The sequence below is a fragment of the Pseudorasbora parva genome, chromosome 21 (assembly GCF_024679245.1).
Source record: "Pseudorasbora parva isolate DD20220531a chromosome 21, ASM2467924v1, whole genome shotgun sequence".
In the NCBI taxonomy this organism is placed as follows: Eukaryota; Metazoa; Chordata; class Actinopteri; order Cypriniformes; family Gobionidae; genus Pseudorasbora; species Pseudorasbora parva.
Window position 1 is genome coordinate 10,105,960 of NC_090192.1, and position 56,310 is coordinate 10,162,269.

Below are 56,310 nucleotides of genomic sequence, written 5' to 3' on the forward strand. Positions count from 1 at the left end.
GGTGTTATTCAGTCAGTAGAAATGTCTCTTTAATATCCTTAGACAAGTTATTGGAGCTGTGACTAATTGTTGTCACCTGTAAAATTTTGTTCCACGGGTGCAATACTTTTTTTAATGTTTATTGAATGAGTATATAAAAAAACATTGTTTAAACCTTTTCCAATAAAGATATGTAAAGCTTATTTCACATAATTGCTGAGCATACTTTGCTGAGTTTATATATTTATAAGAGTAATTCCTGGGATTCTATAATATTTCAGCTACATACAAATAATTTTCTATATACCCTACATCATTAGGCACATATCAAACTTCCAACAAATCATATTTTCACTACCTCAGGCATTAAATACCTTTTATTATTATTATTATTATTATTATATATCTCCAGATGTAAACACCTTTTATTCTCAACCTCGTAACAGACAAAATGGAATTGCTTTTTACACATTCAAGCAAATATTAGAAGAAACATATTTTGTTCATTTTCATTTCCAATGAGAGTACACAACTGTCAAAATCAGGCCGGTGACGTCATGTGTTGCGTCATGTTCTCCTGCCCCCTCCGTTATTCCTTACAAAGGGAAAACATCTCGCGAGCAGGGTTTTGTTTTGAAAGCTTCGCGGACGCTGTTTTACGGTATATTAGTTTAAACGGAAACGCGGAAGAATAGAAGACAAGAAGGAGATCTGCAGTTGTCGGTAATGCACGACATATGCCAGCATATCCGATACTGATGCGACAATACACTCCTGCGCTGTGGAATCTTTTTCCATTTTCAGTGATATCCATAAACCAAGAGGGAAGACCCAGCACGGATGTAACATCGGAATACTTCTGATTTTCCACACAGCGATGCTCGAGTACTGGCTGTTGGTTAGTAGTGAGCACTGGAGTACGTGAGGGGTGATACTTCATAATGGGATGATGTGCAGTTTAAATGCCGTACTACTGCTGTTTGCATCATAATCCCTCAACTGACATTCAGATGCTGTCTTACTGTGATAAACCGAGAGCATTTCCATGAGGTTCCCTCTGAAAAGAGGGAGTGAAAGTTGCTTCTATCTCATACAATCCCAAACAGACCTTAACTCATGTAGTTCACTGACTGAAGTATGAAAATGGATAAACTCACCATTATTTCAGGATGTCTCTTTCTCGCAGCAGATATCTTTGCAATTGCAAGCATTGCAAATCCAGATTGGATCAACACAGGCGGCCAAGAGGGTAGGAAACTTAACGTTCAGTCAAATACCATGGTAACTCTTAAGGTAGAGCACAAGTGTATCTGCATGTGTGCATTTTTTATAGCTGTTATTGAGGATAAAGAGCATTGTGTCTGTCAGTAATTTAATCAATATAAAACAGTTTATCTGGCTGTAATATATTTATTTATGCAGTAAACAAGCTATTTCCCTGTAGTTGGACATCCTGTAGTTATCCTTTCTCAACACAACCATTTATGGGTAGAACATATAAATAATAAATATATAAATCATCTGGCATTAGCTGATAAAAGCCAGTGATTAAATGTTTTGCATTAGTGAGATGTGCAGAAGAAGGCTTTTAAGGGAAATGTGTTGTTGATTACTCAGTGTGTTTGTTGCTGTATTAATGAAGTCTGTTGGGAATTGTCTTCCACAGAGATGAGATCTACTCAGCAGTTAATTAGTTGGAAAATTGTTCTGTTATGCAAACGTGGGAATAATATTAATAGAATGTAGTTCCTGCAAATGGTCTTACAACGGACCCTCATGGTTTCCACTCCGCTTTAAATCTCAAATATGACTGAAATATACATTCAACTTTCAGACTTTTAACACAGTATAGGCCCCAGCAGGGTCTGCGGACATTAGTTTTGTTGATGAACAGCTTTTTTATTTTAAATTTCACAAATTATCATGAAGATATTGTCCTAGACAAATATGTGCCACAAAACAGCTGTTCACCAGACGTTATTAGATAATTTTGTCCCAAAGAGATGGAGAACAAAATGTACAATGTTCACTGAATCCATCTATCTATCTATCTATCTATCTATCTATCTATCTATCTATCTATCTATCTATCTATCTATCTATCTATCTATCTATCTATCTATCTATCTATCTATCTATCTATCTATCTATCTATCTATCTATCTGTCTGTCTGTCTGTCTGTCTGTCTGTCTGTCTGTCTGTCTGTCTGTCTGTCCACAACATTTTCATTATTTTTTTGTATGATGATGCTATATACACTTTATTTTGGAATGTGGAAATAAGCTCATTTCTGTGAATGTGCAAGACTTCTGATTCATTAGCTATATAGGTAAATATCAGCAAAGTGCTGTAAACTGAAAAAACTGCCACAAACGATAGCGCTACCAAAGATAGCAAATGAGACATACACAAAATTGTGAAGACGTGTGCAGCGTGCTCTACGTTAACAAAGCTGATGGTAGATTTGTGACAAGGGGGTAAACATGAGATAAAATCATTACTGTTACTTATGGGCTCACCCTAAAGATGTGTAGGGAAAGAACAGGATATCCTGTGCAATGACTTTAAATGGAGTTTCCCACGGCAAAGCTGGATTTGGCAGTTTTTCAACCAATTACTCACATTTTTTGAAGAGTTTGTGTCCAACAGACCTAATGACATTAGATTTTTACATTTGTCTTTTATCTAGCTCAAATACTTTAAAGCCTACTGTATTATAGTTTATGTGCAAATTTGCATTTGCCTCTAAGTTAATCAAAACTAAAAAATATATATTGTACTCAATCTGCTACATGCTAACTTTTTAGCAAGTACAATCCCTTTTAGTATAATTGTAAAAATGTCCATGTGTCGTTTTTATGAAATCTTTACAGAGTTTTTATCAAGTAAATGTAAGATTAACTTTTATATTGTTAGTAATATTTCAAGATGAACACAACTTGGGTTTACTTTATTATCCAAACATCAAAATACATGTTAAAATGTGAGTATCAAATATGATGCATCAGGATTTTGAGGAATGTGGAGTGTTTGTAAATCTCTCAGTAGTTCAGGTGTATATTAGGGTTAGATCTAAACTCTGCAGGGCAGTGGCTCTCCAGGATCAACGTTCCCTACTCCTGCCCTAAACGGATAAATTGCTCAACATAGCACTAGCTATTCTCTGCTGTCTCAGATGATGAAAGGTTTGTCCTGTGTCGGCCACCGTAACTTCTATAAATGCTTCAAAAGGGAGAAGTGAACGGTGGGCGGTTGCAATTCGCAACCTCACCCCTAGATGCCACTACAAGTTACACACTTAAAAGAACATGACATTTACTCACCCTTATTTCATTGTTCTATTAGTGGTTTTATGTGATGTTGAACGAAGACTTGTTTTACTCTATAGAGTCGTGAAATTTTCATGTGTTTTGCATGTAGGAGCTCTTACTGTGGGTCTAGTCAAGCAATGCCAGACCATCCATGGTCGGACCAGGGTATGTATCTCCCCAAGCCTTCCTCCAGAATGGGTCACTACCCTGTTCTTCATTATCTTGGGCATCATCTCGCTCTCTATCACATGTGCCCTGCTTGTGATCTCACACTGGCGGCGAGAGGCAACAAAGTATGCCCGCTGGATTGCTTTCATGGCAAGTAGGTTACCTAAAGGGATATATGATATGCACAAAATAATCCAAATCTGTTGATTGGTTTTAATAACCTTATGTGATTTTGTTTGCTTTTCATAGTGATCCTCTTCTGCATGGCTGCCCTCATATTTCCAGTTGGATTTTACATCAATCAAGTCGGAGGACAACCTTACAAATTACCCAATAATACTGTCGTTGGGTCCTCATATGTACTTTTTGTTTTATCAATATTTTTCACAATAGTTGGACTACTTTTTGCTGGTAAAGTCTGTCTGCCTGGCTGACAATCTGGTTGTAAGATTTTTTTTGAATGCTATATATATGAACTACTTGACTTTTTCCTTGCCAGTGTGGATCAACTGATGACAAACAAATTCTAATGGATTACATATTGACACAAAGGGCCTTTTCAACTTTTAATTTTATTAAAATTAATCTGTGGTCAAAGTTTACGATAATGTACAGTCATCAACACTAAAGAAATCATCCTTGTATCACCCTGTGGGGGTTTATTTTGTTATGATGACCAGCTGACTGTACATTATCCTGCTTATGACATGGCTACTCACCAAATGAATAAATGAACATGAAACATTGATTTGAGTTGTAATTATTTATAAAATTGAATGATATATATTACTTTATACTTAAATTTATAATGTTTAATTTAAATGTACACTATGTAACAAAATGTAAAGGTGCAATGTGTAGTTTTTATGAGGATCTATTGATAGAAATTCAATATAATATACATAACTATGTTTTCAGGGATGTATAAAGACCTTACATAATGAACCGTTATGTTTTTATTACCTAAGAATGTGCCATTTTTCCCCTTACAGTTAAGTTACCATTTTGCGCTGTCATGTTTCTACAGTAGCCCTAAACGGACAAACTTCTCTACAGAGCGCTAGACACTCTGCTGTCTCAGATGACGACATCTTTGTCCCGTGTCAGCCACCGTAGCTTCTCTATGTGCTTCGAAAGGCAGGGGTGAGTGGTGGGCAGTTGTAATTCCCAACCTCACAGTTAGATGCCGCTAAAGTTAACACAGGGCACCTTTTAATAAGAAAATACATTATCAATACTTATTCTAAAACAGGTGTTTGTCTGACTCTGATTCAACATGATAAGCCTATTAAAAGTGTTTATATTTTCTAGATGGGGATGGTTTTCACAGGAAATTGTGTAAATACTAGCCTGACAAGCCAAACCCACATCAAGATGTTTGGTCTAGAAACTCACCATTGACAGCGGGATAAACGGTTGTCTTTCAAACTCCCTCTGCACGCCGTGCATGCAATAGGATAGCGCTACAACCAACCAGAGTAACGAAGGTGAAGCAGAGCTCGTTCACAGATTAAACTTTCGCCGTATCCGGACGGCAAAACACATCTTCCCTTTTTAAGAATGACTTCAATGCCGTTCTTTTTTCTTTTCTCAGAGAAAAGCTTAACTCCAAGTCTTCCAGAGTCGCAGTCAAAGCTGATTCGAAAGGCTGCCGTTTGCCAGTTTCTGTGTTTACTAGAAGCACGCAAGCGCAACTCGGCTGTCGTTATGTTAAGCCCCGCCCACCGACTCTATACACGATGTGATTGGCCCGACCAGAGTTTGGCTTTTACAGCTCTGAAGTGTATTGAGAGATGCTAGATGACACTGATGGCAGTTTAGATTTGCTGCCGCTAGGGTGCGTCTAGATTTCTAGGCTACAATAGAAATACTATACACCCCTTCATAATGTTGTTCTGGCTACTTTGACACGTTTATGGTGTGGGAATGATTGGCATAGGTTAGTTTTCACAAAAAGTGAGAAAAGTTGACATGAAGCATGCTAAATATTGAACCTCTGGGGAATCACAGAAAAAAAGAAAGAAAAAAAAGAAGAAGAAGCAGAATAGAGGAGCGTCTGCTGGCAAAAAGAGATTGTGGCAGAGCTTGTAATGAAACAAAAATCAAAACTGGCTTAGCATTCGGAGATGGAGAGAATTGAAGGATTTGAAATCTTACAGGCCATGCGGTAATGCCGTTTTTTTTTTTTTACCTCTCAAAGCCTCTCAAAGGTATTTTTTTTCTTTCTTTTTTTTTTTTTTTTACAGAAATTGCCATATGTAGCTCATTATGGTTGTGCTGTGCAGGAATTAATTTCAAAGAGGTACATCATGATTGTAGCTAGTAATATCTTCAGCGGGTAAGCTTGAAATCTTTTTTATCTACACATTAAAGTGCTACTTCAGCACTGGGAAAATTAATGTGTATTTAAACTGGGTCATTTGGGTGCCTTTTAGACTGAGAAAAGCCCAAAAAAATATTTTTCGCTCATGTGGATGAAAAACAACAACTCCCAGAATGCACTTGCTTTGCGAACCCACTCCCAAATTCACAGCTACTGGATCACTTTCATCACTTTTTTATTATTATGAAAATGAATACAACAGTAGGTGCTACTGTTGTATTCATTTTCATAATAATAAAACCATTTAGTTCAGTTAGATAACAGACATTACAATTAAAGGTCCCATGGCATGGGTTGTTTTATTGTTTTATAATGTCTCCTGGGGTGTACTTATTTATAAATAAAAGGCATTTTTTCTTTACTGATATTAGCCCTCAGTTTAGAATGCTCTGTTTCAAGGGGCGTGTCTTCTGTGAGTCTGCAGTGAAAACACCCACTGTTGTGATTAGCTGACATCTTTGCCATTAAATTAGATAACGTGCGGATAGGGGCGTGGTTTAGTTAGGCGCGACTCGCGAGCAGAGCAGCGCCAGTCGAGAGAGAGAGAGAGAGAGAGAGAGAGAGAGAGAAACGGAGCTGGGGAAAGATTGCTGAGGAAGTGTTATTGTACCGAGTTTTTGAGAGCGCAAGTTTATTTTGTTTGTATCTGAGAGCTCTGAATAAAAACGAGTGAACTTTGCAATGTTATTTCTCTCACAAAATGCTTTCACCACAGCTAACAACAAACAGGACATCTACATGAATACAGTAAGAGCTTCAGTTGAGCATAATGAGCAGCATCATTCAAACGGGTGATTGACCAATCCGAACATTATAAAGAGTATTCCTTGAATGTTCTCTGTAGTTTAATCATTTAAATAACATATTTGTTTCATGCTGCTAACAGAAATGATGTGACATTGATGGTTTTAGTCACTGGCTTGATTCACTGATGCATCAAGACGGGCAGCTGCAGGACTGACAGTATTAAACGATTTAGAAAGAAAGTCTGAGTGAACTTGAATGATTAGCTACATAGCAGAACTCACTGATCCCAGATCAGGCATTAATGAACACTGTTACTCACTGTTTGTGGCGGTGCTGTTGAATCCGTATGGTAAAGCCTGTGCTGCTGACATCCACTGATAAACTGACTCCTTTTTCTACTAATTCTCTGGGCGGGCAAAGCAGAGGAAGGGGCGGTAACCTTTCCTGGTATGACGTCATAACAGGACAATTCTAGATCAGCTCATCTGAGCTCTCATTTTTTCAAAGGCAGAGAAAGACAGCCTGAACTCGTTTTATACTGATCAAAATTTCTAGCAACTTAGGGACAACATTCAGGATAGCGGAACTCATATTAATGTTGAAAACCTCATAAAATAAAAATGTCATGCCATGGGACCTTTAAAAACTGAACATGTCTGTTCAATATAATGTGAGTGAGCATTGTGTGCATAATGTGAGAGCGAGTGTCACGACACAAACGCAGCAGGAGTCAGATTACATTCATCAGGAGTGAAGAGCTGAGGTAAGCGCCATACCTGTCAACACTCCCGTTTTTGCTGGGAGTCTCCCGTATTTTAAACCCATCCCCGCCCCCTCCCGTTTTGTAATTCCTCCTGGAAATCTCCCGTAATTTGTATGGCCCAAACCTCGTTCTTTGAATAATCACAAATGTGTTATTCCAAGGTTGTTCAATTGCCAGATCTTGTATGAAACGGCAACTCATACAATTGACACATTGCACAAATTTCAAACCCTTTGTGGCCTCGACCTGGCAACCTAGTTGCGCTGTGGATATCTGCGCAGGGCGTGGGAAGCTGAATCAAGCATCATTAGTAGAAACCATGGTAGAAACGAGAGAAGACTCCACTGGTAAATATTTAATTTCTGTAATCCCCTGACTGTTACATTATATGATCACGAGTTTATTCATGCAAATGCTTTTAAATCATTTAAGAGCGACAAGACAAAGAGAATGTGCTGTATGAAAAACTCACACAACGCCCAGATTCAAGTTCTATTTCGCGCTTTAACAAACAATAACACACACAATTATGCCAATATACCAGTTTTGTTAAGTTTCTTCGTAAGAGCAGCCTTAAAAAGTTAAATAACATCTTAAATGAGTTTAAAGAGGTGTGAGGAAATGAGATGTGTGTGAGATAGGCTACGCATCATGTGCGACAGCGGAAGATCTTTTAAAGTGACAGTAACCACTTATAATGACAATGTAAAGAACCAAGGTAATTGCTCACTAAATATGCTCTGCTCTTGACTAAATAACTTTAGTACCTTTAATAAGGATTAATCTATATATAATGCATAATGTATGTAGTGCAAACTGATAACATGTATTTTTTCTACTTGTTAGCGTCTTGAAACGCACTGGTACAAATGAAATGTGAGGATTTTTTTTATTCACTTAAATTAAAAGTAATATTTTTTGAAGCTTAATAAATGTTAGTGTGTTATTTCATTTAAGTGTGAATTAAATATTATTTCATAGAGACATCAGAAGCTGTATTACTATCAGTGATCCTGGCCTAAAAAGATAAAAAGGTTCCAATAAACACATTTTTATGTTGTTTCTACATTAATTTGGAGCTAATATACATATTATATATATGTTTTAATAGCAATTAATTAAGATGAATCACAGAAACAAAATATCAATATAGCTAATTATATTACCCCCCCCCCCCCAACCCCCCAAACTTTTTTACAAACCTTATATGTTAGTTCTGTTTTAACAAGAGCACTGCACCAGGAGTGGTGCTAAAGCTCTATAGTCCAGTAATTATGTGTAAACATGTCATTCACGCGACAATACATAATAACTGTTTACTGTGCGTTCACACTGCTGGTGGCGTTCATTCATTTTCAATGGGGGCTGGCGGCGTCCAGATCCGGAGAAATCCACATAATGCAGGCCTGTAAACTTTGGTTTTATGACTTTCTCGCCGCTGGCCGTGTGAACACACAGTTAACAGTTATTACGTATTGTCACGTGAATGACATGTTTACACGTAATTACTGGACTATAGAGCTTTAGCACCACCTACTTTCATATTTAAACGATTTTATCATTCAGCTCGAGTGTCCTATGGGTGACATCACAGATGCTACTTCCATATTTATTTTACAGTCTGCAGAGGGAGCATGTGTTCCCTGAGGGAGGGGTTCTGGGAGACCAGTCACAGCGCTTGCAGTCCATGTAAAATTGACTCATTGTTACATTTTTGGAGAGGTGCAGGGTACATCGTAGGCTATGCGTGCTACACTCAGCCTAAGACATAGCTATGGCCAGTGTTGGGGGTTTGAAATGTATTACAAGTTACTTGAGTTACATAATCAGATTACTTTTTCAAGTAACTAGTAAGGTAATGCATTACTTTTAAATTGTACAACAAAATATCTGTTACTTTTTCACAAAAGTAATGCAAGTTTTCACATTTATTTGATTGACAGCTCTCTTGTCCCTATGTTGAGAAAAATCAAGAGTAAGTGCAGAGGTGTTGTGTATGAACATGTTGAAGTTGTAGACAAAATATGAGCATCTACTGATCTCACTTTTACAAAAAAAAGTACAAGAATGCACATGCAAAATCAGAATATTTTGCAAACCACCAGTATTTAAATATTAAATAAAACAAATACTTGTATGCATTTAATCTCACTTTATTGACCAATGTCTTGCTGCAGACCTTCGATGATTCAGTTAAACTACAAGCAAAAATTGCTTCAGATTCTTAGGTTTTTATTGGGGAAGTAATAGTCGTCTAGCCTAGAAATCTAGACGCATCCTAGCGGCAGCAAATCTAATCTGCCAGACTACTTCTGAGGTGTAATCCCCGAACTCTTGCCGAGGCAATCACATCGTGTATAGAGTCGGTGGGCGGGGCCATAATGACGACAGCCGAATTGCATTTGCGTGCTTCTAGTAAACACAGAAACTGGAGAACGGTTACGGCGGTCTTTCGAATCAGCTTTGACCGCGACTCTGGAAGACTTGGAATTAAGCTTTTCTCGGAGAAAAAGAACAAAGAACGGCACTGAAGTCATTCTTAAAAAGGGAAGATGTGTTCAGAGTTTTGCTGACCGGATAGGGCGAATGTTTAATCTATCAACGATCTCTGTTTCACCTTCATTGCTCTGGTTGGTTGTAGCGCTATCCTATCGCGTGCAGAGGGAGTTTGAAAGACAACCGTTTATCCCGCCCCTCGGATTGAGCCCTGTCAATGGTGAGTTTTCAGATCTCATTTATCTTGATGTTGGTCTGGCTCATAGACCGTAAAAAATATGGACGACTCAACATCATCCGTTTCCGCTTGCCATATTTGAAGCTTTCAGGCGGGGGTGCACGGCGCTGACATCTTGGGACCGAGTCTGCGCAGTAGCGATTTCGGGACCTGAGTTGCGCAGTAGAGCGCAGGAAGTAGAGCAGGAAGTACAGTCGCGATATCAAAAGCCCGCCCACACTCTCGCAGATGCAGAACAAATAATTATGTTGGTGTGAAATAAACAGTTATGGAAATGTAGCTCCAATCTGCTTCTAAAAATTCAGAAAAAAGTCCGTTAGTGCCTCAGTGACAACTTCACTCAGAGAAGCCGTCAGTCTCAGCTGTCAATCATGATGTCACACCCCCTGTTTTTAAAGCATCAGATAACTAACTAAAACTAAACTTATTTTAAAAACGAACACTTGAAATGAAATCATCGTGATGATAAATGCCTTCAATGACATAAACTAACTTTGGGGAAAAAATATTTGAAGTGTAATTTTATTGTTTAGTTTGCCTCGTGTCCATTAGAAAACACAGAGGGGTGGCTATACTGGAACCGGTCACCGGGGGGCGATCGAGGCGCGAAAGCTTCAGTATCTGACAGGGAGACTGCAGGCTTGGTCTGGCTTGTCAGGCTAAGAGTCGTCCTATTCTTTCGTTATCCAGAATGGCAGCACAGCTGAAAGGTTTGTTTGAGCTGCGCCCTCTACTGTACATGGGTGAATTTGCATTTTTACCTCAGCTTGAGGCTTATTATTTAAACTTTGGTGTGAAAGGGTCTCTCTTTACATTTACAGAACTGAAAAAAACAACAACAAAAACAAGCCAAGCCCAAGTGAGGAAAAAGTAACGCAAAAGTAACATAACGCATTACTTTTCTTAAAAAGTACCTAAGTAATGTAATTATTTACTTTTTAAAGGAGTAATGCGTTATTGTAATACATTACTTTACTAAGTAACTTTGTCAAACACTGGCTACGGCGTACACTCGATACAGAAGTAAAATTTGGGCTTTGACTTGTGTAAACGTGTAAACCCATAAACTAATTGTAAACATGTAATTGCGTGTTTACTCATCAGTTTCACACGTTTTGAGACGACGGGAGAATCATGTAAAGCATAGGTCACTAACAGTCAGACCACGGTCCAGGTTGGGACCCAGAAGCCGTTCCATACAGACCGGGACCTACAGCCAAAACAGAATATTGCCAGTGGGTGGAGTTAGGCTCTGAGCTGGAGCTGTGTTAAGCTTGTAACATGACAGAGCACTGCTATTTTAACCGGAGCAGCTTTTGTAGTTTTTTATGGTAGTGTAGCCATCCCACGTGGTGGTACTCAGCCAATCAAGTCTGTTCGAACAAACCACCCCTTACTTCCAAAGGTCCAGAATTTAAGTCAGTATTTTTGGTGAATTTTTAATTTTTTTATAAACATGTTTTTAAGTAATTATGGCCAATAATTTGAATCCGGACCTCATATTTTTCCGATGTGTAGGCTAAAAAAATCGTTGTGAAATAACTTCCTAATATAGCCTAAAATAGTATATTAATTACACTGCTTTATTGCATTAAAGTTGCACAGCACAATATCTTCTCATCTGAGCTGCCTGCTGTCTGTCAATTATTAAGATTACCAATCAAATCAAAGTAGGCGGGCTTTATGTTGACTGAAGATGCTGAGCTCGAATTCCAACGCAATGCTTCAGTTAAAATCTGTGTGGTTAAACCGCCATTAAGTGCAAGATATGAAGTAAGTAGCTAAACTAAACATTTGATAGTCGGCAGCTGTTTTAGGATTGAAATGTTAATTCCGACAAAAAAATGATCAGGCAAACTAATTAACCTTCGTCTAATTTCGCCATTTTGAATTTAAAGGCCTATATAATTTAGCCAACATGATTTAATAGTTAGCAACTGCCATATGTGAGAGGACAAAAGACAATAACAAATCTGTTTTCTTCATATAGCCTGAGGCAAAATATTTATAATGTATGTGTATCTAGCCTATTATGATTTAATAAATACAAAAATTAACTAGCGTTAGTAGCCTTGATTAAATTATTTTGTATTAGCAACTTGTATTAGTGTAGAGAAAGAGTGATGGAGATAGCCTATAATGGAGATAGAGAGAGCAGGAGTTGACAAATAATCTAACGTTACTGCCCACTGACTTGGTCTTAAAGCTATTTCTCATAACTTTTTTGGCCTTCAAACGTAAAAAATGCACATTGTAGATCAGAGAAATACAAACATTTTCTTAAATCTCCCCTGAGGGAAAAAAAGCCTGACTCTTTTTATTTTTATTCGTTGTAATTTGCTACAGTTTTACTATTGATATTGTCTGTGATGCCAGAGGCACTGCGATGGAAATAAATAGGATTAGCATTAATAATTATAAACTGTTTTATATGCTTCATTTTGCATTTTAAGGTGATACATTTTTTGAAAAGGCAAACGTACATGCATGCAGCAACAGCAGAGGGCGCTGAAAGCCAGTGAAAGGATCTCCCAAATGCAGTATTTTTAAGATCAAGAGGTGAATGTTTTAATTTTAGTAATCTCACAGCCTTTCGCGTAGGCCTAGATTAGATATTACATATGCCTATAATATATAATAATAATAATATAATAATAATAAATACCATTAAGTTAGGAAACATTTTGTATTATATTAAAAATGATTGCAGGATGTCCATTTATCAAATTTCTTTACATATACAGTTTCAATATAGCTGTTTTTCTGATTAATTATATGTTGATTTTCGGTTTTATGGATGGAAGAATTGCAAAAATGGAAAAGATTTGGCAGCGGTGGGATTCGAACCCACGCCATCGAAATGACTGGAGCCTAAATCCAGCGCCTTAGACCACTCGGCCACGCTACCACAAGACTACAATGTAGACAGATTACATATATTAGCCTAATTAATAATAATGACACGCGCATACTATATAATAATGATGATGGTAATACTAAATTAGCTGCTTGTTTTAAAAACTATTTTAGGAACTACTTACGCGTTCCCAAAATGTTTATTAGCCTATAATTATTATTAGCCTATACGTAACGTAAGTTACCTCAAAATCTTAGCGACTAACAAATAACAAATGCTGTTTAATACAGATGTTAGTCAGGGAGCATTGTCGACTCGCTTTTAACAAATGAAAGGCAAATCGTTGATTATTTTTAATTGTTACACTGCAGGTGTCATACGTTTCAGAAAATTTCATTCTTTAACAAGTCTTGTAACAACGTTTATCACATTGGACGATGCTGACACTGCCAAAAAAATGAAAATCAACAACACGAAAACATCCGCTCGGTTTGCACACCACTCGAGCTGAATGGGCAGATCTGTTCTTTTACACACAGTGACTACGTGCAGTTAGCCCTCACCAGTGTGGAGGCTCGCCCTGCCCCGCGGGAATGTACGAGTCTACTATGGGGAAGAGTCCTCTCATTAATATTAATTAAGTAACGCGACGTTTGCCTAGTACGCCAATTAGAGTACGCCTACTTGATTTGATTTGGAACGTGGACGCTTAAAGGGATAGTTAACCCAAAAATGAAAATATCCTACAGCTATTAGGCAAATTGTATCCAGCTGCAGCCCCGCAGTAGCCTGACAAGCCAGACCCACATCAAGATGTTTGGTCTGGAAACTCACCATTGACAGGGCTCAATCCGAGGGGCAGGATAAACGGTTGTCTTTCAAACTCCCTCTGCACGCGATAGGATAGCGCTACACCAACCAGAGCAACGAAGGTGAAACAGAGCTTGTTGATAGATTAAACATTCACCGTATCCGGTCAGCAAAACTCCGAACACATCTTCCCTTTTTAAGAATGACTTCAGTGCCGTTCTTTGTTCTTTTCTCAGAGAAAAGCTTAACTCCAAGTCTTCCAGAGTCGCGGTCAAAGCTGATTCGAAAGACCGCCATTCGCCAGTATCTGTGTTTACTAGAAGCCCGTCGTCATTATGGCCTCGCCCGCAGACTCTATACATGATGTGATTGGCTCGGCAAGAGTTAGGCGAATACTGCTCAGAGTGGTATTGAGAGTTGCTAGACGACACTCGCGGGCAGATTAAATTTGCTGCCGCTAGTGTGTCTAGATTTCTAGGCTAGCCCCGCAGCACACCAGTTTCAGAACCCCATCCACAGAACCGGAAGTGAGGGGATCGAGCTTAAACAGTCATAAAGTTACTCTTCATATATGTAATTTTCTTTTGTTAAATATAAGCTGTTTTCACATGGATTTTGATTGGATCGATATCTAAAATATTTAACAACAATACTTTTAAATAAAGTCACAGGCTAAAGGCTACAAGATAAAAGTAAAATCCACATGGCTCCGAGTGGTTAATAAAGGCCTTCTGAAGCAAAGTGATGTGTTTTTGTAAGAAAAATAACATGTTAAAAAATAAAATATCGAACATTTTGCCAGAACACCTTCCATATTCAATTTAAAAAGGAGGTTCAAAATGTGTTTAAAACAATTATGCTACGTCCGATGTCATCGTTGTGCCAGTTACTGCTTTTTTTCCGCTTGCAAGTTGAATACAGAAGGCGATCTTGTGGAAGCTAGATAGAGATTTCTTCATAACATGTTACATATAGATATTTTTCTTATAAAAACCAATCGCTTCGCTTTACACACCTAGAATGGCTGAGGGTTAGTGGGGTTTTCATTTTTGGGTGATATCCCTTTAAGGCTTGGCTAATAAATATACATTTTCTTTCGCGTGGTTGTAAGGGCGTTAATATTCATGAGCCATGCCTTTGTCTTAGTAGAATTCGTAAACAACATGTGCTCCCTCATAAAAGACCACGTGAATGATTGTTATATGGCTCGCTCTGAATAACATTTTGATGTTTTTTTCTTTATGCAAACTTTTAAATATATTTGTTTAGATTTTATACATTTAGATGCCTAACATTTCTTTGAATTAACTATGTTAATGTATTTTTGATGAAGCCCACTAGGGGGCCAAATATGCAGCTTTGTCGTTGTCCTGAGTTATTCGGGGGTGGGTTGGAGGAAAGGAATCAACAACGCAAGGGAACATTCGCTCGCAGGCCAAGGCACGTAGTACACATTTCTGCAGTCAGTAAACCTGTCACTGTCCGGTGTGCTTTAGACACAACCGCAGCTGAAACTTCCGTGCAAACGCGCAAATCATCGTCGAGTTGGCTTCCTTGTCCGAAAGGGTTTGAAGAAAATTCGCGATAATAGAGCATATGTGTGTCCAGCTTTCTATATGTCTTCAATCTATCGACTTTATTCATTCTAACGTAAGGTATGTGACACGCACTTTTTGCTTATTCTTGTGCTCTGTAGTACTACCTTTGCATGTTTGCCTTTTAAAAAAAAAGATTATACAAACAAATACCTTAAAAAAAGTAAAACAGTTTAATTATTACTGGTGTAATGAATGCTGCATGGTATTCATTTCCATCGCAGTGACATCACAGACAAAATCCTTTCAAAATAGTAAAACTATTAGCAAAATACAAGGAATAAAATAAAGAGTCCAGCTTTACTACACAGCTGTTAAAAATACATGCTTTGTTGATAGTAATTACGCAACTCAATACATTATTATAACTTTAAATTACACCGTTTTTGAAGGTTTTAAAACGATCTTGTAATTGCAAACAGAAGTAATTTGGCATATCGACTAATTTGACGGGTCAGTAGAGCACATGAGCTGGAACAGGTTTACCTCACACTGAAAACATTCACATTTTTATCAACCTGCTCTTTATCATTTGTTTCACTGCAACTCTTAAAAGGTGTTTGCATGTTTCCTGACAATGCAATGTAATATCTGACACTGATCCTAACGTGCTTGTTTGTAGTTTTGGTGCACAACTCAGTGGGACATCATGGCTGAGGAGGAGCTCATGTTTAGTATGGAGGAGGTGGGCAGCCCTCTGGATGGACCTGGGAATGGATATACTAAGAATAATAGAGTGTCTTTTAAAGATTCCAATGCAAGCGATGACGATGATGAAGAGGACTTCCGCATATGCCCCATCACTGACGACCTCATAAGTCCAACCAAAGGCTTCTGTGACTACCCAAAGAACCTTGTTCACAACCAGCAGCTTTCTAATTCATTGCCCAAAAACTCCTTTTCATACAAGGTGAGAATTTCCTGGATAATATGTACTTGTAACACTTTTAAAGAAGGGGATATTATATTTTGAATACAGCTGTATATAATTTTATTACTACATAATAAAAAAATATTAAGGCTACAATCTTTCGTTACAATGTCATTTCATTAAGCAACTTCGTTAAGTAGCATCATTCATAGATAAATATAATCCCTGACATAAAAAAAAGGCTATTTTTGGAACAGCATAGCTGGCATACTATTTATACGTTTTGTCTGTGTACGTGTGGTACGCATGACCTTCAACATTTTTGCAAAAACGTCCTGTAAATAGCAAGTACTGTATCCCACAAGTAGTAGTTTGACACCAAATTAGATTAAACATTTATAATACCTGTATTTATTTCTGAATTAAACATCAGTATGTAATACAAACAACAATGTAGGATACTCATGTTTGAAACATTCAACATGTATGCTGTTCCACATTATATTTCAGTGGGTCCTGTGCAGTGATGTACACAGTAGCTACAGTTCACATTATAGCTGCTGTTACTACATTGTGTATTTTTGCACGACTGCAATGCTGTATTGATCGATACAGAACTTTAACTATCCATTTCATACTGGTATTTTGGAGGTAAACCGAGAACGTTCATATCTCTTTCGTGTGCACTTAGACAATGACGTCTCCATAATGGTAAAAGAGATTGCCTGTACCACAGAACAAATGTTTTAACTTAACCGCAGAAAATGGTGTTGTTACCAGAAGTAGCATTAAACTAATGTACAGAATGCAAAAACTGTTGCACACTCACTTCCATATATGGAGTTTGAGCTCTCTTAAGCTGAAGCAAGCGTCTGGTGATTTCACTTCCTTAACCTCATGTACTGTAAATCTTACTGTAAATATGTCAGGTTGCATTTATATCAATATTTATTTGTGTGTTTAAACAAGTGGGTTTGTCTTCCTCCAATTTAGAACAAAAATGAGAATGAGCAGGACGCCAGGTTTGGCTCTTTAACTGAGAAAGGCCGGGTATGTTTAATACAATTTTCAATTTCCACTCTTCATGTATCTCCAATTTTATTAATCCATTTAGCCTGGCATCTATCCTGGAAGTCATGCTGTTCCTATATTTATCCTATCACCTTTTTTTCCTATCACTTCTGTATTTGTTTCTTACATCTGCCTTCATTTTTGAGTCCAACACCCATATCTCAAAATCAATAAACAAACGATATATGTCAAGTGCATGCACTACTATCTTTTTGAATCATCTTTTACACTAGGAAGTGTGTCACAGTAAGGAGAAAAAGATCTGTTGCTACATCCACAATTTCCACATTTTAATCACAATTAAAACTCCAGTCTAGAATTTTACAGGCATAAAAACAGTTTATAATGTACAGCACAGATGGTACTGTTTAGCACTCATTGAAACAGCTATTCACTATTTGAATTAAAAAAATTAAATATAAATTATTGGCTCTAAAAATTAGACCATTGCAATTTAAAAACACAAATACTTGCCTGATTTAAATATAGGTAATACAATTAAAATATATTGTATATTATATAAATATATATAATAAAAAATGTTTGTTCATGATACTATTGAAATCCAACTCCATATGGAATGTAAGGTTAGGTGTCAGTGGAGGTCCTGTACTGTTTAGGATATGTCTGTCTACCATATGTGATGTCTTGTGACACATGGGCAACGTTTCCATACTTAAGGGGTTCCCTGTAAAGAGAAGCCCACATTTTCCCAGTCTCTGACGTATACCTGTACTCTGCCTCACTGTGACCTTTCGAAAGGAAATAAATAATTGGTTGAATATACTTGGCTACGAGATCTAGGTTTACTGGTTATTTTGGGATATGGGCAGGTTTACATCACCGTTGACACTTGGATCACATTGATTCGTGACTTTTACTACAGTATAGTAGTACAGTATTCTAGCTCTCTTTCAGTTGATATTCAGAAATCACAAGGCACAAAGTTTATGTAATAATAACCAAGCCCGATGTCTACTCCAAATGCTGTGTGAAAACACAGAAATTGACTCTGTTGTTGGTCTGACAGGGATGGGAATTTAGGAATCTAATTCTGATTCCTTAAAGGTCCAAGATGTAATTAAAATCCTTTGCTGATGGTATTACTTTCTTTAAAAAAAAACAAAAACCTACCAGATGTCTACTAAAGACTTTCAGCATTGATTCAAACCTTTCTTTGTCCCTTTATCCCTGCATGTCCTTTATTGTAGCGTACCTCCTTCCTCCTGTTCTTTTCTTGATCATTGTTTTGTGCTCACTCACAGCCATAATGTATAGAGTAGATCGCTACCATCTTCATCCATAAAGACAATTTTTTCAAACAACTTCAATTTCTCTTATTTAGGCTACTTGGAAACATGCTATTGAGAAAGCCAAAGCCATGCCAGATCCTTGGGCTGAGTTCCATCTGGAGGAAATTGAGACAGAGTGCTGTACTCGATACAGGTGAGTGATTTTGAGGCCCTTTGGATGGTTAAGCTACTGTCCAAAGAGTGGAGGTTTGAATCCATCAAAAGGCAACACATGAGCAGTGTTTGGGTAGCTAGTTGGGATCTGTAGGCAGCCAAGCTACAATCTAGTTCAACTACAGTCAATTTCATCTTTTGAAAAAATAACCCACCAACCTACCAACAAAAATCATTCCCATTGCAGCTTCTAAACATTCCAGACCCATAAGACTTATTTATCTTCAAAACACAAATTCTTGGATTTCTAAAGATCCATTAAAAAAGCACGCAACCGAAACTTTGATGGATCAAAAGTTGTTTTAAAAGGTGATTGTAAAAGTATTCTATATTCCATATAAATCAAGCGATTTAATCCAAATATTCTAAAGTTACATGATTGCTTTATATGATAAACGAGTTTAATATATTTACATATAAACACTGATGAACACATGATGAGCACATCAAATATGAGAAATAGAAGATCAAACATACTTGTTTAATGTCAAGCAAGCACATATGAAAACATATGATGAAAATGTATGTTTTTGAATAAAGTAAGGTCCCCAAAAAGTATTATCCCTTAAAAAATCCTGTGAAAAAATGTCTTCAGGCCATAAAGTAGCCTGAATGTAACCACACCCCTGCTTCATTTAGTATATGTGGATATGCAAATTAGCCCCGCCTCCACTCACTCACACCACCTCAGAGAGCCACTCAAATTTCAAGTTACTCTAGTAAAAGCTGCACAATGGTATCGCTATACATTGTCTGTAACATGACGGTTATTAATATGATTATCCTTTTGCCTAAAAATCTCTTCTAAAAATCAGCATCCTTAGAAACGCTTTGCGAGTCAGTGGAGAAAGGTATGTAGTTCATTATAACATCGTAATATACATAATTCAACTTCTACATTGCTAAATGTACACTTTTTCATATCAACAGAAAAATATGGCATGGCTTTTGGCCTTGAAAATCCACTGCTTTGCTGAATAGTAATGATATGTTAATGTTAACGTCTTTGGTTCACTGCAATTTTAAGAATAAAATTCTCAGCAATGGTGTTGACTTAAATTTGTACATAGTTTGTCTGAATTAAGCATATTAAAAACACCATAAACAACATTAAAACACTTGATTTACACCTTAGGGGGTCTTCAACAGTTACGGTGAGATAAACGGAAATCAAGCGTATAGCGTCAGTTCTGGTGTAAGACAAACTCGCATCAGTTGACTCTCAGCTGATCACATCTACCTATAGGAATATGACGTCTATCACCGCATGCATATATATAGCTCCTTCAGTTCTATCAGCAGATATCACGTTTCTCCAGAGCTCATTTAACCTCCACCACCCCCAGCTCCTCCTCTCGTCCAGTCAGGATTTGATATACTAATTCCCCTTGAATCAGACTAAATTCCTGAATTATTTTGTACATTTAATATGATCATTGAGGATATCTGCAATACATCATGTTGGTTCTGTTCTGGTTATTGCTGTTCTCCTTGCTCTTATCCATGCTAGGCTGCATGGATGCACAGGGAGTTCTTGCCCAGAACGGAACCATACCGCCTATCCAAAATACATTCTAATAGTCAATCAATCATATTTGATGATAGTTGTCCTGACAGAAAATACATCAAAAATGATTTTGAAATCACCTGAAAAGTCTCTACTTTTAATCAGTGACTCCCTAACACTACACATGAGATTGACCCTTGTGCCCCATCATCACTGAACCTTCGGTTTCGTCCTGCTACCAGTCCTAAGTTTTTACCGCTGTGCCACACCAAAGACTCCTGACACACGTCCAAGTCAATCTCAGATGATTTCATAAAATTTGTCATGTTAAATAAGAGACATAATGTCAGATGGCTCACAGTTTCAGACTCTAATTTTAAGCATTTGTAACTGCACACCTCTAAAATATCTCTTGACTTCCAGCCAATAGTTGTGTGTACCATTAAATAACAGTGTCTGACTATTGGTCTACATGGTACACAGTGTTCTGGGCAACGGAACAAAAACAGCACACACTTGGATAAATACTGGGCGTGTGCCTTAAGGACGGTGCCCATCATGCAGTATTTGCTGTATTGACTTTTTCACTAACTGTGCCAAAGAAGAAGAAAAATCAGTTGTATATTTTACAAACATTTTCTTCATAATATAAAATATATTGTTATATTATATATTAAGATATTGATATCAGTAAAAATTACTGATAAAATTAATTTACATTTACACACCGATTTCTGCTGTGGGAAAAGTTTGATCACTTCTGGGTATGAAAGGGAATAGAAAGCTACATTTAAAGTGATTTACATTGGTTTAAACATGTATTCTTGCCTTTTAGATACAATGCAGTTACTGGTGAATGGGCAAAAGACGACATATTTATCAAGATTTCCTCTCAGGTACTTTGCCGCCATCATACACTTGTTTACAGTAGGAAGTTACATTTCAGTGTCATAGTAACATAAATATGTTGCTAATACTGATTAATTCTGTATTCTCTTGGATTAATTGGTATATATTTATTTTTCAGCCTTTTGGAAGAGGAGCCATGAGAGAATGCTTCAGATCGTGAGTCAAGCAAATATATATTATGTATACACTATATTGCCTAAAGTTTTGGGATATCTTTTTAAATCATTGTATTCAGGAATTCCAATCACTTCTATGGCCACTGATGTAAAAAAAAGTACCTAGGCATGCAGACACTTCTACGTGAAAGAATGGGTCGCTTTCAGGAGCTCAGTGAATTCGTGATAGGTTGCCATTTGTGAAAATTCCTCACTACTAAATATTCCACGGTCAACTGTTAGTGATATTATAAAAAAGTGGAAACAATTGGGAACAACAGCAACTGTGCGCAAAGGTCACCAACTTTTTGCAGAGTCAATAGCTATAGCCCTCCAAACTTTGTGTGGCCTTTAGATTAGCTCAAGAACAGTGCGTAGAGAGCTTCATGAAATTGGTTTCCATGGCCGAGCAGCTGCATCCAAGCCTTACATCAACAAATGCAATGCAAAGCTGATCTCACAAATGCGCTTCTAGATGAATGGTAAAAAATTCCCATAAACACACTCCTAAAACTTGTGGAAAGCCTCCCCAGAAGAGTTGAAGCTGTTACAGCTGCAAAGGGTTGGCCAACTCCATATTAAACCCTACGTATTAAAAATGGGATATCATTAAAGTTCATGTGCATGTAAAGGCAGTCCAAAAACTGTTGGCAATATATTGTAAATGCCCTAGACTAGGTAAATATTGCTGTTTATTAATGAATATTGGAACAGAAGTGAAAGTGTTCTTCAGTTTTTCAGGTTTTATTCACCTTTGGCCTTTTTGCAGTTAATAGATGTTTTTATAATTTTGTAAATGTATGAATATTGCATATAATTGCTTAATTTCTCTCCTAAAGCTGTGCATTATTGTATTAAAAAGAATAGGAAATTATTGTGCAAAATAAATGTGTTTGTCAAGTTGTAGGACATTACTGCCATATTAAGTCATGTTGACCAATGCCTAGGAAGATTGTATTAATAATTAAAGCTGCGAGCAGCATTTAGCGGGGTTCAAGCCATTTAAGGTTTTTAAGCATTTGACACCTTTTGCATGAAAGGCTTTTAAGCACTGAATGAATTTGAGAGATATCAGGTGAAATGAAGTGATAAACTGACAAAATGTGATTTTAAATATTATAATAATGACTTTATAAAGTCTAAATATGAATTGATCAGGAGAGTGCAGAGAATCATACTGCTGTGGTTTGGTTCCGATCAGGCAAAAAACCTAGGACTAGTTTGCAAAACGAGGTTTTTAACATAATTGTGAATATTTAAATAAAGATTTGATTGACAGTATTGGTTATAGAGGCAAAGTTGTTCAGTATGAGAAGATCTATCATAATATATGCATATTATGTGGCTGTTTTAACCCCACCTGATTACAGAGATTCACCATAGGGAATACATGGTTTTCAAAGCTTTTTAACACTTATAGCGCCCCCTATACTCCGATCTCCATAAAACTTTGCATGTGTCTTCAACATGTTATGCCACATATACCCAACAATTTCCGTGAAGTTTTGAGTTTTCCCTTAGGATTTATAGGCTTTTGAGTGTATTTTGCCACGCCTCTTTTCTAAATGGCCCTGTTATAGCCATCCAAATGCAAAAAATCTACTTTTTTTTGATAATTATTGATCTAGAGAGTCCAGAGAATTGTCCTAGACTGGTTTGGTTCTGATTGGGCAAAAAACCAGGGACTAGTTCGCAAAAGTAGGTTTTTAACATAATTGCAAATATTTATTTAATGATTTGATTGACAGCAATGGTTCTGGAGGCAAAGTTGTTCAACATGAGGAGATCTATCATATGATATGCATATTTTGCCGATGTGTGCAAGGCGACGTGATTGCAGAGCCATAAAACTCGTTAGCGCCAGCTAGTGGCCGATTTCTTTCAAAATTCTTACAGACCTCTAGGACCATGAGTTAAACATGCCCACTGAGTTTTGTTCCGATCGACCTCCGTTAACCCTGTCTAATAGGTGCTCAAATTTCATTGGCCGATGGCGGCCATGTTTTTTGAGATACGCCAATGTTCTCATAGACAGACATGGTACCTTGGGCCAAGACATTGCATACCAATTTTCCAGTCAATCGGACTAGCGGTCGCGTGGTTATAGCCCTTTTTGTGTTTTTTCCATGTTATAGCGCCACCAAGTGGCCAATCGTCGCGATTTTTTTTTCGTGACCAAAGACTGAGCCCATACACATGTGTACCAAGTTTGGTGAAGATATCTCATTTCTTGCTGTAGTTATAGCCTCTTTAGTAAAATAGGCTCCGCCTTAAATGTACATTTCCACGCCCCTTTTCGTTCATGAGTCAAAATTTCAACTTTTTTTTGATAATTATTGATATTCAGACTAGAGAGAACATTTTGGCACTGGTTTGGTTCTGATATGTCAAAAAACCAGGGACTAGTTCGCAAAAGTAGGTTTTTGACAAAATTCAAAATGGCGGAAAAATTTGCATACCGGAAATGAAATCGGAGATATACGTTTTGTTCGTCATGGTCTCAGCTTTCCAATGATATAAGACACTTGACCCTTAGGATGAATGGTTTAGGAGTTATGAGCCATTTCACGTTTTTGGTTGCTGTAGCGCCACCTATTGGCCAATCTGGCTCATAATTTGATAACCTCTCCTCGATTTTTGGACTACCTATTGACAAAGTTTGAAGTCTCTAGCATTTACGGTTTGGTCTGCACGATGAGTTTTACGGCAGAATAATAATAATAATAATAATAATAATAATAAAAATCAGCACAAATACAATAGGTGTTCAGCACTTCGTGCTTGAACCCCTAAATATTTGTTATCCTGTACAAAAAAATCCTCATTTCTCCCCAACAAAGTGCACCATTTCTATTACTCTCATCTCTTGTTTTAAAATGGATTTTAGTTGACCTGTAGATTTCTATTCCCTTTCTATTCACAGGAAAAAGTTATCAAACTTTTCCCACAGCAGCAAATGGAAATCAGCCTCAAACTACGTGGCTAAGCGCTACATGGAGACTGTGAACAGAGAGGTTTACTTTGATGATGTGAGGTTACAAATGGAGGCTAAATTATGGGGCGAGGAGTTCAATCGCCACAGGCCTCCAAAACAGGTACTTCTTGGGTGGATGTTGTTAATGTTCAAAAAACATTTGCGTGAAAATCAGGTTTGACAATTTAAAACTGGTTTGAACAATCATACCAGTTATTAATTATTATTTATTAATTATTTACATATCCCATCATTATTAGGTTGACATCATGCAGATGTGTGTTGTGGAAATGACTAGTCGCCCTGGGAGCCCTTTGTTTCACCTGGAGCACTACATTGAGGGGAAGTACACAAAGTACAACTCCAACTCTGGTTTTGTGAGGGACGATAACATACGGCTTACGCCCCAGGTTGTCAAGGATGTATCTAATCTTAATCTGTTGTCCCAGTGAAATGATGTTATTATTTATTGGAAATGATGTTTTTGTGGCTTTAGGCTTTTAGTCATTTCACATTTGAGCGCTCTGGACACCAGCTGATAGTGGTGGACATTCAGGGCGTTGGGGACCTTTATACAGATCCTCAGATCCACACTGAGAAGGGGACTGACTTTGGAGATGGCAACCTGGGTATTTATCAATATCCTGCATTTTTTTTTATTATAAACTTGAAGACTTCTTATAAGTTTGATTTGCCTTAAACATGAGTAATATAAGCATGAGGAACATTTTAGTGATGCACTGAAAATATTTAGCAAAATTAATTTTCAGTTATGGATTAAACATTGACTGAAACGGTGATGTTTAATTAGTGCTTCTTGATGGCGCAATTTTTTTTTTGACTGTAAGTGTCTTTTTCATGCACACAATGTGGATAAACTACAACAGGTAAACACGTCAGCTGTGTGGACTCTATAGGGCGGGTTGACAATATCAATTTCTCGTCTTTATTTGGTTTTAGTTTTAGTCTGCTTTTTTCAAAACATATTGTTTTTAGTGCTATTAAATGATTGCAAAATCTTTGTGCCTTGTTACTTTTGACATAATCAAAACATTTCAACAAACAAAATCAGAAAATAACTAGAGAGGAGCATTTAACAAAATATATGCACTATATAACACATTTATTATATTTTTTGCTTAATCTGTGCCTTCAATATTTAATGTATGCTTGAATAAATCTCTCATCAGAACAAAGTTTTTATTACAGCCACCGTATAAATAATTATTTTTCAACAACCAATTGCAGCATAAACATAATTTATATTATTAAAATTGATATAAAACTTTTCTAACATTTATAACATTAACATTTTATAAGAAGTATACAGTAACAAAGCACATATAAATAATTAGCAAACTATTTGTTTATAGGTAATAGTTTATAAACTGTAGTTACATTAATAGACTACAAATAGTGAGTTCTTAATTCATTGCCACTGTTATTAACAAAGTGTTACTGTTTAATTTGCTCATATGTAGAAAATACTTTGTTAACCATAAATAGTTCTCACTTTAAATTATGTCATGAAAAATCCAAAATTGCCATTAAGTGCTTTAAACAACTTTGTAAACTTTTTAAGTAACTCTTAATACAAATGTAATTAATGTCCAATAAAGGTTGGTTTAAAACACTTAATTAATGTTGCTTTCTGATTTTTGTGAGGACCATTTAGTTAAGTAAGTAACTATATAAAGTAAGAACTATTTATGGTTAAAAAGTTGTTAACAAAGCATTATCTGACTCCTTACATATAAGCTAATTAAACAATAAAAATTGAATAACTGTGATGAATGAAGAACTCACTATTTGTATATAGTCTATTAATGTATTAATCACAGTTTATAAACTAGTTTGCAAATTATTTGTAAATACTTTACTACTGTATAGTACATATTATTAAGTATTGTACTATCTTTTTTATAGTAGATTTTTCCCTTATCTTTAATCTGTGCCTTTTGAAATATTTTGGTTTTCGACTTTCGGTAAAAAAATTGTTTCTGCGCATCTCTAGTAATGGTTGCCTTATGTCTGTGTGTTTCAGGTGTGCGTGGCATGGCTCTTTTCTTCCACTCTCACCTGTGTAATAAGATCTGTAGGAGTATGAACCTCACTCGCTTCGACCTGTCCCCTGCTGAAAATGCACAACTGGACTGCACCAACAAATTGCTGGTTTGTACAAGCTCTTTATGTAAGCTCTAAACATAACCTGGATTCAACAGTAGGATTGCCTGGGTTTAGAGTGAGAAGTTTAAGCCATTTTAGCCCAATATGGACAGTGCTATATTTATATGCTGCAGTGATGATGTATTTTTGTTGGCCTTTCTAGAAATTTCCCTCAACAAAAACCCAATAGGATTTTTAAAGGGATTTTTGCAGAAAATAAGCTCTGATCAAAAAGAAAGGTTATGATGCTTACACTTTTTGTTCTTCATGATGAACATCACAAATGAAAACAACTTTTATGATTTTTGAAGCTTTGAGTCCCACAGAGGAGAAAAAGAGGAGTTATATATTTATGCATATTATGCCCCTTTTTACAAGATGTAATATACATCTCTGGTGTCCCCAGAATGTGTATGTGAAGTTTCAGATCAAAATACCCCTAAATCATTTATTATAGCCTGTCAAATTTGCAAATTTGCACAGGTTTTCACATGGTTAGTGGATACATTTATGTAAAGTTAGTTGTGGAGTTACGTTAATTCCACTCATCGATTAGCATGTACACATGGAAACATAACACGTCGTCCCCTGACTACACAATGCTTAATAAATGTGTGTTTATGAATTATGGAGATGGTGAACGATAAAACTAACAACATATCTCTAGTCTCTGTGAATACAGTCAGAGACTATAGTAACTTTAGCCATATGAGCATACAGCATTCTAGAAACCTCATTCAGAAAGGAATTTTGCAAACATTCACAAAATATGAAGTGCCATCCGTACTTGTTCTGGATATGAATTTAGAGCACTAAGTTGGTAGTGAGTGACCCATCCTTCAGAAACAAATTTTTCACAAATCTAGCATTATACTGACCTCGTTAGTAGTGAAACAGTCATGCGTAAAATAATTTCTGCAAATATATAACAATTTTAACAAATTATACAACATTTTTCAGTTCCTTTCCTTCAATGAAATTTAATTCAATTTGGCTCGGAGTCTATGGAGACTTGTATGTTCATTGCTACATCCAACAACAGAACATTTGTAAAAAAAATAAAAATAAAAACATTGCTGTCGAGTCGCAGACATTGTAAATCTCTTGCTAACATTAGCTGATACAGTGAGTAATGTAAACAGAAATGGCAGTCTCTGAGCTTCTCACTCAGGGGTGTGTCTAAAAGGGCAGATCATCAACAGTCATGGGCGGGGTTTACCTACCATTACATAGGAATAGGGGGAAATCTGAAGCTGTGTTATGAGAGATAATTATTGATGGGAATTATACAAATTTTATTGAGTGAATTTTTACCATTAAAGGCTGGTTGTTTACACACACTGTGGACACACATCTTTGTTTAAACTTTATAAAAGTGAATTTTGCATAATATGTCCCCTTATAAATGCTGTGTGTGCGGCAGTCGGCCTTGAAGCAGCTGCCACTTCATTTCATTGTGTTGTTTGTTTTATTTTGTGATTTAAAACTTTAACCGGCAAATGGTTAACCAGGCTCCCTCCTGGTTCTTCCCTGGGCTTGAACTGTGTTATACTTATGTTCACCACAGACCTTATTTCAGGCATTTAACTAAAAACTCCTTCCCAAAAAACACTGACTTCAGGACAATGAAACCAGAATTGGTGGAATACTAAATCATTTCCGGGTTTAGGCTTACAAAAATACATCATTCCTGCTGATGTGTCCATCCTTTTTTTTCATGTTTAGTGAAACCTGCTATACTAAAATATTATACTTTGGTTCTGATAGTTAATTTAAAAATAGAGGTGTTTTTGTGAGGCTGCCAGTGAAAAGATCATTGGAACTGCAGACCCGATCAGGCCAACATATTCAAATTCTTATCGCTTACTTCAGCATTCACAAAGTGTTGCAATTGGTTATGCATGTGGATTATTTAAACACATACTCCTGAAAGTTTTCTAAATGAATTATTTTTGTCTAAGCAGAATTCAGCTCAGACTGTCCTCCGTGGATGTGAAGAGCAGTGTGGTTCACCCAGAGTGCGGACAATCTCTCTCAGCCACATGCCTGTTCTTCTGTCCCGGCTCTCTGAGACTTCCTCAGTTGATGAAAACAGCGAGACAGAATCGGTTCCCTGTTCTCCACTTAGTATGGGCGTCTCTATTGGCCGATCACCCATGGGTAATACTATACTAACCCAGTGAATGCACTTAAGTAGCCCGCCTGAGTAATACCAAATCCCCCTTAAGATCAGATCTCTTTGGTGACAGATATTTTCAGTGTAGGAACAAGCATATAGTTACAACCTACTTGAATGGAGAAAAACATACATATCCAAACCTGTTCATTAAGATTGTTTTGATAAAATATTTATTGTGAACAACACAATCTGACATCAATGGTATCATAATTTTCACTGTATATTTAACTTTACGGTATTAAACTTTCAGACAGGTCTAGTTAGCGTTCAATCGGTCTCGTGCTCCATAGACTGTCTCTGGTCATTTCAATGTGTTAGTTGCGCTCTATTGAAGATAACAGACATAACAAGGAATGAATCCTTGCATTTATAGGTTTTTGTTTCTCAAAATAGCTCATACAATCAGAATTTATCTGTCGGAAACCACCTGGAAACACCTTTTTAAATATATGTATTTAAAGTACCAAGAAGTGCCTCCACTTGTTGTCAGCTGGCCGAGAACTGAAGTGGGTCTTTGGCTGGCTGGTTGTGATGTTATCTATATATAGTAAATATACTTATCTCTACTATAATTACCAATTAATTTCTTTGGGAAATACGTAATGGATTTTAGCTATTTTTAGAGAGAAAATAATTATTTTAAATGCATAAAAGTTGTGCGTTGTTGTGTTTGAAACTTATAAAGTAAAAATCCAGAACCATCTTTATTTTGACAGCAATATGGATAACACAAAAACAGCAATAAAAATAAGAGATGCTCTAAATTTGTATATCTACAGCAGTGTGACTCTAAATATAGCCATATTTATCAGAAATCTCCCCAAGGAAATGACAATGAATGGGTAGGGTTAGGGTTTATTTTCCCTAATGCTAAATTATGTTCCCTCTGGAGAATGATGCACTGCTGTCTGTATCTATGGCTTAGCTCATGAATATGAATTAGCTGGTGCCGACGTTGCTAAGTAACCATCCGGGGCCAGTTTGCACTAACCTTTTACCTATACAGTGTATAAGTATACAGTATATTATAATTTACCTGTACAGTATAAGGCTTTATTAGAGTATACAAAGACTAGTCCAAAATATCAAAACTGTCATGTTGGCAATTTAACATTGGAAACAGAATTGACAAAAGTGTTTAAGCAATACATTTTAACAGCCCCCATTGATTTGTTTAAGCTTTTCCTCAACTCATGTGCACAAATGAAATGACAACTTATCAACAGTTGCACATTTGCTGTCGTACAGTATGTCAGGTGCATACCATCTTGGGAGGCACAACTTTTTCATCACCACTTCTGTCTCTTGATTTATGTTTTATAACAGGCTGGTCGTTTATGAATGAAATGAATGAGACACATCGAGCTAACTCAGATCAAAAGGTCAGTTTGTGTAGAATATATATATATCTTCTGTTGACAGTGCTATTAAATTCAGTGATATTTTGTGGAAACTGGTTTGATTGAAGTTGATTTATACTATTAACTGTACTTGCATTCACAGGACTCAGAGAATGGAGGAGACAGTGGTTATCCTAGTGAGAAACGCAGTGAAGGAGACTTAGTGGAACATCATAGCCAGGTACCCAAAATCAGCTGGATATTATATTATATTTATATGTATTTATATATATTTATATTATATTATATTATATTGTTATATTATATTATTTTTATTATATATATATATATATATATATATATATATATATATATATATATATATATATGTATATATATATATATATATATATATATATATATATATATATATATATATATATATATATATATATATATATATATATATATATGTGTGTTTGCTTTATAACCAAATACAGAACATAATTATATTTAAACTAAATTATTTTTTTTTAAATTCATTATTAAACTATTGTTTTGTGTGTGTGTGTATATATATATATATATATATATATATATATATATATATATAGAGAGAGAGAGAGAGAGAGAGAGAGAGAGAGAGAGAGAGAGAGAGAGAGAGAGAGAGAGAATATATAAGAAATAATATAGATGGATATAGATATGTTGATGATATAAATTTGTTTTTTAAAAAATATCTTAATGTCATGCTACTGAGAAATCTGAAATTAGAAGGTGTTCTCTTTGCCTGTTTTCTTTGTTACTCCCCAATTAAGTTTTCTTTCTACCGCATTATAAACTTCTCGTTGTGCGCTGTGCTTTCGTGCATCATGAAACTCAGCAGTAATACATTTTGGCCTCCTAAGATATGTGATGGTAGGTTTTTAATTCATTCATCATTATTTAGGGACGTCCCTTCTACAACAGACATTTCTCAGAATCGGATGAGGACAGTGTTCGTCGGGTAACTACAAAACCGTTGATGAAACCCCTCTGTCTAATCACGATAGTAGTCACCCATTGATTCCTAATCTGTTTCCTTTTCATACAACATTGATTTAAAGTGGTGCTCTAAACCTTTTCATCTCATTGTTCTTTAATCTATACTTCTGATCTCATCTTACTTTCACCCCCTCACTAGTGGCAAGCTCTCCTTTTCCGTACTGTAAACGCATATGCTGGGTTCCTGCAATCATGGAAAACCTGTCAATGTCAGGGAGTTTTGAGATTTTTTTATCTTATGTAAAAATCGTGGAAATTTCTCTTGTTGTGCTCAAAAAATATTTCATTGAATAGCAATTGCCTGCATGTGAGTGAAATTTCTATTAAAACAATAAATCAATAATAGTAGCTAATAAAAAAATCTGGAATGACTTGAGAAGTCATGGAAGCCAAAAATATGTGGGAACCCTGCATGTGATTTCCTGCATGCATTGCTTTTTTTGTGCAGAAATATTTGTCAAGTGTTTATTTTTTGTGGTTTTAAAAGTCTCACAGATGATAGTTCTCCCACTGTCCATATTTAAGGATTTGGGGAATGTTATATATTTTATTAAAATTAAAGCAGTTAAACCTAAAATAGTCAAATGACAATAAAGGAACACTTCACAGATCAGCTGTGCACTATATTTGATGTCACAACTATATGCTGTTCCTAAACAAGGTCTATTTATGACCTTGTTCCTGGGCAATAATGGCTGAAAAAGGATATATTTGTGGATATTTTGTAAACATTTGAACATGGGATGATTCATAAAGTCATTGTTGTTGTCATTTCTTATTACTCTGAGGATAATATGTATTTTTTGTGCTTCTCAGCTCACAGAAGAAAAATGGAGTTTTTACCATTCATCTCGCTCCCACGTACACAGACCCTCCTGTGTGGCAATGGAGGTGGAGAGACTTAACGAAATGCTTCTTGAAAGGAAAATTGGCAAATCCATCCTAGGCAAGGTAAGAACTTTTGTCTCAAAGCACATAACATTACACTAATAATGAATGTAAAGAATTTACAGAGCTCTGACTAGTACCATGTGACTGCTGCAGATTCATTGCGGCGTTGATAGTGTTGACATAGAAATACATAAATCAGAGTCTGAGGACAGCTTGTCATGTGTTGCCATCTCGTAATTACACTAATTATTACACTAATAATTATTGGGACTGAATGCAATGATTGGACGAACATGTTTGGTCCTAAAAGTGAAACTTCTACAGAAGATATATGTAAAAAAAATTACCTATATTTAGACCTCTACTAATTCTATCAAGATTTCTATCAAGATGTGAAGAGAGTTTCAACTAGTAAGAAAAACACTACCTTTAATGAAAATTCTGTCAGTTTTCTGTCCCTCCATTGAAAGTCCATGCAAAGAAAGCTTTAAAAAAGGTCCAAAAAGATCAAAAAGGTGTCGTAAAACTAATCCATATGAATGGAGTTTAATCCAAGAAATACAAAAACTTTACATGATGAACAGATTTAATTTAGGGGTGTATTTGACTTTATAATTTGACTTTAACACGGAAGCTCAAACATGCGTGTCATACACTAGAACAAACCTCACTGGTTCTCGTAAAGCACATGCATGTATTTCATATGCTCTATGTATGTTAGTTAAATTAAATCTGTTTATCATCAAATAAGGTATCCCTTCACAAGACTTGGATTAAAAAACTTAACTCATGGATTCATTCTACAAAGAATTTATGATCTTTTTGGATCACCTTGGAGATTTCTGTTTGCACTCTTTTAGGGGAGGGGCAGAAACCTTTCATTAACATCATCTTTATTTGTGTTTTGAAAATGAACCAACGTCTAATGGGTTTTAATGAGATAAGGGTAAGTAGATTATGACTGAATTTAAATTTTTGGGTGAACTATCCCTTTAAGGTTCATCTAGCCATGGTCCGCTACCACGAGGGCGGGCGCTTCTGTGAGAAGGATGCACCGTGGGACGAGGCTTCTGCATTGTATCATCTGGAGAGGGCCGCCATGTGTGGGGAGCTTGAGGCTATAGTTGCCCTTGGCCAATGTTATCTTCAGCTGCCGCATCACATTCTACCAGAGATAGAATTAGAGGTGCTTTCTTTTCCAAATGGTCACATGGTTCTTAACATATTATTTTATATTTCTGTCCTGCTTATGCTTCCTCTGTCATGTCTGTGTTGTTTTGTCTCAGGCATCTGAGGAGAACAGCAAAAAGGGCTTCTGCTTCCTGCTGCAGGCAGCCGAGGCAGGAGACCGGCCGAGTATGATTCTAGTGGCACGAGCATTCGACACGGGTCTGAAACTCCCTTCTGATAGGTAAGAAATTCTGTAATCACATTTATATCTGTATGGACAGAACAGAGATCCTACGTAGTATGGAAAAGTTTGACATTTGATTTTAGTCATTTCCAGGTCTGGATAAATCAGAATATGAAAAAAGATTACTTCCAGATTATGTTTCCATCTTAAAAATTTAAATGTGATAAGTTCAACAAAAAATATAATTATCAGTGTTTTTCAAGGTTGCATTTATGTATTACATGCATATTAACATTATGCACACCTGTTTGTCTTTACCATAAGTGAGTCTCTTTTGAACTTCACTAAATGATTGATCACTTAATCCAGCAACAGATAAAGAAACTGCTTGATCATTTAAATCACACTGTACTTTGGTGTCACAAATACAGTATCAAAATGATATTAGATGTCAGAGATAGGGCTGTGCGATTAATCATAATGGATTTTGGCTTCCAATGATTATGAAAACAGGATAATTGAGGTAAAACTATTATTGTGATGCTTCCTTTCCTTCACAGCGGTGCCCTTTCATTCCTTTCTTGTAAAATGCAGTTGACTGTTGCTAAACTGCGGGAAGTGTTTGATATTAAAAAAGCTACAAAAGAGACACTTTTTCCCAGGCGGCTTTCTCTGTGAAGGAGAACAAGGATAAGCAAATGGGCTTCTAATTGCTTAAAGGGTTGGTTCACCCCAAAATTCTCTCATTAATTACTTACTCTAATGTCGTTCGACCTCCGTAAGACATTCATTCATCTTCAGAACACAAATGAAGATATTTTTGTTGAAATCTGATAGCTCAGAAAGGCTTTCATTGACATCAATATCATTTCCTCTCTCAAGACCCATAAAAGGCACTAAAGACGTCGTTACAAAGTCTCACTACAGTGGCTCTACAATAATTTTATGAAGCGACGAGAATAGTTTTTGTGCGCAAAAAAAAGAAATAACGACATCACGAAATCACAAAATCACGTAACTTTGGCGATCCGAATCCTTAATCAATAGGCTGATTCATAATGGTTCGTAAATTTGTTTTGAATTGGGCCCATCACTATATAAGTCGCTATTTCGTTTTTTTGCGCACAAAAACTATTCTCGTCGCTTCATAAAATTATTGTAGAATCACTGTAGTGAGATGGACTTTGTAACAACGTCTTTAGTGCCAGAGAGGAAATGACATTGGTGTCAATAAAGGCCTATCGGAGCCATCAGATTAAAAAAAACAAATTCTAAATGTGTGTTCCGAAGATGAACGGAGGTCTTACGGGTGTCGAATGACATTAGGGTAAGTAATTAATGAGAGAATTTGTCTTTTTTGGTGAACTAACCCTTTAAGACATAAAAAGCATTTTGACATATTTTTTGAGTTTAAGTAAACGTACACTGTTATTTTACATTTGATTGTTCAATTTTTGTTGTTATATAAGCTATTACCTGAATTCCACTGTCAGTAAATCTTCCTAAAAAACTTAAAACATTGTTTATTTAATTTATGTTTTTGTTTTGTTGTATTTATTTGTCCATTTTGTTTGTAATTAGTTTTTTTGTTCTTATTGTATTGCTGACCGTTTACTGGTTTTATGCAGTTGGTTTGAGGTATTAAATTAGTTATCCTAGTATTAGTTTTTGATGAAGCATCGATAACTAGGAAATTTCACTGACATTTAAAGTATCTAATATTATGAAATATCATATTGCCCATCAATAATCGATTTGAATATTGACCAAAAATAACTATGATTATGTTTTTTCGTAGTCAAGTGTTTTAAGTGTCTTCTCATTTCGGTTTATGTAAACTCATTATGTAAACACATTATTATTTTAAGAAATCCAATGCATTCAATAAGCATGTGATTGGGGATCGACACTGTGTCAGATTATTATTTATTTTTTTACAGATTACTGTACTATATACTGAATATAAATCTGAAAATAACGGAGCTGGAGTAATAATCCCTGATAATAATAGTATAGCAAACAATATTATACTGAATAACATATCCTGCCATTATTTTGAAAATTATATTTTCCCAAAAAATCAGTGACAATATTTTTTTTTAAACTTAACTTGAACTGGGTTTGGAGTTGATTTGTATGCTACAGTACTTAGCTACCATATTCCGATAGTTATTTGGCAAAATAATAGTTAGAATGTTGTATTTTGAAACCCTTAATTGACACATTTTAAATATGGTCTGAAGAATCTACAGAGAAGTCTGGAAAAGTGGAAAATCTTTAGTAGCCCAGTTTAGAATTGAAAGTTTTATTCTGAAAATGCAGGGCTATGGACTGGACACAGGCCATGCACTGGTACGACTCTGCTCTTAAGATGACAGACTATGACGAGGGCGGAGAGTTTGATGGGATGCAGGATGAGCCGCGCTACCTTCTGTTGGCACGACTGGCTGAGATGTTCCTGGAGGGAGGGTTCAACCTGGCTGCGGACCCCCAAAGAGCAGGTGAGTGTATCTACACAGTGGTTCAGTACTTCAGAATCAAAGGGTAAGTTCACCTAAAAATGAAAATTAGCACATGATTTACTCACCCTCAAGTCATTCTTGGTGTGTATGACATTCTTCTTTCAGACGAACACAATCACAAAAAGTTATATTAAAAAATGACCTGGCTCTTCCAAGCTTTATAATGGCAGTGAATGGTATAATGGTCTGTCTGTTTTTGAAGTCTATAAAACTGCATCTGTCCAAAAGAAATCCACACTGTGCTGGGGGGTAAATAAAGGCCTTCTGAAGTGAAGCGATGCGTTTGTGTGAGAAAAATATCCATATTTTAAAAGTTATTAAGTAAAACAACTTGCTTCTGGCAGACAGTGAAAGAATAACAACTGAACTGACGCATGCGCAGAGATATTTTTCTCACACAAACGCTTTGATTCGCTTCAGAAGGCCTTTATTAATCCCCCAGAGCCGTGTGGATTTCTTTTATGATGGACAGATGCACTTTTATGGACTTCAAAAACAGACAGCCACAAGCAAACTACTAATCACTGCCATTATAAGGCTTGGAAGAGCCAGGACATTTTTATTTAATATAACTATGATTGTGTTCGTCTGAAAGAAGAATGTCATATACACCTAGGATGACTTAAGGGTGAGTAAATAATGGGGTAATTTTCATTTTTGGGTGACATAACCATTTACCATCAGAAAATATTACAACAATATAATATCAACTGGACAATTTTAGTTTCTAAATGTGTCCTTAATTTGCTGTATTGTTTTAAATTGGATATGCATGTGAGATTGATGATGCCTTCAAATGTTGTAGGTGATCTTTTCACTGAGGCAGCTGATGCGGCTATGGAGGCCATGAAGGGCAGACTGGCCAATCAGTACTATATGAAAGCAGAGGAAGCATGGTCTATGATGGAAGAATGAAAGTGCTGATTTGCAGAAAAAGAAAACGGTTTATATTTTGCACCCAACCCCTGTTTACATGCTGTTTTTAATGTTCTATTTGACAAATGTTCCATTTTGGTCCATTTGACTTGATAATGTTGATTTTGGATCCATTGTCTTACAAATGTGACACGGGCATATGCTGATTCTAGATCAGTGATATACTGTGGTGCTAAATACATGTGCTCTCATGGTGAATTTTTCATTAAGAATGGTTGCAGTGTCGGCAGCCCGTTGTGGTTGTTCTGTGGGAATTTGGGATATGTGCATTACCTGTTATAATTGCGTTCTCTTTTAAAAAAAAGGCCAACTGGATGTTTTCTTAAACATTGTGACTGTTAAAAAAGGACATCACTGATGATTTAACATACTTCTGTAAAATGTATTTGCAAGTTTTGTTAGATCTGACGTGTAAGAATTTTAAGCATCAAAATGTATTGCTGAGTTTTAACCTGTTTTGCATTGATACTTTAAAAAATAACTGGGAATTCACCATAATCAAAGAGTGTACCAGTGTGTGTGATTGTGTTTTTCTGTTCTTTTTAAAAATGATTACTAAATTAAATAATAATAATAAAATAATTTTAAACAGTAAGTCTCATTTCACATGTCCCAAACAAAAAAGTAATATCTGTTGTCTCATAAGTTCATACCAAGATGTCATTGCAGATAAATGAATGGTAGGAAATTAATAAAGAATATATGTAATTTTAGGTATTGCAATGACACCCAGAAGCTATATTTCTTAGCTGCACAAAGATAAACTCAGAAATATGTTTAGGAATTTAAAGTATGAGCAATTATAAATTATGATAATGCAGTCAGTTGGTCATTATGACAAAATACCTCCCTTCAGACTGGTAAAAGATTCTGATTGCTCGGTCTGGAGTTGTATAATACTAGCATATGTTTAACATATTTTCATTACTTATATAGACAGCTGTAGTATTTATTTATTGCCCATTATAGATTGTATCAGCATTAATTGCCCCTTTTAATTTCAGATACAGTTCTTGGACATAATTTAAAATACAAATTATTTGATTTGATTTTTATTATTTATTGTATTTCAATGGAAATGTATTACTGACATGTGTGAAGTTAGAAACTTTAATCCTTCACCAAAACGCATGTTTGAGCTGTTTTAACTGAACGCAATTTGCACTGATATAATCTTTTTAAAAAAATGTAACTGCAATTGTTTTGTTCCAAAATGCACACCAGTAATGTTTTTTTTCTAAGGCACGTTATAAAAGCTACTTAAATGCCCTACTGCGTTCTCGCTAAGTCGCTTACGAGGATTGTAGTGTGTATATTAAACGCAGTTTTGTGCTTCAGCCCTCTTTAAACAGGCTAAAGCAAGCCTTGTTTAAAAGAGCGGTTGCACATTTAACATGATTTAATTGGCCACCTTTACTGTCTTGTTACGTCAACACTCAATCCTGTTGGCTATGTGAAAAAGGAAGTATTGCTACTGGCCAACCAAAAGCCTTCGCGCGGAATTTTGAATCGTTTTCAAACACTGGTAGTTATCCGAATTGTATCCCTCCGCAGATTAACCGAGGACGTAGTCCCTCGTTTTTATAATTCATTATATGTTGTATGAATCTGTGAATAAGGTCTCGATTCATTATTTTCCTCCAATATGTGAAATTTTGTTTATATCTAGTAAATAACTAATTTATTTTGTTTTGTTTTATTTTGCGGAGGGATATTGCCGTTAGTCAAGACAGCAACACGCGCTGCCTTTGTAGATGTACAGTGTGGTGCTAGTAGTAGTAGTTTAAGTAACGGCGGGAGCGACCAGGACAACTACCTTAATGCTGGATTAATCTGATTTTAATTATAAAATCAGGGTCGTACATCGATGGAATATACGTTGACGTTTTGATTACGGAACTTCAGGTAAAGATACGTTTCCTTTATCGGATACAAAGGGACTGTTTAAACATTGACACGATGTGCAACGTTATTTCCGTTAACTATCAAAACAAATCGGTAGCTATTTTCTGTAAATGTAATCACAAATATTGTAAACAATATTTGATTCCACCTGGTCACTAAAACTAAGTAAAATGCATCTTTATACCATTGTTATGTAATGTTTTAAATGTCTTTGGCCATGTGCTGATCTTGTGTTTTCAGATGCTGTGTAAGTTAACGTTATGTGAATTTAAACTGAAGAAAGCGAGCATTCATATGGAATATTCGAACTTTTTTGTACAGCCCTTTTCTTTTCTTTGTATTGTATTTAACGTTATCGTCACTGATATTCGATATATTAGCCATTAATAAAACGATACTTTAAAATGTTGCATTTACGCTACTTTAAAATATACGCATTTATGAAAACGTAGCAATTCACGGACTTAATTTTATTTTGTCTTTTGTGTTTGCTGAACCAGGTAAGTTTTAAAATGCCTTTGCTGGGGAAGATAGTGGTGATCAAACGACATGGAGGAGATGGCACTGAATTTCCACTCACAGCCTCCTGTTTGTTCGGAAGGTCAGTAACACATTTTATAATAATGGTTTAACGTTACATGGTATGCTATAATGCAACTATATAGAAACTATAATGCTTCTAAGTATATATAGTGAGGCACGTGAAAAACGCAAACAATGGTTTAACTTAATCCGTTACTACAATAACACTCACTTAACATTGCGAATAAAACCGAAGTACGTTTTGTTTAAAAACTTTAACATTTGGTTTAAAATATTAAATTAAGTGGCAAACATTTGCAGGTCGTTGTGTTACATGTGCTGTTTCAACTCTTGATGCCAGACGGGCTTCATTGATGTCAAATTTGACGTAGGCCATTTCTCCAGCCAATCGGAATACGTTAATACTTAACGGCATGACGTATACAGCTCAGGAAAAAAATGAGACTACTGCAAAATCAATTTCTCTGATTTTACTGTTTATAGGTATGTGTTTGGGTAACTTTAATTCGTTTTATTCTATAAACTGACATTTTCCCCAAATTGCAAATATAAATTGTAATTTAGAGCATTTATTTGCTGAAAGCAACAAATGGTCAAAATAACAAAAAAGATGCTGTGTTGTCAGATCTTGACTAATGGAAAGAAAATAAGTTCCTATTCATTTTTAAACAACACAATACTAATGTTTTTACTTAGGAAGAGTTCAGAAATCAATATTTGGTGGAATAACCCTGATTTTGAATCACAGCTTTCATGCGTCTTGGCATGCTCTCCACCAGTCTTTTCACATTGGTGTTGGGTGATTTTATGCCACTCCTGGTTCAAAAATTCATGCAGCTCGGATTTGTTTGATGGCTTGTGACCATCCATCTTCGGCTTGATCACATTCCAGAGGCTTTCAATGGGGTTCAGGTCTGGAGATTGGGCTGTAATGACTGTTTTTATCTAGTGGTCCTCCATCTGCACCTTGATTGACCTGGCTGTGTGGCATGGAGCATTGTCCTGCTGGAAAAAAACAGTCCTCAGAGTTGGGGAACATTGTCAGAGCAGAAGGAAGCAAGTTTTCTTCCTGAACAACCTTGTACGTGGTTTGATTTATGCGTCCTTCACAAAGACAAATCTGCCCGATTCCAGCCTTGCTGAAGCACCCCCAAATCATGATCGATCCTCCACCAAATTTTACAGTGGGTCCAAGACACTGTGGCTTGTAGGCCTCCATTTAACCATTAGACGACCAGGTGTTGGACAAAGCTGAAAATTGGACTAATCAGAGATGACCTTACTTCAGTCTTCTACAGTCCAATCCTTTTGGTCTTTTGCATGACTTCAGCCCTGCCCCTAGGAGCCTGTTTTGAACCATCCTTGCTGTGCACGTCACCCCAGCTGCCTTTTGCCATTCTTTTTGTAGGTCACTTGATGTCATCCTACGGTTGTTGAGTGACATTCGAATGAGTTGGCATTCAGTGGAGATTCGTTTTCGCCCTCTGCCGGTCTGTAGTTTTGTTGTCCCCAATGTCTGCTGCTTGACCTTGTTCTTATGAACCGCCGTCTTTGAAATCACGGATGGAAGCAACCTGACGTTCACTGTATCCCTCTGCTAGTAAAGCCAGAATTGAACCCTTCTTTTCCTCACTCAAAACTTTCCTTTTCAACTTTTTTGGCATGGTCAATAGTTTTTTTTTAAAAAAAATCCAATTACTTTTGAGGTACTACTAGTTCTGTTTTTGCCATCCAGCTGGTCCTACTGCAAGAGGACAGTAATGACCACAGACGTGTTTTTTTTAATGCTTTTCCTTATTAAATAAGATTTGGTTCAGGTGATCACCTAATCAGCACATCATTCAGTAGAATGAGGTGTGCTTGTGTTGGAATTCAACAGACATTGGAGTGGAGTGGCTTCCATACTTGTAAAGGTTCTGGTTTAAGAAAAAATTGCAGTGGCCTCTTTTTTTCCACAGCTGTATTCATGCTCATTTTATAGATCATGCCTGGGAAGGGTTATAACTCCTTTTGTATTGGTATTGTTTTGAAAAATATTCACTTCTCAAAGTTGTCTCTTAATGGAAGTGGACAATGGTGAATGAAACAAAATTGTTTAAATATTTGTGTATAATATAAAAAAAATCTTGAACAACAGATGAAAGAGTACTTGAATGAGTGGTACATATAGCACTAGTCTTAATTTAACTAAGAAATAATATTTTAAATGTTCTAGACATAAATGAAGAAAAACAGAATGCTGCCTCCTAGAAGCTATAATATTTTAATAATTTATGGTGAAACTAGAAATACCCATAACTAGGAGATAGGTTCATGTTTCTTTGAATGTCGACTTGCACCATGTGTAAAACAGTTAATTTAAATATTGTAATCCTAATTTTGTTTTAAATTAAAATACTGTTGACATGAATATAGACATTGTTGCTGATGAAATTAAATACACTACATGCATTGTCTAATATTTTTCATTCATCATCAAGAATGTAAATGGGCAAAGCAGCAGTTTTAATGTGGACTCTCTATCGTTTTAGGAAGCTGGACTGTGATATTCGTATTCAGCTGCCACAGGTGTCTAAAGAACACTGCAAAATTGAGCTGAATGAGAACAAGGAGGTAATTATATTGTAGTATTACACTATGTTCCCGGTTTCACAAACAAGGCTTAAAACTAGCCCCAGACAAAAATGCATGTTTGAGCTTTTTTAACTTAAAGCAAATTGCCCTGACAAATCTTAAAATATGCCAGTCTCATTGTTTTGTATCAAGATGCACACCAGTACAGGGTTTATCCTGGTTCAAAAACTGACAATACATTTAAAATACAATACTGAAAATAAATTTAAAGGGTTAGTTCACCCAAAAATGAAAATTAGATGTTTATCTGCTTACCCCCAGTGCATCCAACATGTAGGTGTCTCTGTGTCTTCAGTAGAACACAAATGAAGATTTTTAACTCCAACCGTTGCTGTGTGCCAAGTCATATAAGGGGGTGAATAGGTAATAAGTCTATGAGAGCAAAAAACATGCTTGGACAATGTGCACAAAAATCCTGCTGCTCCTTAAATCCACATTGATTTAAGACACGAACCGATTGGTTTCTGGGAGAAACCGAACCGTATTTGTTATTTCTTTTTACCTCATATCCCGCAGTAACTTCCGTCTAATGAGGTCAAGCTGGTGCGATCATAAATGTATGCCATGTCGATTCCTCATTCGACCGATCTGCGCAGGCACAACTGAGGATTATAGATAGATAGATAGATAGATAGATGATCGCACCAGCTTGACCTCATTAGACCTTATTTCTTCTACTGAAGAAACAAACACACCTACATGTTGGATGCACTGGGGGTAAGCAGATAAACATCTAATTTTCATTTTTCAGTGAACTAACCCCCTAAATTAAATGCAGAGAAACAGTTTGTAACTTTTGCTCATCTTATTTTGAATTCTCATATTATGTAGGATCTCTTACCTTGATGTTTGTATCTTTTTGTTAACTTTTATTTTTTGCAAATAGCCTGATTTTCTGCCTTAAACAATTTAATAAAATGATCAGCTAGCTAACAACAACTTTGTTTTCACCTTACTCCAGTCTAAACGATTTTAGGCATGCGGGTGAGGGGCTCTGATCGGTCTCTGTCACTCAGTTAAAGCGGTGGTAAAACATTCTTTCAAAAGCTTAATTGTGTTTGTCTGGTGCATTGTAATGTGTTCAAGTTCATGCTTCGTTTTAATTTTTTTAAAAATTAATTTTCATATTTGACCTTTATTCTACACTGCTCTGTCCCACCTTGTAAAAACGATCTGATGGTTTCCGGGTTCTATGAAGCAGTTAATTTTAAAAAAACGCAGTGGGCTCCGACTGGTTACCTGGCCCAACTGTGTTGTGATTCGCTAACCGCCTAGTGCCTAGACTGCGGATCTATAGTGATCGCTATTGAATGGCACCAGCCTGTAGAATATAGATAAACAAGCATGTTGGTAAACAATACATAAAAGAGCTAATCAAAGAATAATTTACACTAATTCGAAGCAAGTTTGCTGTTGAGATTACGTTAGTTTAGGTGTTTTGTCAGATAGTGTTACATATGAATGAGCATTTAACAAACTGGTTTGCAGAGCCAAACAGCGTTGTCATTTGTTTACTTCCTTGCTACAATGTAATTAACAATACGAACTCTTACAGGAAAGCACATCGATGAAAAATAAATCATACTTACAGGTAGGGTTGGGCGATGTCACTTAAATCGGCAGCTGACGATGTGTACAGTAAAACATCGCGATGGACTATGATATCGTCCAGGGGGGACGAAAAACGAATATTTTCGTTTCGTTTTCGTTTTTTGCGAACTAGAGCTTAGATCAGTTCAAAAAAATCAAGACCGACCCTACCCAAGCCAATGCACCCAAGAGACCGGCCCTGCCTGACACATTAACTGTAATTATGAGCCCGAGCCCCATTTAAACCCGACCATTTTTGAATACGTGGGCGTTCTGACGAGAACGAGCCTGTAATGACTAATGAGCGGAGCGGAGCCGGTGTGATCAGCTCAATAATCCGCAGGTGCGCGCTCATGAACCCAGCGGTAAAATGATGTTCGTTCAAATCCAGCTCAGACATGACATTAATCTGTAGCTTACTATACTTGTTGTAGCCATTAAACAATGTTTTTAATTTATGTATAGCCTAATTTTATTTTTTATCTGTTTTTATAATTTCATCTGATTATGATAGGCTATAAATGGGTCAGAAATGATTTTGGCTGTTATAGGCCTATTTAGTTTAATATTAAGTTTTGTTTTGCAAAAAGCTTTCTTTCGTTTTGTAAAAATTGTATCTTAATTTTAATAAAGTTTTTTTCGGCCAATTGCATGTATTTAATTAATAAGAAGCAAATAAGTAGCCTAGACTATGAGGTCGCGGAAGCGATCGCTTTCAATGATCATGAACTGGAGCGCGTCTCAAACTGAAACTCGGCAGGCTTGCCTCACAGACATGAGAAATATGTAGCCTAATATGTGTAGAAACGAAAAGATTGAAATAAGCACATGGTGCAGTGTTCAGAACTCGCACGGTAAACAACCAGCTTGATACAGATGATCACGCCGATGGGCATAAGTGGGATGTTAAAGTTTAAGGGATTTTTTTTTTTTTTTTACTGAATATGATTGGGTGAAAGCACATTTTAAACAGGTAGCACTTATTCACACACAAACTAATCGTTCTCTCTAATGCATTCAAAAACATCTTGTAGTGCTTACCTGCATACAGTTATCAGTAGCCAGGTAGCCTATACAGTTATTATATTCTATTATATGATTTTGAATGAGCAGACATCTGTATTGATCCGTAGATAAAATAACTGATGAAAACGTTCATCTTTCCAAACTTCCAAACATACAAACAAATTTGCACTGCAAAAAGCATCAATGATATTTAACTTTTGATAAAGCCAGTTTGGCATAGTGGGGGGAAATTCACACAAATGTTCCAATAAACCACGTTGAAACTAGGCTCTTAATCTCCTATTGTTTATTTTTTATAATTTTTTTCAGTTAATGCAGGTTATAAACCGAACTTTATAGGGATATTTCAGAGCTTACTAAAATACTTCAGCAGTTATTAGCCGCAAATTTCCTCGGAGCGGAGATGGAGCGGTGTTTCTGATATCAGTGAGCGAGGCGAGGCGAGGAGAGGGAGATGGTGAACCCGGAGCGGAGCTGGAGCGGAGGGATTCCTGAATGCTTAGAAAGAGCGTGGAGGGGAAATTGCCTCCGCTCCACTCCGCTCACATACGCTGGTGTGTTGACTCCAAGACTCGCAGCGTGGCGGGGGCGTGGCATCACGATGGTGTTTCTCCATCGTGATGTCGCACAGCCATCACGATGGACGATGATATCGTCCATCGGCACAACCCTACTTACAGGTTATGGCCCATAAACAGCTTCTGTTTTTAAAGTTGAACTGCTTCATCTTTCAGGACAAGCCATTGTGCTAATAATGCATTGATCTCTTATTTAATATTCTCGGAGAAGGGGTTGTTGATGTAAATATTGGCGCTGGTGATGTCACCAACCCTGGTGTAAAAGTCTGTAGTCCCTGTAGTTTGCTGTAGTCCTTAGAAATTGATTTCTTTAAAAGCAAACTTTTAACGTTGCAACTTTAAAGATGTTGTTTACCAACATTACACACTAGCTAAAAAGTTAGAAAAGTGAAATCGTGTTTTACCACCTCTTTAACATGTGCCCTATCACAAGTGGAGCAGTCATCTATTCTTCATTACTCAAAATCCCAATAACTGATCAAATAAGGCTTTGGTGGGACAAATTCGTTTTGGTGGCTGCCAAAATAATTTAAATGTAGGAAAAACCCTGCAGTAATGTATTTTTGTTTTTGAGGCACATTTATAAAAGTTACTTAAATGTCCTAATTGAAGGCCCAAAACTGAGGCCCTAATCCTGGCTTAATCTATGCTGTGTTTGTGAAACCAGGCTGATAAATTTGACTTTCTTTTTCTTTCAACTGTTTCTGATATGCTGTTCTCTTGTTTAAGCTCATTTTGACCAATTTGAGCTCTGTGAACCCCACACGTATTAATGGACAAGTTCTTAATCAATCGGAACGGTTAAAGCATGGTGATCTCATCACAATCATTGATCGTTCTTTCAGGTGAGTCTGAATTATCATTTTTTTATAATTATGGAGAGAAAAAATCTTTCTTGGAGAAACCTTGTACTGAGAATAATTTTGTTGTTTGTCATAATGTTAGGTTTGAGTACCCACCTCCTAAGACCCCGAAGAAGAAGAGGCTGTCCACGGCTGGAAAAGACAAAACAGTTCAGGTGTGTAGTTCAGTCTTGTTAAACAGATGATGGGATTTTTGTTGTTGTTAATTTATCATGAATTTGTTAAATGTGGGTTCTTTCATCCTGTAGGCTTTGCAAGACCAGCAGGAAAATAACACACCCGTTCAAGCAGAGAAGAGGAAGTCCGAGCATTCGTCTGGTTAGTGATCATGAAATTAGTTTCTTTTCTGTAATATTCTTTTCTTTTTGAAACATGTTTGCTGTAATGTTTTTTTTTTCCTTCTAATTTTGCTAGAATTTAATTTCATATCAGTAATTCTCATGTGTGCTATACTTACAGACACTTGTTTAAAAGATGGGTCAAATTTACCTCCACCTGTGGATCAAACTGTTGAGACTGAACCAGAAGATGGCAAAATCAAAAAGGACAGTATGTCACCTTTTTGTGAGCTCTACCAAATGGTCAAACAGGACCTTGTTGCTAAATCACCATGGAAATCTGAGCTACCAAAAACACCTCTTGCAAGACCTCAGGTTGATCTTGAGGAAGCTGCAGATGTTAAAAGCAGTCCTAAACCGGTCACAACTCCAGCTATCAAGAAGCGAAGATCCTTGAAATCCAATTCTGAAGATATGACTGGACCAGCTATCTTTCAAAGCTCATTTAATGCAAATCAGGAAGTAAAACCTTCTGATGATATGCTCTCTGTAGGGTCCACCACCCCCACGGAGAAAAGTACAACTCCTGTCTCCCAGAAGAAGAGAACACCCTTGAAAACGCCTCAGAAGTTCAGTGCTGGTGAGGTTGTCCAGCAAATTCTCTTAGAGCCACAGCCTGAGGAGAAAACTCCTAAATCCCCAAAAGGAAGGAGAAGTGGTGGATCACAGGATCAGACTCCAGGGCCAATAAGTAAGAACACTGAAGTGAAAATGTCACCAAGAACATCCCCGAGATCAAACGCTGGCCAAAGGTTTCAAGTCCAAGGTGTTCTGCATGAGATTAAAGCTACATCATCAACTTCTAAGAACAAAGGTGAGATGGTGTCTGTCTTCTGAATTTCTCCTTATGAACACAACTATTTTTAACACCTTAGAAGTGTCTTGTAATATACAGGTAAGTTGTCACTTAGGTAAATGTTACATTCATATTTCACCATGCTTTTTTTGTCCTGCAGATGGCACTTCAACTGAAGTAACTGTTTCTAAAACAAAGAGAAAGCGAGTCTCCTTTGGTGGACAGTTGAGCCCAGAGCTATTTGACAAACGCCTGCCCCCCAACTCCCCCCTCCGCCGTGGGGCAACCCCACGACACAGTTTGGGACCTTCCCAGAAACCTCAATCTCTCCTACGACGAGCATCCACCATTGGCCTTTTGGTAATGCTTAAAAGTGATTTTCTAATACAATAACATTTAGCTCTCAAACTTTTGAAGGTTTTTAATTTTTCTTTATTTGCAGGCTCTTCGAACATTTTCAGATGTTAAAAAGTGTTCTCCAAAGAAAGCTTCACCCAAACGAGCAGCATCTGCAACGAAGACTCCATCACCTGCCAAAAGATCACCAAGTACCAAGGCTAAAACTCCATCACCTAAACATCAAAAGTCACCATCTGCTTCACCCAAGGCACCTACAACATCATCTACTTCTGCCACTCCCAAGACACCTGCATCTGCTAGAAGAGCATCAACTTCAGCACTTGAGGCTGCCGGTGTTAGGTCTTTAAATGAGACTCCTAGGGTGCAGGGGCGGTTTTCAGTCTCTCGTATCAGTACTCCATCGCCTGTCCAGGACCAGGAAGAAAAGTCTGAAGTACAGTCGACCATTGTAGAAGACATGCATCAGACGTGTGTAACACCAAATATACCCTTAAGGAGGAAGAGTATGAAGTCTTCTGCAAGAAAAACTCCTAAGAGTGCAATTAATAGTGCACTTGGTGTAATTCGTTCAAGACGCAGTGGAGCATCTCGGGCTAATCTAAAAGGTGAAAGATTTAAGCTGGGTATGTTCATGTTTTCCTGTTTTAAAGACTAAATATTTAATTGATTCAAATGTTTGTTTCTCTACTTTAAGTGTTGAGCTCTTGGGCTGATATTGTCAAGTTTGGTCAGACCAAACCTCAAACAGAAGTTACAACTAAGAAAAAACCCACAAAGAGGAACACAGTCAAAAGAACTGTGGTGCCGAAACCCAAGGTAAAATGCAAAAGATTCTTATTAGTCTTAAAAAATATTTTTTTCCTATAAGTGTGTTTGTTCTGATTTTTTTCCCCCTCTTCTGTTGATGATTTAGCTCATTGAATGTCTGATTTAATCTATGAAATTATTACAAATTAATTTTTAATTCCCTATGTAGACACCTGCAAGGAGGCTGAAGGATGAAATCAGCACTGGGCATGCAGCATCTCCAGTCACCATTGTTGTTGGCAAAGCCCATGTGAGGACTAACCAGTCTATTGGTGCTGCACCTAGAATAGTCCCCAACTTGGCGTTATTCAAGAAGGATATGAAAATGGATGAGGACTATACAGGTTTGTTAAGCATTGAAGAAAACAACATATGTAATAGGTCTGTTGTTCATTCAAATTCTAAATATTGTATTTTTATTGTTAGGTGTTGCAGACATTTTCAAAACACCAGCCAACAGCAAGGCTAAGAATATGGTTCCCATAAATAATGAATGTCCTGAGATGCCTCTGGATGAGATTTCAGTCATGAAAACACCAGAAGAATCGGGTTAGTGTTTGGACTTGTCAAGTTGTCTACTTTGTATTGTTTTGCTATCACTGAGATCATGCCCTTGTTTTTTACTGCCCACACAGGTGAAATGATTGTCTCTCCATTAAGTGTGATCTCCACTGCAAAATGTGGACATTACAACGATGAGGCAGTAACACGACTTCTTTTGGCCAACCAGGATGGTAGTTTATTTGAAGATGAAGGTCTTTCTCAACTCACTGACATCTCCAATGACGCAAGTGGCCATGACATCATTCCAGATCAAGAGATGTCCCCCAATGACCAAACCGAGGAAGAGGAGGCTGCCCCTGAAACAGTAGTCAAAACTCCAAAACAGAAAGCAGCACCAACCTTGTGCCTCACTGGAGTAAAGCGACTCTTGAAGACACCCAAACAGAGGGCTGAACCAATTGAAGACTTAAGAGGAAAGCTGCTCAAGACCCCCAAGGTATATAAACCTCCCCAGGAAGAGAGTCTGGAAGGCGTTAAGGAACTCCTAAAGACTCCCAAATACAGGGGAGCTCCAGTAGAAGACATGGTTGGAGTGAAAAGAGTAATGCAGACACCAAAAGTAAAAAACAACCCTGTACTGTGCGCAGCTGGTCTTCAGAGGCTTATGAGAACTCCCAAAGAAAAGTCTGAGCAACATGAAGAACTTGCTGGTTTGAAAGAATTGTTGAAAACCCCCAAATTAAAGGGAGACTTAGAAGAGAATCAGTTTGGGCTGAAAAAATTGGTGAAGATACCTAAACAGAAAAGAAATCAAGTCGAAGAGGACTTAACTGGTGTTCAACAACTGATGAAGACGCCTAAACACAAAGGAGAACCAGTTGAAGATCAAATGGGTATACAAAAGCTGATGCAGACTCCCAAAGAGAAGGTTGAACCTGTAGAGGACTTAACTGCTGTGAGGCAGTTGATGCAGACCCCTAATCAAAAAGGAGAACCTTTCAGCAATCAGCTGGGAAGCGGTAAACTGATGAAGACCCCTCAACATGAAGGAGCAATGGCAGAGGAATTTATCACTAGCTTTGAAGAACCAGAAAATAACTCTACCCTGACAACAGAAAAGGGTGTGACTGAGCCTACTGAGGTAAATGGCATTGTTGCTCCTGTTAAACTTGCACACAATATCTATACAGTTGATAATTTGGTAGCTTTCAATGTAAGTTTTGTCATGCTGCTCGCTTGCAGTGTAGATATGTAAATGTTAATCTGATAGATGCTATACTTCAACATTACTGTAAACCATTTGTAATGGTTCAATTCATCCTTTGTGTTAACTAGAGTCTCTCTCAACCCCCCCAAGTATAACTAATTGATCTTTATATATTTAATGTTTAGATTCAAGAGCCTGTTCTAGCAGTGGAAAGTTGTCCTGCATTCATGCCAGCTAATGGTGAGTTAAAATTGGGAAATGCATATGTTCTCTGTTTTGTTATTTTCAGTCCTAAACATTTTTTTTAATCTTAAAAATGTGGGGCATAACGTATAACTACTTGGGTTGAGTTTAACTCATGTTGTCTTGACTTATTTCAGATTTTGATAAGGAATGTGACGCACAAAATGTTTGTCCAGTTGAAACCATGGAGACTGAATTGGAGTCCCAGTGCACCACTGAAGTCGTGGAGTCCCAGTGCACCTCTGAATACATGGATTCTCAGTGTACCACTGAAGTCATTTATTCTATTCATGGTGATGTAGAGACTGATGCTGTAATCCCCCAGGAAAAGCACCTTGACCAGATTGCAGAGGCATCTGTTTCAGATAAAGCTATTGATGTCTGTTATTCTGAAGAAACTGTGTGTATCTCTGAGAATAGCAATGCAACAGTTGATCCAGTGTCTTCATTCACTGCTGAGAAAGAGGAAGGGGATATAAACAAGTCTTCACCAGCTAACAAAATTCAGCATGGCGGTCGCGGCAGAACAGCACAGAAATCCAAAAATGCTACCAATGACAAGGTCAAAGCCCCTGCTCTGTTGTCACTTACTGAAGAGGAAAATATAAATGGTCCACTTCCCTCTAGCCCTGCCAGGGGAAGGAGAGACAAGAAACTTCTTGATGTTCCAGAAGTCGCTGCCAGCCCAATCAGAAAATCTGCCCGTGGTAGAATTCCCAACCACCGCTTTGTGGGTGAAGAGGATAATGACACTGAGGCTTTCCACGTTCCTGTAGCCTCTATGAAAACTGAGATACCAGACTGCTTGCCTGTAGTTCCCAAAACCAGGAGAGGAAGAAAAGCTAAACAAAATGATGCTGATGCAGAAATTGAGCCAGTTGATATAAATGCTGTTGACCCCCAGTGTCCAGATGAAGAGCTTGTCCAAGAACCTATTGTAAAACCTGGGAGGAGAAAGAAAATGGATAAAACAGGAAGTCATCTTTCAGAAGAACTTAAACAGAAAACTCCTACAATTGTTTGTGAGGAAAATGCTGTTGCACCAGAAGGTGTCAAATCGCTGGCTTCACTAGTTACTGAGACGGTCTCTGCCACTAGAGTTATGAGAGGAAGGCCACCAAAGAAGGAACACTTGAAAACTGAACCAACCCTTGAGAAGCCACTGATCCCAGTAGCAAAGAAAGGGCGAGGAAGGAAGGCTAAAGAAATTGTCAAGGAGCAGCTCTTGGATAAGGATGAGACCATGATTGATTCCCAAACTGTGCCAGAGGAAACTGAGCCAACCCTTAATTTGGAAAATGAAATTACCAGCACTCATTCTGCTTTAGTGGCTGAGAAGCCACTGACACCTGTAGCAAAGTTAGGACGAGGAAGGAAGGCTAAAAAAGAAATTGTCAAGAAGCAGCTCTTGGATAGTGATGAGACCATGATTGATTCCCAAACTGTGCCAGAGGAAACTGAGCCAACCCTTAATTTGGAAAATGAAAATACCAGCACTCATTCTGCTTTAGTGGCTGAGAAGCCACTGACACCTGTAGCAAAGTTAGGGCGAGGAAGGAAGGCTAAAAAAGAAATTGTCAAGGAGCAGCTCTTGGATAATGATGCTGCCATACTTGTTTCCCAGACTGCGGCAGAAGTTACTCTTGACCATGAAGAGGAGTCTGAAGCACCTGTGGTCAAGTCTGGTAGAGGGCGAAAGGCCAAACAGCAGAAACCACATATGGCTGAAGAGGTTGTTGACCAACCAGCTGTAGGTTCCAGCACACATTTATCTGTGACTGAGGAACACACTGAAACAGTGGTGAAATCTGTGAGGGGAAGTAGGAAGACAAAGCAGTCAAAGGTGACTGTTTTAGTTGAGACTGAGGAGAACATTGTTAGCCAACAAGCAGAGACCCCTGTTGTAAAATCAGGACGAAAAAGGGCTGTTATTGCAAAAGAAACTGAAGTAGAGGTAGAAGTTTCTGTCAAAAGAGGTCGCCGTGCTGCTGCTGCAGACCCTGCACCACCAGCCGCTGTGGTGTCCAGCCGTGGGCGCAAAGCAGTTGCCAAGGCAGAGTCAGAGGTTACTGAGGGTGTAGCTTCATCAGAAGAGCCAGCTAAACCTGTTAAACATACCAGGCGAGCAGCAAAAGTACCGGATTCAAAGAGAGATGAGATTTCCATGACACAGGCAGATTCTGAATTGGTTGCTGCTGAGAATACAGCAATTGTGGCACCAAAGAAAATGGAAAAAGGAAGCCGTGGCAGAAAACAGAAGGATTCAACTAAGGACATCCCTAGCAACCCAGTCAATGAGTCTTCTGAAGCTGAGGAATCTAGTGAAATTAAATGCTCTCAAACTGTTAACTGGAACCCAGACTTGGCGGTCTCTAAAGACACTGAAAAGTTTAAACCTTCTGCAGATGTAGAACAACAGCAGAAGAAATCCAAAAGGTTAGGCAAAATACCAGCTGAGACATCCTTCATATCCAATCAGTCAACTGATCTGCCACCCAGAGGCCGCCGAGGAGCCAAAAAAGAAGAGGAACGTCCCGTTGAAGAAGCTCAGATAAAAATCAAGCCATCAAGGAGAGGAAAGGCAGTGGGCTCTGCTGCAACTAAATCTGATCCCAGTGATAGTAAGGCATCAACTCCCCTCAAAAGGAAAAGGAATGATGTGTTGGAGGTAACAGAGTCGTCAAATAAGGAACCTTTGCCAAAAAAAAGAGGCAGAGTAGCCATCAGCGCTAAAGGTACAGCTGAGGTCTCCAGCAAAGAGAAAACTCCTGACACTGAAACAGAAAAGGCTGAGGTGAATCCCAAGAAGACTGGTAATAGAGCTGTAAGAGGACAGAAAAAGACAGCCCAGGAACCAGAAGCTGCATCTGCTCAGGAGTCTGTTTCAGGTAAGCATACGACAAACCCAACAGTCCTCTGAGAAATCTAATCTCGCTCAAATGTATATAATTGTAGATAATGTTATTATACTAATGTTTCTCATGTGTTTTTTTTACCTACCTGAGATACCAGCACCCCAATTTTTTTAGCATGCTTTCATTTCAAAATGTATGCTATCTGACGATTAAAAAAAATCGTCATATATATATTATAATTAATAAATGGAGCCAAATTATGGACACTACGAGGACTGTTCATTTTAATATTGGTGTCAATAAGATGCTTGTCTAGATGTCTCCATTCACTTATGCAGGTTTATTATAAACAACCACTTATATAAACTATTGAAGTTTTAATAAATTAAAGGTATATCAATAAGTAATTAAAAAACATATGCGTCATACAAGATGCATACAAGCACCGATAACTTCTGTAACAACCATGTCTAGTAAACGCACACTCCTGTAATAAGCTGTAATAGGCATTGGACCTCCAAGCATCAAATAAGGTATAAAATATATTAGTGTGATAGCGCACACAATAAATGTTTAGCTTTGCCTAAACCGGCATGTAATGCTGGGTGTACACGAGAAGATTTTTAAACTTATACATTTCAAAATGTGAGACTAGACATAAGAAATCATAGATTTAACCATTTTGCTTTTCAAGTGTATGGAATGCTGTGTATCATTTCGTTTCACATCACGTGAAACGAAACAATACACAGCACTCCACACACTTGAAAAGCAAAACGGTCATCTCCAGAGCACGTGCTTGTTTCCTGAAGGTTCCCCCCCACACACACAAACAATCCACATTTGAGATTGGGGCGGCTCTGACGGTCTTCCGATCCGGTTCAATCAGTCATAACACACCATAGGAAAGTCTGATAAAACAATCTTTTGAACCGTCAAGATAATCTGGACTTTACCTAGGATTGTCGGAAGGGGAGAAATCGGCCCAAAACCTACCCTAACATCTTTTTGTGTGTACCCACTATAAGGCGACAAGCTGATGGACTTGACAAATGTTATTGGTATAAGGTTTAGATCTGTTTATCTATATGCATGTTGCCTTCAGTTTTGAATTTGTTGTGCTGTATCATTTATTCACCTGTTGAGAGTAAAACGGTAACATTTTTATGTATTCAAACAGGGACCACCACTCGGAGAGGAAGAAATGTTAAAAAAGTAGAGGTAGTGGACATCTCTACTGAGGCAGCTCCCGTCAGGCGTACTAGGAGGAAGTAAAGCACTGATCTTACAGAGTGGTCTTAATCTTCAAATCTCTGGGAAAAAAAAAAGTTTTAATTTTATATGTCTGTACCACTTTCATTATGACATTTTTCTTTAGATTTCTCAGTGTAATTTTAGCTGTTTTTTATTTTTAGGGGAAACTGTTTATGAACGCTTATCGACTGTTTTAATTCAAGAAAATCTTTAAAGACTGTTTCTACATTTAAACTTAACTTCTCTCCAAAACATTTGTCTTCTATATTCCCTTCATGATCTTTTATTTTTTTAGAAATGTATTAAAAGAATAAAATAAGCGAGGTGGTACAAAACCAGGCTTAAGCTGTCACAATTTGCATGTACTGTAGTTTAAGGGCATGACATGTTTTATGTGACCTGCTTGAAAGTTTTCATTAAAAAGATATTTGTAACCTCATGGTTTGGTTTTTATTAGTTTTTCTCTCTTCATTCGTCCCACTAATGCAATGTCAATGCAGGTGTGCCAGAGAACAGCAAGCATCAAAACTACTTAATATGTGAAGGGATAACATCTGCGGTGCAACACAAGAAAAGTGGTTAAGGGGTGTATATCCACTGTACTACATTTACAAGTACATTATGACATTATCAATCATTATTGATATAATGTTTACCATAGCATAAATAGGCTAATTATACACAGTGCTCCAAATACTTATCATGTTTGATGTCCAGATCTGAACAGGATGCAACATGCCCCCATTTTCAGACTTAAACTAGTCCTGGATTAAAATGCATGTTATTTAACTGAAAAGAATCGTGCACTGACATTTCATAAAATATACCAGTGATGTTGTTTTGTCTAAGATGCACACCAGTAATGTTTTTGTTTATTTTTTCTAGAACATTTAAACAAAGGAAATGCCCTAATTGAACTAAGGCCTAATCCTGCCTTAGTCTAAGCCCTTTCGGTGAAACTGGGCCATGGTTTCTTTTCTAAGGTGGCCCAAGAAGTGTTTCATTCTTTCTTTGACAGCAGGGCAGCACTAGCCTAGAAATTTAGACGCACCCTAGCGGCAGCAAATTTAATCTGCCCGCGAGTGTGGGTCTGGCTTGTCAGGCTAGGGCAGCACCACTAACTTGAATAGATTAGTGTTAAATTCTGGACGTTCTCTAAATATTACAAAAATATTATGGTGCTGAATGATTGCTGTTGTTAGTTATGATTGTTGTATGTTAGTTACACGGTATTCAAAAGGTGCTAAAGGTTTTATGTTGGAGTAAGAAATCCCTGCCACCTCTTTGTGTTTATGTATTTTTCTCATAATGTATCAGTCCATTAATCTCAACACATTTACTGATTGGCTCTGCTGCTATTAATCTTGAATTTTCATTAAATAAATGTATGATTGATTTAATCTGATAACTTTAATCTATTATTATTTTTTATTTTTTTATCAGTGGATAGTAGAGATGTACCATGATGGTAGTTTAACAAACTCAGGGTTACAGGATTAGTTTTGAGTTGGTAAAACCAAACCAATGAATTAAGCTTTGTTGGTCCCATGTTGCTGATCATCAGCTTTCTCTGTCAACTCAGGCTTTGGTCCTAAATTCAGGAGTTTAGCTGTCACCTCAGCAGTCAACAGCCAATCACATGCTCTGAATTGCGAGAGATACAGTGAGATTAATTTCAGAATATTACATGATTGAAAAAGAGAATTTAATTAAGAATTTAAACAAATTTACACCGCAAGAAGAAAAGAGAGGAATCTTAAAGGACAACTTAAAGAAAAAATATATGCAAGTAAAAGTTATGAAGTTAATTTGATATATAAAGATGTGAACACTTAAGCTTCTTTTTTAAATAGCTTTATTTATTGATTTTAATAAAATTTTAAAATCAATAAATAATTTGTGGCTCAATTTATATTAATTTTAACAAAGTTTTAAACATGTTTTAACACTAAAAAACGCAACATGTTTTAAATATTAAAAGTGTTTAGGTATATTTGTTAATAGTGCTTTGTGGGCACAGTCATTCATTTACATTTGTATGGTAACAAATAGTTTTTTTTTTTTAAAGTTTGAA

At 37.0% G+C, this 56,310-nt stretch overlaps 3 protein-coding genes and 1 non-coding gene across 9 annotated transcripts; 3 read left to right on the forward strand and 1 right to left on the reverse strand.

The window, feature by feature from the left end:
* Positions 1–529: 529 nt before the first annotated feature.
* Positions 530–4,207, forward strand: mosmob (modulator of smoothened b). Of its 2 annotated transcripts, none has more exons than XM_067429523.1 (3): positions 530–1,228; positions 3,401–3,613; positions 3,709–4,207. In XM_067429523.1, the coding sequence occupies exons 1-3, from the start codon at positions 1,117–1,119 to the stop codon at positions 3,891–3,893; spliced, it is 510 nt and encodes a 169-aa protein (XP_067285624.1). In that variant the 5' UTR covers positions 530–1,116; the 3' UTR covers positions 3,894–4,207. The 2 variants fall into 2 exon arrangements, with proteins under 2 accessions (XP_067285624.1, XP_067285625.1); XM_067429524.1 differs by having other exon boundaries at positions 3,401–3,609; positions 3,709–3,837.
* An 8,705-nt stretch (positions 4,208–12,912) lies between these two features.
* trnal-uag (transfer RNA leucine (anticodon UAG)) lies at positions 12,913–12,994 on the reverse strand. The gene has a single exon. It is a non-coding gene; the product is annotated as a tRNA-Leu (tRNA).
* Positions 12,995–15,070: 2,076 nt separating this feature from the next.
* eef2k (eukaryotic elongation factor 2 kinase) lies at positions 15,071–37,324 on the forward strand. 4 transcript variants are annotated; one of them, XM_067429617.1, is made up of 19 exons: positions 15,074–15,408; positions 15,971–16,258; positions 17,213–17,269; positions 18,636–18,736; positions 21,099–21,159; positions 21,291–21,328; positions 24,251–24,422; positions 24,562–24,711; positions 24,798–24,930; positions 26,346–26,473; positions 28,432–28,627; positions 29,973–30,028; positions 30,150–30,227; positions 30,936–30,992; positions 31,847–31,981; positions 32,919–33,107; positions 33,208–33,332; positions 35,598–35,776; positions 36,603–37,324. In XM_067429617.1, exons 2-19 carry the CDS (start codon positions 15,998–16,000, stop codon positions 36,710–36,712), a joined length of 2,226 nt encoding a protein of 741 aa, XP_067285718.1. In that variant the 5' UTR covers positions 15,074–15,408; positions 15,971–15,997; the 3' UTR covers positions 36,713–37,324. The 4 variants fall into 4 exon arrangements, with proteins under 4 accessions (XP_067285721.1, XP_067285720.1, XP_067285719.1 ...); XM_067429619.1 differs by lacking the exon at positions 30,936–30,992 and having other exon boundaries at positions 15,072–15,408; XM_067429618.1 differs by lacking the exon at positions 17,213–17,269 and having other exon boundaries at positions 15,073–15,408.
* Positions 37,325–38,359: 1,035 nt separating this feature from the next.
* Positions 38,360–54,675, forward strand: mki67 (marker of proliferation Ki-67). 2 transcript variants are annotated; one of them, XM_067429635.1, is made up of 16 exons: positions 38,360–38,638; positions 39,139–39,239; positions 41,713–41,794; positions 45,739–45,854; positions 45,955–46,027; positions 46,121–46,190; positions 46,332–47,024; positions 47,167–47,366; positions 47,449–47,971; positions 48,061–48,182; positions 48,343–48,517; positions 48,600–48,722; positions 48,809–49,818; positions 50,070–50,124; positions 50,265–53,015; positions 54,163–54,675. In XM_067429635.1, the coding sequence occupies exons 2-16, from the start codon at positions 39,151–39,153 to the stop codon at positions 54,255–54,257; spliced, it is 6,177 nt and encodes a 2,058-aa protein (XP_067285736.1). In that variant the 5' UTR covers positions 38,360–38,638; positions 39,139–39,150; the 3' UTR covers positions 54,258–54,675. The 2 variants fall into 2 exon arrangements, with proteins under 2 accessions (XP_067285736.1, XP_067285737.1); XM_067429636.1 differs by lacking the exons at positions 39,139–39,239; positions 41,713–41,794; positions 45,739–45,854 and having other exon boundaries at positions 38,361–38,638.
* Positions 54,676–56,310: the final 1,635 nt, after the last annotated feature.

Bases quoted from the DNA above. Each gene is read 5' to 3' on its own strand.
- eef2k (XM_067429617.1), top strand. From the start codon at position 15,998: ATGGCTGAGGAGGAGCTCATGTTTAGTATGGAGGAGGTGGGCAGCCCT. The intron at 26,474-28,431 runs GTTTGTACAAGC...TTGTCTAAGCAG, and splicing joins ACTGCACCAACAAATTGCTG to AATTCAGCTCAGACTGTCCT. The intron at 30,993-31,846 runs GTAACTACAAAA...TGTGCTTCTCAG, and splicing joins ATGAGGACAGTGTTCGTCGG to CTCACAGAAGAAAAATGGAG.
- mki67 (XM_067429635.1), top strand. From the start codon at position 39,151: ATGCCTTTGCTGGGGAAGATAGTGGTGATCAAACGACATGGAGGAGAT. The intron at 41,795-45,738 runs GTAATTATATTG...CTCTTGTTTAAG, and splicing joins AGCTGAATGAGAACAAGGAG to CTCATTTTGACCAATTTGAG. The intron at 46,028-46,120 runs GTGTGTAGTTCA...TTCATCCTGTAG, and splicing joins GAAAAGACAAAACAGTTCAG to GCTTTGCAAGACCAGCAGGA.
- mosmob (XM_067429523.1), top strand. From the start codon at position 1,117: ATGAAAATGGATAAACTCACCATTATTTCAGGATGTCTCTTTCTCGCA. The intron at 1,229-3,400 runs GTAGGAAACTTA...TTTTGCATGTAG, and splicing joins CAACACAGGCGGCCAAGAGG to GAGCTCTTACTGTGGGTCTA. The intron at 3,614-3,708 runs GTAGGTTACCTA...TGCTTTTCATAG, and splicing joins CTGGATTGCTTTCATGGCAA to TGATCCTCTTCTGCATGGCT.